This window comes from Populus trichocarpa, chromosome 11, assembly GCF_000002775.5.
Source record: "Populus trichocarpa isolate Nisqually-1 chromosome 11, P.trichocarpa_v4.1, whole genome shotgun sequence".
Classification (NCBI taxonomy): domain Eukaryota; kingdom Viridiplantae; phylum Streptophyta; class Magnoliopsida; order Malpighiales; family Salicaceae; genus Populus; species Populus trichocarpa.
In genome coordinates this window covers 254,206-325,800 of record NC_037295.2, presented here as the reverse complement: position 1 = coordinate 325,800, position 71,595 = coordinate 254,206, and the positions used below count along the sequence as shown (strand labels likewise).

Here is a 71,595-nt window from a genome sequence, read left to right as displayed (position 1 = left end):
TTGTCGCAAACCACAAGCTTTCTAATTGTTCGGCTTCCAATAGTATTTCGCACGAATTATCGTGAGAAATATCTTAAATCCCTATTTAAGGGAGAGGGATTACTATGCCTAGAGTACTAGCTCTAATTTTATATTTACTTAGTTTTTCTATCTAACAGACAACTTCTAAAAAATAAGAGGCATAACTTACTATTTATAGAGAAATATGAAAAACCCTAGAAAATAAGCAAAATATCAATTTGCCCCCTAAATAATATTCATAAATTAATTCAGGATAATTTTAGAAATTAACTCAATGAAGTCCTTACTTGATTTTTTTTAGGTCTAGAAATATAATCCATGTATTAATTATATTCTAGTACTTAATTTCTAAAATATATTTTAATCAAACCATACTTAATTAAATCATCCTAGTTTAATTTCTAACTAATGGTTCTTAATGTGTATGACCCATTAGGTTCCTAATATGTTATCCCAAATATAAATTATAATTCTAATTAAATAGAATTAAATAAATTAAGCAAATTAATTTATTATTAATTAAAATTTTTGATTAATTTATATTTGAAGATCAAGTGCATCATCTAGCAATGTATCATGATCCTCCAAATATTAGAAAAATTCATTAATGGTTTGAATTAACCTTTTAGTGACTGGTTTTTCAATGTAATTAATATCTTTTCATTAATAATATTCTAATTTAACATTAAAGCATGTAATATATCTTCCATGTTAAATCATGTTTATTCTCTATATAATAATCATTAATTATTTGAATAATTAAGATTTGAAACTCTTTTCAAATCTCATTCTACATTTTCCAAATATTTCTCAGTCAATATTATTTAAAAACATATGGAACATTTTTACTAATTCACCTGAAGTGATGAATCCTCTCTTAATCACTCATGTACCTTCATATAGTTCATGTTATACCTAATGTCTGCCCTTTCGTTACCTCGATTAAGATAACATATAACAGGATCAAAGTATAACATTCTCTATATAATATGACTTAGTGATCTCAAGTCTAACACTACCACATTTAATAGTTTTCTTGACGGAAAATTCTGTCAGTATTTACTCTAATATGTCGTCGGTGATTATTTTATCGATGGATTCACAGGCAGAAACTGATCGTCAGAAAAAATCTCGTCGGTAATTTCTGGTTTGTCAGTAAATCCATCGTTAATAAAAACAAATTAGCGATGGCTTTATAGACGGACAATGAGTGCCAAAAAAAATTTACCCGCTGAAATATACTAATGGAATAATTCCATCGGTGATTTGCAATAAAATTTGCAGTAATTCTTTTCCAACTCTCTGAAAAATACCGATGAAATTATTATATCGGTGATGTAACAGTTGTAGTGGCATTTGTAATAATTCTTTTCCAACTCTTTGTAATATACAAACAAAATAAATCTGTCAGTAAACCCATCTATAGGAATTTGAAAATATATTTTTTAAAAAAACTCTATTGAACATAAATAGAAAATAATTAAAAAATTAAATTAGTATAAAATTCAAGTATTTAAAAATCAATTATCTTAATATAAAATCCAAATATTTATTACAAATTTATACGTTCAAATACAATGAAACTAGAACAAAGGCGGTGTTAGAGGAGGAGGAAGTGGAGGAGGAAAAGGAGGCTGGTTGTTCTCGGGGCCATAGGGCCAATAAGGGGGTGCACATATACCACTCATCTATGATCTAATATTCATGACCATTTGACAGAGTTATTCATAATCCACAAAGAGTCGTTCATATTTTAACGAACCTATATTAAATAATGATGACAGCATGTATTAATTAACTACGTTAACTAAATAAATTTACAAAAATATTGGTTTAGGTTAAGATTATTCAACCTATTTTAATAATTCTCTTAATTCATTATCAATTATCTATGTAGATACAAATCTGTACACATTAATGGAAATCACAACTTGGAAATGAAATTGACAAAATATAAAATGGACTCGTTAAACAAGTCATTATTCATTTCACCACAAAATACCTAAATTGGTAATTTGACATAAGTTTCAACCATTTACAAACAAATACAATTTTACAAAATCTAGATTAAACCATAACATGTACAAATCATAAATCCATATGATAAGTTTGATTGAGAAAAAACAATAAAACAAGTAAACACCCAAATAAAATATATGTCCCACAAAAATATGCAAAAAAAAATTAACATTTTAAAATTATGTTTAATTTTTTTTTAAAAAAAGTAGATTTGCTTACTTAAGTTATGGGATGTTGAGTTGTGCTGAGATTAAAGGGGGGTGGGGAAGGGAGGGTTGTTTTGTTGTAAAGAAATTTTACAAGGAAGAAGTAGAAAGGGAAGGGAGGGGGAGAGGAAGGTTGAGCGTGAAGTCATATATTAAATATTAGCGATGAATTTACCAATGGAATTATTTTGATGGTGACTCCATCAACCATTCTGTCGATATCAATGTCATGTCATTGTACATTTGCCTGTTTGAATCCTACTATAATTTTATTAGTAACTGCGTTTGTAAAAACTTATACGTCATCACACTATTTAGATTTTTTTATTCCTTATATTCCAACTATAATTCTCTTAGTATATACCAACGATATACTTCCATCGGTGTTTACCGATGAGGTTAGTGATGGAAAAATTTAGTCAGTAAATATCACCGTAAAATACCGATAGAAAAAATCTGCCGATGTTTCCATTTGTATTCACCAATTTTCTGGTAGTATAAGGATCACTTACACAACCGTCGCGTGAGCCTTTCCATAAACATAGATGATTTCTCCATATGAAATTCTCATGCAGGTCAGTTCAGTGTACATGTCTTATGACAGGCACATACATATTAGTTTTAGGTATCTCATATATCTCAGATTATGAGAACAATTGTTTTCTTCCTTTCATAAAGGAAATAATATAATATATATTAGTTTTTACGGCTCTAATTAATGTTCAGTATTTAAAAGAGCATCGACCAAGAACATTTTAATAACAATGTTATGATATAATAAGAAATCTCATAATTATTATAATTTTATAATTTTCTTTACAAAGTATTTTTGTCCCATGAACTTTATCTTTACTTTAGATTTATTAATCTAATATTACACGAATATTAAAAATAAATTAAATTTTTATTAACAATAAATATATATTTACATGAATATAATAAAACTAAGTATAAGTAACCACTGATTACATGGCATATTAAAGTATGACAATGAGAGGTCTAGCTAATTAATTACATGATGACTATGATGTGAACAATGGATTGAATTCTTTATAAAAGTAGCTTAGATTATTTTTTTTAAAACAAATGAAAGCTCAGTGGAGTGAGGGACTGTTTGCTGTTGTGGTGGCTCAAGGACCAAACATTTTTCAGCTATTTGAAATCGCAATTCTTTTTTTAGTTTAATCGTGGGTGTCTGGGTCAGCTTGCGCGCACCTCGACTAATCCCACGGACCCTGAAGTTAACGACCATGTAAACCTCCAGTGACCATCATATGAGCAACCACAGGGCTCGAACTTGAGATCACAGAGAGAACAAACCTCTTGGTCCCAAACTCTTACCACTGGACCACCAACTAGATGGTTTTGAAATCGCAACTCTTCCTATGACAAGAGATGGATCAGTACACTAAAAAGTCCAGTAGAAAACCATAGGCATAGGAATAGTATATATGGTGCCAAATTCTCTTGTTGATAGACAGTTCAAAGGAGTTAGAACTGGAGAAGGTGAGTTGGTACATTTCATGATTTAATGCACTAAAGTTCAACTTTACAGAAAAAATCAAAGTCATAAAGGAAACGAAAGCACGATGCAAGTAATAAGGGAAGGCATGAGGCAGCTAGAAATCATCTGTAAAGAAACAAAAGGCTATAGTAATATAATGCATTAGAAGCCGAAAGCAAAGAGATATGGAAGATTAAACTCTTGTTCATATACTATCCTCTTACAACCTCACTACATCACTCAAAACACAAAATTCTGTCCAGCTACCAGACAAAATCTCAGAGGCTGCTACCACACCCCCCCCCCCCCCCCCCCCCCCCTTGTTTTTTTTTACTTTCACTTTCCCCTCCGCTCAGACATCTACTTTCTACTACCTCCGTGGCTTCTACTTTCAAATACCTCCATATATAGGACATAACATACCACCATATTGGATTTGGATTTGATAATTAATACAAGCAACAACCAAAGAGTACCACTACATGGAGATGGGACCCCTTTTACAAAATGACAAAATTGATGATGATGATGATGTGATGGTGGTGAAGGAATAGATAATAATGATGATTAATTAATTAGGAGGAGGAGGAGACGACAGTAAAGCTTGGTTTTGAATAGTGGTTGAAGAACTTTTTCACTATTCTAGAAAGCCAGTTTTTGTCAAAATAGCGTTCCTTACTTTACTGAGATCTCTCCCTTTGAGTGTCCTTCCAATCCCTTCACACACAGAGAAGGAAGAGATTTGACTCCTTGCAAGCTTCCTAGCTAACCACTCATGTGGAGGCACTATGTCATCATCACCACCCTCATCATCATTGACATGATAATCTCCATCATCATATGCAATACCGTTATGATCAGCCCATGAGCCCATATTCCTTGAGTTTTTCCCGTAAATTTTTGACCAATCAGGGATGTTCACAGGAGCTGATGACTGTTGTTGAACTACTTTGCCTCCATGGTTTGTTGGAGTTGGCTTTGTTGATGGAATCGTTCTTGGAGCAGCAGTAGGGATATGCCATGCAGAAGAAGAAGAAGAAGAAGAAGAACCTGAAGAGGGGTACTTGGAGTTAGAACTTGAATCTCCAATCTCCTTCATGACTGACCAAACTTCTTCTTCTTCAAAATCTTCATCTCTCATTGATCTCCTAGTACCATAGCCACCAACTCTACCACTTCCCTTGCCCATGACACCACACCAATCTGCCATAAGCACTAAAAAACGACAAAAAAAGGAATCAAAGTAAGTTCTTTAGAGATCAAAATAGAGATGGTGAAAGGACATGAGCAAAAATTGAAGTTTACTTCTAGGAATATATAAATAAATAAGCTAAAAGGGAGGTTTCCTTTTCTTTTTCTTCCTTTTTTCTTTTGGGTTACTATTAGTTAGTGCTCTCTTTTGTTTTGTTAACAATAAAGAGATGGATAATACTGAGTTATTTGTATTGGGAATCAGAAAGGGAGAAAGCTGTGTGAGAGAATAATATCAGGAATCTACCTTAGCTTAGTTTCAAAACCCTCCAACTGAGTTTTTGAAAAGATAATCTAAAATGGGGTGACACAAGAAACTCGAACTAGGACAAAAGAGGAAAACCTGTAGCAAGACCTCTTCTTTTTTCTGTAGCTAAAATGGGATAGATCCAAAGAAAGTCACAGGCTTCAATGGCATCAAACTTTTACAGTTCCTCATATGGGAAAAAGAGAGAAAAGACAACAAAAAAAATGGGGGGGGGGGGGGGGGTTTCAGCTTTTAATGGCCTATAGAACCAAATTCCTGATATGGGAAAAACAATTTTAAAGCAGCAAAAGAAAGTAATAATTGTAATGGGTTTGGATTACCATCTTAATAAAGTGGCACTGTGGTTCAACTACCGGAATTTTAAAGATTTTTGTAAAAAGTTTTTTAGTTTTAAATATTTTTGTTGACGTAAAAATAAATTTTTAAAAAATAAAAAATAATTTTATGAAAACCTGATAATTTTTTATCCTCACACTTGAAATGGTCACTGTATAGTTGTTGGCTTCACTGCTAAAATCCAAACGCCCCACAGAAACCAATAGCAGCCAGTCCTAGAAATTGGTTTTGAGAGCTGTTAAGAGCAAAATCAATAGAACAAAAGTCATGTTAGGTCATAATTTACCACTATGGATAAGAATAGTTGGTTCTTTAGATGTTAGGGTTTATGATTTATCTATTTAAAAAATCTATAATTGCTTAATTAGTTCATAAACTAATCTTTACAGGGTAAGGGTAAGAAAATCAGAATTATAAATTAAATATGAAAAACAACATTAAATTCAAAATTAACTTAAAATTTTTTAAAAATTAATGAATTAGCTCAAACAACATATTTCAAGCCTAATTTAAAAATCTTCCACTGATTAAAGGTTAAATCTTCTGAATCTGGGCTAGTTAAAGCTAGCGTTTCTGCATGATTCAATTATAAGAGATTCACAATTGATTGTTCATGATTATCATATTGTCCAAATCCGCTTATATCAAATAGATTTAAAACAAACCATGTGGAAGGAAACTAGACTAGAAATTAATGAAATTAAAAACCAAACTATGAGAAGGAACATATTGATTTTCGTAATCATCTCATGTGCACAATGAATGCCAATACAAATAAAGTTACTAAATACCAATATATATATATATATATGCACCAAAATAATATTTCATTAGATAAATTGAGCAGTATTTCTTTGCTGTAAGCAATGGAAAGGGTGGATTTTTATTGGGAAAGATGGTGGAAGTTAATTGGTTAGAGCAGTGCCACAAGTTTCAGTAAAACCTTATCCTCTCTAATTTACTCAAAGGGCAGTACAACCCATACGGCAACCTCATTAGTCATTAGGCAGTTACTCTCACAGCACAGAGCCCAGTAGCAGTAACTAGTATAAGAAAGTGTGAAGCAGCAACCTTTTTAAAGAGTACACAACTGCCTAGGAGGAGGGATGGAGGAGAGTTACAGAAGCGCTTTTATTAGTTGGCCAGCAGCAATATTATTGCTGTTGTTGCATTGAGATATGTGGTGAGGTGGGTTTTAACTGTTACTCGAACTTGTATCTATCCAATATCTATCAGTACTTCCAGTTTTCAAAGCATCCTGGGTTTTGGGGATTGCATCAGATAGCATAGAGATTGAGAGAGTGTTATTATTGTAGTTGTATTAGAGTGAATTGTGTTTTAATCCCTGTATTTTACCCTTGATTATAACTTAGTCCATTACCTATTGTTGGTCTGTGTTTTATTAAAACATATATGGGCTTATTTTTTCCCAGTAAAACCCAATTGTGACCTTTGAAAATTTTAACTTCTAAGAGAAACAACAATCCAAGGGGTGTTTGGTATTGAGTTTTAATTTGTTTTTTTTTTTTGTCAAAATTGGAAATTATTTTTTTTTTAAATTATTTTTTAAAGTTTTTGGATTGTTTTGATTTGCTGATATTAAAAATAAATTTAAAAAAATATATATATATTATTTTGATGTATTTCCGAGCGAAAAGCACTTTGAAAAGCAACCACCACTACAATCTCAAACACCTTTAAAGTTATTGAACTCGGTTTGGCTTAACAAGTTAACCTGATAACTCGACAACTTAGAGCTTAATCTTGAATGAGTTTTATTTCAAACTATTTTGGACATTAGCTTGATCAAATATTGGTGACTTAATAGGTTGATTCTGAACTTGGTTTACCTAGCCAAACTTAGTAAAAAATCAATTTCAATTATTAAAAAGAAACTAAGACAGCCTTTTTGGACAAAAAAAAAAAGATTTAACAATGTGACTACCATGTTAACTCAACAATCTAGTAACTCTAGTTATAAATTAGGTCACGTTCAAGATTAAGTTTCACAACTATGATACAATACAATGGAGGTTAAGTGAAAAGGCAGTAAGTTTTAGACCTCAATTGAGAATGTGGTTGAAGTCATGTTTATCAAAAAAATTGAATTTTTTTTGTTTAAAATTAATTTTTTATATATATTTTTAAATTGTTTTGAAGTGCTTTCAAAAAATAACTTTTTAAAAATAAAAAAAATATTATTTTTATATATTTTCAAGCGAAACACATTTTAAAAAATAATTATTATCATACTATCAAACACCCATAAAAGAACTATATCGGTCACTCGGCATGAGTGAGGGACTAGTTTTATAGGTTTCTAAACATGAAGAACTAAAGTATAATTACAAACAGGCAATTACAAGTTAGGTCAGGGTCAGGGAGGTGGGTAAAGTGAGGTGTCTTCTCAACTCAAATCAGAAGGATCTGTTGGATAATGACTTGAGAGAAATGTGTGGGTCAACGCTTAATTTGGTTTCATCATGGACAAGTTTGTGAATGTGATCCCATTCTAACGATAGATTTTTACATGCCACAAAGTTACCTATTCCAATTCCAAATCTTACCCTATCTTTTCTTGTCGTTCTTCTAGTACAATTTTTTTTCTCTTTATTCTTTCGGTGCAAAGTTTTGTTATTAAACTCGATCTAACCGCTAATTTAATTTTAAAAACTTAGGATTCAAAAATTAATTTGAATAGGATTCTTTGTTGAATTAGACAATATATTGATATGATAAAATTCAATTGATATAATTAAATTTTTAGTGATATGATTAATTCTACTAAACTCGATTCAAACATTATTGGGTCAACACCAAGAATATTTTCGGAAAAAAAAAACAATGTTGTTTTAATAAAAAAGCCTCTCATGATTGATTTAATAATTTAATGACTTAAATATCTTTTCAAATCAATCTTGTAATAATATCTAACAACTATTATAAGTAAATCTAAAAGATGTATAGAATTCACTATATACAATGCACCGTAGATCCCCTTACATAACACCATGAATCCATTCCTTACAAGGGTTTTATTTTATTTTTATTTTTTTTATGTAGTCTTTGTGAGATCAAATTGTGGGTCAATTTAGGCTAATTTGTCAGGGGAGGGTGATATTGAGAGAAAAATAACCTAAAGTGAAAAATACAAGGGTAATGGGTGGTGTTTTTAAACTTTCAGGTGAAATACTTATTTTATCCTAAAAAAACAACAAACCAATCAACCGGGTTTCTTTGGTATTGTCACAAAGGTTTATTTGGCATTTCATAATTTAATGGGGGCAATTACATCTTTTCATTTTATAATACATAATGAAAATACCCTTATATCCTTTGATTAAAAAAAAATTAAAGCATACATTCAGGGGTATTTTTATATTTTTCTATTTAATGAATAGATAAATGATTCACATGCTCTCAGGAGTGGGTTTTCTATGTCTTACATTTAGAGGCATTTTTGTATTTGACATCATATTTTTTTTAATTATTGGGTTGGTTTAGGGGTAATTGTGTAATTTAATATATAAAATTATTATAAAAGGCTATTGATGTGTGAAACGCACGCGTCAGCGTGTATGAGGTCACTTGTTGATCAAATATCATCTTTCACTGTGACATTTGATTGACCTTGTCATCGCCTTCTCAAGTAAGTTGTGTGTGTGGCCAAAGTTCGTCAGGTTTGGAGCCAACAATTTTTTTCTTTCCTTCATCCTCCTCTTCTCCCTCGAAATTCGCACTTGATATTTAAAATTTCAAGGTAGTCCTTTTGGTTGGGATATTTAAGTATCAATCCTCAAATGTTTTTTTATAATTTTTTTCCTTAGTTTTTTTGTAAGTTTTGGATTTGTTTTTAATTTTACCTTTCAATCTAAATTTTTCATTTTTTGTCTTTCAAATTTAGTCGTGATTCTTTTTTTTTCCTTCATTTTTTCTTGCCTCTTTTATAAAACTTTCAATTGTTTTTAATTTCATCATTTAATTGAAAATTTTAATTTGTTATTTTTTTAAGATTTCATCCTCATTCTTTTAGTGGTTTCTTCTTTTAATTCTTTTGTGTAATTGATTTTTCTTTTCAATTTAGCTCTTCAATCTAAAATTAGTCATCCTTTCATATTTTTTTTAAGATTTGATTTTCATTTTTTTATTTTCTATTTTTTTATTTTGAATCGCCTTTTGTTATTGATTTATTTTTTCATTTTCATCCTTTGACATTTGATTTATTGAAATTTGGCCTTTGTGGTTTTTTTATTTTTAGTGCTTCCGATCAAATGGCCTGGGTCACACGTGTTATAAGTTAACACGAGTTCACATTATTTTTTTTACTTATTGTTTTTCGATCTCAATACTTGATGCTGATTTTTTAAAAGGATTCATGGTTTTATATATATATGGTTATCTTGATTTCATGACTTGTTTGTGTGTTTGACAGGTTAACTAGGGTGGGCTCATGCCTTTTTTTTGTTGTTAATTACTGCCTTTTCTTTTGTATCCTTTTATTTGATTGATATTTTTTTAAAAAAAAGTATACTTCGATATTTGATTTGTTGAAAATTAATCTTCATGGTTTTTTTTTCATATTTAGTGCTTTCGATCAAATGGTCTAGAACAAAGTTCGGCATTAGTTTTCTTGGGACATATTATATTTTTTCATCTCATGATTCGACATTGGTTTTCTTTGGAAATAGGGTTTCATGATTTTCTTTGTTTTCCTTTCTGTTGGATTATCTCGATCTCATAACCAGACCCGTGGGTTTGACAAATTGACCCGAGCGGAAAGAAAGTGCTCGTGCCTTTTTTTGCTTTTAATTATTGTTTTTTATTTTGTATTCTTTTATGTGATTGATTTTTTTAAAAAAAAAATTCATTAATCAATATATGATTTGTTAAGAATTGATCTTCATGGTTTTTTTATATTTAATGTTTACAATCAAATGGCCTGGACAAGGGTTATCTTCAATTTTATTTTGGGATTTTTTTTTTCCATCTCATGATTAAACATTGTTTTTATTTTTTTAAAAAAAATTAAGTTTGGTGATTTTTTTCATTTTCCAATACATCTCATTTCTTTACTTTGTTTTTTTTCTTCAAATCTAAACAAATCTAAGCTCCTATTTAGGTCTCAAGTCGATTTAACCGGTTGATCTTGATTTTATAATTACGGTAAATTCACAGTATAATAAGATTTAGCCTATCAAACATTGAGTATTACAAAACTACAAGGATCAGTGAGCACTATACACACTGAGGCCTTTAATTATCTATTTCTACTTCAGGAAACAGTGCTTTATCCTGTTCTAGATGTATCTGTGAAGATCTAGTTTCATGTTCCAAGAATACCTACTCTTGCCCTATGACAAGTGAGCTGCATTTTTTTTTTTTTCAACCCAACCTTATATTTTTTTAAAGATTAAGTCGAAAATAAGTTTTTTTTTTTCCTATTCAATCACAACTTTAGGATTTAATCATTCTGGATCATTGCTCAAAATACCATATTTACTAGATATATTTAAAGAAATTTAATAAATTTTATTGAATATTGGCTACAAATTTGAATTAAAAAATAAAAACTATATATTTTCCTATTCATCAATCATAACTTTTAGGATTTAATCATTCTGGATCGATGCTCAAAGTCAGTGGGTTCCCAAACTGTTTTAATATAAAAGGTCCCAATCCAAACTTAAAATTAATTAATTGATAAAAAAAATAATCCCCCTGGCAAAAATATTAAATAACTATACGTGTGGCTGCTGGGATTCGAGCCCAGGTCTCCACGGCCACAACGTGGAATTCTCACCACTAAACTACAGCCACTTTGTTGCGAAAGGCTTTCAGATACAATTAACTCAATAAATTCCGATACGGGGTATTAGGTATATAATAAGAGGTAGTCCTTTCTCCTTACAAATTATCAAATAAATTTAAATCACTAGATTTCGAATCTGCTTCACATAATTATGCCTATTTGTGTATCCATCTTAGCAACCTGAATCTTGAGTTTGTGATCGGTAATGCAGGAATGATGTGATGAAATATCTCATCTATATTAAGTTTTAAAACATATATATATATATATATATATATATATATATATATATATATATATATATATTCATTCATACAGCATTTTTTCTTAAAACCAAAAGAACAATTTATAATTTCAAATACTTATTATATTAAATAAAATAAAATTTTTGAAACAAAAATCTAAATTTTAATGAAAACAACGTAATAGTGAAGCGTCTAAAATATTAAATCACAAAAAATACAAAAAAACTTTGTGGAAGCAAGCAAGATATATTAACAAAGAAAATAATAGGAACTTTCAATCAAATGTCAACCTACTAACAAGAGCTAAGAACTTGAAAAAATATTAAAATGAAGGGGTGAGTTTGACCAGCTTAGTAAGGAAATAACATTTAATATACATTTTAGTTATTTATAAGTATAAGGACTAAAACATATATATTTATACATAGAGAGACACACAAATATTAAACATAATAGCATATAGTAATAGAATACACGTCAGAGATCAGACAAAGCTATTGACTTATATAAAAGATGAAACCCTAAGGTTCCAATAACAGATGAGGTTTGCAACCCCGATTACTGTGGGAAGATTAGTCGTCACATGCTGATGTCTTTCTCACTAGTTAAGTATACAAATACTATGTGCACATAGACTAACTACTCTTTGTTAGCATTGAATTACTGACAAGTCCGATATCAAGACATAATAGATATTCATATAATTATCAAAGAAAACAAATGTCATATCAAATAAAATTTAATTCAACAGAATACGAATATGAAATTTAAGAGCAGATGAGTATTCAGATAATAAAACAACATATATAAATATTCAAAAATTAATCAATTGTACTCATCATATAATCAACATACTCATATTATTTATATTACATGCATATTAAAGATTATCCCACTGACCAAAAATATAAAAGCAAAAGACAAACGAATGTAGAACTGGAGACTACTGAAGATCGTTAGGAGGAATGTCAGTAGAATCTATAACGGATATGAAAAATACTAAAAAACGAATCAAATAAAAAATAACATAAAAAGATTAAAACTCTAAATTTAGAAACCAAAACGTAATTATAAAACCGAACTAATTCACCCAATCGATCCCAAATATAATCCAAACTATTTGAACCTAACAGGCCTGATTAACCACTACTGTTGGGTCAACCAGTCGATCAAAATGTCCAAACAATTAACTGTCATCACAAGCCAACCAGTCAACCAGTTTAGACTAACTGGTCGATCGAAAGCATAAGCCAATCAGTCGATCGGTTAAGATCAACCAGTCAACTGGTTGATCGGGATTTTCAAAATCTTGATTTGCTAGTCTTCAAAACTGCATATTCCTTAACAATCAATTTATTTCTTTAGAACTCATAATTTCAGTTCTTAATCAGTTTGTTTAAGCCAAAATTAACACTCTAAACTTGAATTAAAACTCTTAAATCATTCCATCATCAAATCATAATAAAACCCTAAACTCTTCTTTAATCCTTCAACTATCAATCCCTAATAAAAAATAACAAAATAAAAAATCACTAACTCGTTGCTTCAACCCTTCTCGAAATCCAAAAACTTAAGTTCCAGAGTTGAAATCTCTAGATATTGGGATGGAAGTCATGATAAAGAGGGAAAAAGAGAAGAGAGGTAAAGAAAATTCTTTTACAACCTTTTCTTTAAATATGTAGGTTAATTGGGTTGAGTTTGAGCTGAATTTTGAACTTGGGTTTGATGGGCCAAGAATATAGGTCTTACAAGAGGCTCAAGCTAATATAGAAAATTTTCTTTTTGAATAAAGGATATTAACACATGATGTTAGACAAACATTGAAAATATAGAATTGAGTGCTTACTTGATATTATGGTAGTTTCTACTTTTCAAATTAATATTTTTAGGTGTTTTTTCAATGATTTTGATGTGTTAATATAAAAAATTCTTAAAAAAATATTTTAAAATATTTTCAATTAAAAAAATATCATATACCACATTACTAAACATACATCTAAAGAATAACATCACGCGTTGTTTTGGACAACACTACAAAAAACAAACGATAAGACTCTTGAGTATCTTATCAATAATGTTTTAGCTAAAGTATCCTAGACCATGAAATCATTTATATTTTCTATCTTCTTGGCCAACTTGAATTTCTCATCATTTTTATGTCAACATAAAAAAATCAATTATTATTATTTTTTGAAAAAAAGAGAGTTTTTGTATGTATATTTTCAAGTGCTAACACTTGATGATTAAAGTGAGATGATTATTAATCAGGGCATAACATGCTTGACTTATTGGGATTAAGAGCTGAATACATAATTACGTGGGATCCAAGTAAGAGACTTGAATGGACAAAAATCAACTTATAGAAAGCTTGTCTACGGATCATAAAATAAAAGAAACCATTCCCTACCATCCGAAAGGGATCCAGCTACTTGATTAACAAATCTTGATGATAAGATAAGCAAGGCAGACATTAATTCCCTTTCCTTCCATGCTTTTTTTCTTTTTTTCTTCCATGGGATTATAATTAGTGGGTTTTTAAAATCATGATGATAAATGAGAGAGGGTTAACTCTATGGTCATGTTATGCTTTTGACATGGCCTTGATATATGGTTTTACAGACACGCAAAAAAAAAAAAACAATTTGATCTAATCAACTTAAATTGCGAGCCGATGAAAATCTAATTTAACTTTTTAACCACCAGTTTTTGGTCGGTTCAATGCCAGCCAAAAAGGATGCATCTTTGATGGCTAGCTATTATGGCAAACTTGGTGGTTAACATGTATGGCAAGCTGTCCTTGCTAACTGGGGCTCTTCACCTCTGGCAGGGTATGATATGTTTCGATCAGTTGCCTCAAGTTGTCAACAGTGACATTTAATCTCCACAATTACTCAGGAGTGGCAGCATAAACGCAACATGAAGACATGAACTTTCCTAGAACAAATGCTGAGCAGGTACTTTTCATGTGAAAGAGATGCATTGGCCTTGTTTGGTCTCCATGGCTCTTAATTTCAAACCTTTAAGAGCAAAACTTTCTTTCCCATAAATGATATGGTTCTTAACTGCAAAAGACATGGTTCCACAAAAAAATTCTTATGATCAGCAATGATAAACCAACAAAAGAAACCATGCAGAGCAGGGATAGGCACACAGACACAGCATCCTTCTTGTGCCAGCTTTAGAAAGGTGCAACCAGGCCCACAAAAGGGGATGCAGAGGAGTCAAGTAGTGATAATTCATAAGAGAAAACTATTTGAGACCTTTTCCTCTTTATTAAAAATAAATAACAGTCATTTCTTCTACTTTTCCTAAAAGGTACCCAAACAGATTGAAATTTCATGATAAACAGCAATTGCGAGTTTGTGACCATTAAGCTGAATAGACACTGTAAAAAGAAAAAAAAATGCACTATTACTAGATTAAAGAAGATCCATTCAAACATACCATTAGCAGAGCACCAGGCAGCTTCCCTTGTATCAGAGCTGACAAACTGCTCCACAATGGACAATCTGTCCTTCCAATTATAATGCCCCCCATGAATCCAAAGGTCATTAGCATGTCCTCACCTTTGAACTCACTAGGTTCTATGTACCAAACATCATCAACAGACCTTGCAGTCTTTTTCATCAGTTCTTGCAACATTCCTCTCCTTTTTTCAGTTTCTGCTCTTGCCTGTGCTCTATCAGCTTCACTAGCAGCCTTCTCTGCTTCTCTTTGCCTCTGCTCTTCTGCTAGTCTTTCCTTCTCAGCTTGCTCCTTCGGAAGTTTCTCCAATTCCCGATGTTTTTCTTTAAGCAAGAAATTATCAAATCCAAATGCATCCATTCCACCGTCCATAAGAACACAAAGTCTATCTTATATGCTTCTTTTGGAACATGAACCTGACAAGACCACCAATCCCCATTAAGATGGGTCATTTCCGACCTAAAGGTAGTCATTTAATGCTCCCATAATCAAAACATCTGGCTCGCTACTCAGAGTTGAGAGACTCCTATTAAGGAACACTTCTATGTCAGGTTTCACCACCTGTGGATAAACAAACAATTTGTTAACCTTAGAGAAGTTCTCCTCAGCAAGCCCCTCGATTTTTTGCTTACGCAAATTTTCTTCAGCAAGCCTTTCGATTTCTAGCTTACGCAAATTTTCTTCCGTTTCCAACTTTAATTTTATTTCTAAAGAATCATCTTCATCATTCTCTAAGTCATCAAATTGACTTCCCTCAACAACAATTTTATCCTGTGGCAGAGTCGCACCCTTACCAACTCTACTGATACTTCCATTTCCATTTTTGACCATTTGATTACGTTTAACAGTGACTTCTTTATGCTTCAATGATACTTTCTCTACTATCTTTTCTTCATTAAATTTCTTCTACTCAGGAAGTTCAATTTCTAGTTTATCATCCTTATCAACTTCTATTTCCAGTGTTTGCTTGTTAGCCTCTGCAGTCTCACTAGATTTTGGGTAATCGAACCCTCCTTTTCTCCTTTGTTTTTTAAGTCTCTCTTCTTGGTGCTTGATCCTACTGGTGCTCTCGGCATGAATCTCTTTGGGGAAAAAACCTCTAGGCCTTGTAGTTGACATTTTTCTCCGTCTCCTCCTAGAAAAATCTGCATATGAATGCAGTTCAAATTCAAAACTATATTCAAACTGATCAATAATAATTTAAATCCTAAAACCTAATTTCATATCATATTTTCCTTATCCTATAAATAAAATTAAAAAACAACAACTAACCTGCAGCAGAAGTAATTTGAAATGAAATCCCACTTGCTGGAAACTCCTTGATCCATGGCTAAAACCATTCACAACAGAGTAAAAAACATTCAGTATCCAATAGACTCATATCAATACAATTTACTTGCTTTCATCTGCTTAGAATGAATCAAGTCTCAGTCACACATTCCAAATTATAATTACTGTCACCAAGCAACAGAAAAAGGCCATTGAGATCCCAATAACCAAAAAACAACATTTCAATCAGCAACAGAACAAGATAAAAAATAATCATAATCACACAATCAAACCAATAAACAACAACCTTTAAAAACTTACATCAACCATCATTAAACATGAACACCAGAACCAAAAAAGCTCACATTTTTCAGTTCAGAATCAACAAACCAATAACAATTCAATCAAAACAAAAACATAACATACTCACCAACACAAAAAACAGCAAGAATTAAATGAACCCATGAATCATTTTAGAATAACGAGGACACATACACTTGAAAGCTGTCCACTTCTAACATGAGGGAAAGACCCACCAAGAAAAGTTTTAATCTTTAAACCATGTCTTTCATTAAAAACATGCCTTCTACAACTCCCTAGTCTTTGCACTTGCAAGTCACTTCCATGGCTTTCTATTTTTAGAAACAAAACAGAATGTTTTTGTGTGAGCAAAACCCACTTCAAAGTTTCAATATTTCACTCCAATATGAAGTTATAATGGTTAATCCATTGATCAAGACTCAATCTTTTCTATTCTATTAATAAAAGCATGCATATTCTTATGACCATTTAAAATTTTTAAGAGGGAAAACATACTCTAATAAATAGTACTTCAAAAGTCCTAGAATCTCAGCCGTAAAAGATCTTCAATGCAAAATGTTATTTTAAAAAGTTAAATTAATAAAATAGTATTTTAAATAGTATAAATATAAATAAAGAAAAACTTTTCATTTGAGACGCGCAGCATTTCACTCTACATTTAAAATATTGATCTAAAATGTGGGTTTTCGGGCTTTTGGAAATTGGGCCTAATGATACTTAATTGTTCATTAAACCTTGTCAATGGGATTAGGTTAATAAGATTAACAGAAGCAAGTTGACTTTAAAGCTTGACTACGACCTTGACACGAAAAAGTTGACTTGAAGCAGAGCATCTACTATTAGCTTAGAGAGAAGGGAAAGTGAATCCTGATGTGAATGATGCCTGCTTTAGTTTCATCTCATGGGTTCTTTTTCTATGTTGAGAATTATATAATTTTATTAGATTGAAGAGGGTGAGATAGTTGTGATTGTTTTTTAAATTGTTTTTTATTTAGAAATATATTAAAATAATATTTTTTTTTATTTTTAAAAAATTATTTTTAATATCAGCATATTAAAATGATATGAAAATATTAAAAAATATTAATTTAAAATAAAAAATAAAATTAAATAAAAATTAAATTTTTTTTAATTTTTTTTTTAAAACATAAAACAAAACAAAATATAAAATTTATTATGCATTAAACGAGGGATGAGCAGTTGCAAATCAACCTCTCATTTTGTTAAACCAAACTTTTCTAGTAGTTGATCTTCAAAGTTATTAGAAAATTCAAGTATATTGATTTTATTAAAAAATTTATAAATAAAAAACTTTTTAAACTTGATATTGACAACTTATGAATTACAAACATCATTTGTGACTATTTAAATTATATATATAAATATTTTTTACCACCCTGGAGTCCAAAAACACTCCGTCCATCACATGCCACAAATGACGTTTGTTGGGAAGAGGTCAACCCAGGTCATAATTCCGCGTAAAATAAGAGGCTCACGGGCAGGATGGTTCGTGGGTCGCACTGACCTATCCCAACAACAACAAGGAATAGGATCAATAGTTTAAGCGTATAAAAAAAAAAGGGAAGAAAAAACTTTTGACCCAAATTCCTGGAAAGTGTAAAATAAATGAATGGGATTGCCTTCAAGGTCACGAGAGTGAACAGACAAAGGGGGTTCCCTCCTCCTGGTAAAGTGTCCTTTCATCTTTGACGCTTGGGTTTCTAGGCAATTGCGCATGATTTTACCTCAAAATTTAAAACCCAAAAATTAATTAGCCACTTGATCTACTTAAGATCATCTATTCATACCAGATTGGTCAAATTAATTTATAAGAATCTTAATTGTCATTTCTAGATTTAAATCTCGAACCCTAGTAATGAAGGTAATGAGTTGTTTAATATCAAACAAATTCTATATTTTTGAAATTATATTTATTTCTCTCACAAAAAGGTGAAGTTTATAGAAAAGTTTGGGATCCAATAATTTATAGTCAGCGAAAAAATTTAATTAATTCATTTAGACTTGTGTGGGTAATGTAATATGCTTCTTGTGGAAAACTTTGGCATGGCTTATCTGAACTTTCAACATAATTGACAACGTCGGACCCTCCCTGCTTAAAAGAGATGTTCTTTTACCGTAGTGGACTTGGACATTTCTGAAGGAATCTTGAACAGCTTGTCTTGATTGAATACGTGAGTTGTGTGTTGTTGGTACACTGTAGCAAAACAGGCTGGTGCTCCATGCTTGACCTGCAAAATCTGAGCCCTCTTCAATATGAACAAGGACCTTGACAAAGTCAGTCCACCCCCGTGTTCCTTGAATATTTCTCTTCTTACTTCGCATTGAGCTTGCAACTCCACAATCTGTTGAATCTAATCTGTTTCTTCATTCTTCATTTATTCAAATCATGAGATCAAGACAAGAAGGATTTGGATTCTAGGAAGAATCCCTTTCAAAAATAGTCCACAGGTCGGGCTTAAATAGCTAGGTTTATAAAATTTGCTAAAAAAAATTGATTATTCAAAATGCTGTCTAAAACTATTCAATTTACAAAATTTAAGTAAAGAAAGAAATAAAAATCACAACAAAATTAAGTCCTGAAAATTTTATAAAAATCGAAAAAAAAACCCTCATAAAACTTGGAAAATGTAGGCCAAAACAATGAAATCTGGGATCCAAAACAATCATCAAGGAGCATAGCTCCCTATCCAAAACGTGCACCTCTGAATTGGGGTGATTTGTTTTATCCGGACTCTCGAATAAAAAATGATAGCCACTATTATGGAAAGAGTAGGCAAAATCATATCAAATTGGATTGATTTGGACTATTGTTTTCTTTTATCTTTGCGTTGGTCTGCACTGTCAAGATAGTCTAGCGCTGTCAACTTCGTATCTGAAAGCTAAGCTTCTCCTGAATCTCCATCGCCACTTTTCTACATCATAAGCATAACAATTTTTTTGAGTTTGATAATATTTTCTCGTTTTATTCTAGTTTTAAGGGTAGTGGAGCTGTTTGAAATTACAAGCCAATAAAAAATGAGCTTTAGAACATGTATATGCAACTGTTTTCCCTTTTCTTTTCTTTTTTTAGAATGAAATATGCATGCAAATCTGTATTATTCTCACAATTGAAATACGAGAAGAGAGGTGATTAAAGGTGAACAGTTTATTTTGCAAGGAAGGACATGAATATCTCTCATAAGATTTAACGGAAGATATGGACAATGGTAGTTTATGACTTTATGTAATGGTGTGGTCCATTTGTGGAGAAACCATCTCGTTGGGTGTTTTTCTCTTTAGTTGCTTCATTTAATTCGCATCTTTGTTTAAAGCTTTGGGGTTATCCGTTCTTGATTCCAAACTTTTCAAGGGTCACTTTCTTTATATTTTAACTTTTTAAGCGGATACTTTGGATCCAAAATGTCATTTTCTGTATACGAGTCTCAGGAGGGTACCAGAAATTTACGTGTGTGCATTGAAACGGAGGAGAAAAATGTCATAAGACAATTTAAAAAAAAACAAAAATATAGGCTGAAAAAGGTTTCAGATATATAAAAGGAATTAAGTTCAAATTTTGGATGGAATATTTACTAGCCTAATCATATCCTATTGTATTCAAGATTAAAAAAATAATACAAACTTAAAATTAAATTAAATAATTATTGGACGGATCTGCAAAGTTATCTTATATAGAAAATATTTTGTTTTGACCCGGCTGTACGATGTCCTAATGAAATGTGACAAATAGAAAAATATTGGGTTTAACATGAATTATATAACAGTAATTGAATAATTAAAAAATTTGAAAAGCTTTTTCAAATTTGTCAAAGAATCAATGACTATAGTATTAAAAATAAACATGATTTGACTGAGTAGACACTCTTCATGCTATAATATATAAATCAAAATATTATTGATAAATGAATATTAATTACACCGAGAAACTGGTAAGTGAAATATTAAGTTAAATCACTTATGACTTTTCTAATATTTGAGGGATCATGATAGGTTACTAGACATTGTATTTAATCTTCAAATATAAATCAATAAATTGTTGAATTGATAATAAATTAATTTGTTTAATTTATTTAATCCTATTTTATTTAGGATTGTGAATTATATTTGGGAAAACTTATTAAAAAACTTAATGAGTCTCACACATAGATCCATTGGTTATAAATTAAAATGAGATGATTAAGTAAGTATGACTTGATTGTAAATAAGTTTTAGAAATTGAGTACTAGATTATAATTTATACAAGGAATTACAATTCTAGACTTAGAAAAATCAAGTAAGAACTTGATTGAATAAATTTATAAAATTATTCTTACATAATATATGTGACACTATTCAGGAGCAAATTAATAATTTGTTATTTTTAGGATTTTTAGGTTTTTCTATAAATAGAATATTTTTTTTTATATCATGGACATGCTCTTAAACCCAACCCACAGGTGGGTGGCCACTCCCATGAGCCAAACCACGAGGGTGAGCCCGTCTACTCGAGGTCCCTGGTCATTCAGACACTTACATGTAGGTTGAGAAATGCAAGTAATAGGATTCGAGCAAGTGATATTCTCTTCCACTAACTGAGTCCTAACCACTTGACTATTGTCAGTTAAGCTACTAGCTTGCCTTATAAATATGTGATGCCTCTTATTTTATATAAAAAAAATGTATAAGTTACAGAACACTTGAACAATATAAGAAAAGAATATTATAGTTTGAATAATTAGACAACTTGTGTTTTGCAATATTCCAGCCTTGAAGCAATTAAAGCTAAAAAGAATATTTGATCTTCAGGTAATTTTGTATAAACATAAATAACTCTAAATTTATTTAACATGATTCTTAGAACTTCCAGAAAAATATTAAATTTATCATTTTCAATGCATATATATGTTTTGAGAAAATCAAGAATAATACCTTCTACCTTTTTAAAACCTTCAATCTCTACTGCGTGGCTACGTAACATTTTCTTTAAACTTATATCGATAATATTAACACAGTTTTTGTTAAGAAATGATCAATAATATCCCAATGTTTACGTAATGGTTTAGGAAATAAATATGTAGACCTGCTCTGTCAACTATACATACCTATTCCTATTGTAATTCATATTTCTAATATGGCGTAGAATAATTATAGGAAAACACTTGTATATAAGCGGCAGAGTATTATTCAATAAAGTACTAGCAAATCTTTTCCTTCTCTATTTTCACATGGTATCAGAGTTGGTAACCTAGCTCTCTGCCATTTTTTTTCTTGCCCCAATTTTTTCCTGCCAATTGTCCAATATTATGGAGCATGAACAATCTTCTAAGGAAGGCAAGAACAATGCCTTCGATCCTTTTTTTCTCTACCATTCTGATCATCCAAGATTGGTGCTTGTTTCCAAGCCTCTCAACAGCGATAATTATTCTACCTGGTGCAGATCTATGACCCTCTCCTTAAATGCTAAAAATAAGTTGGGATTTATACATGGTACAATACAGATACCGTTTGCCAAGAGCCAAACAGACAATTATGCTTCGTGGAAGAGATGCAATGACATGATTTTATCATGAATTCTCAATTCAATTACACCAGAACTTGCAAACAGTGTTATATATTCAACTACAGCCCTGGAAGTTTGGGAGAACCTTCGAGATCGTTTTTCTCAGAGCAATGCCCCTCGTATCTTTTAGATTAAGAGGGACATCGCTTGTACTTCTCAAGCGCAGATGACTATTGCGGCCTACTACACAAAGCTGAAAGGATTGTGGGATTAATTGGGTTCCTATAGTGGCACTGTTTGCTCCTGTAGGGCAGATCATAAGAGACGACAGCTGATGCAATTCCTCATGGGACTAAATGACTCTTACAAGGCAATTAGAGGACAGATCCTATTGCTAAATCCTCTACCTGATGTTCGTCAGACATATTCCTCTATTATTCAAGAAGAGAAGCAACGCAACTTAAATGATACACATGAGACAGAAGAAACTACAGCCATGGCAGTTCAACGAGATGAACTCACAGCTCTGGTAGTTCGATGAAGACAAGGTACTTCCTTTCGCTCCAACTCTTTTAACCGTAAGCCACTGCATTGCTCATACTGTGATAATGATCATCATGTACGAGATACACATTGGAAACTGCATGGTTATCCATCAGGCCATCCAAAACATAAAGCTAGTTGTTTCAACCGTCAAGGCAGTTGTCCTCCTTACAACAAATCTGCCCATCCTTCAGCCAATTACGTTAAGAAAGATCCCACAATGCAAGAGATGTAGTCAATCATGAATGGATTCTCTGATTTACAGTTTCAACAGATATTGTCCATTATGAACAAAAACGGGACATATCAATCCTCTCAACCTCAGGCCAATGCTGTTATTACTTCTCTAGGTTTGTTGCAAGCATCATTCAGACTACCTCGACTGATTCTTGACAGTGGTGCAACTGATCACATCACTTCTTCTCTGAATTTACTTGTCAATAGTCGTCAGAATTCTATTTTACCACCGGTTATTATGCCAAGTGGAGAGCAAACTCCAATTACATCTACCGGGACTTTGCCTTTGAATTCTGTTATTTCTCTAAAAAATATGCTTTGTGTGCCATCCTTTAAGGTGGATTTGATGTCTATAATTCGAGTTACAAGATGTCTCAATTGTTTAGTAACTTTTTTCTCCCTATTGGTGTATTTTACAGGACTTGGCGACGAAGATGATGATTGGTTTGGGTAAACAACGAGGCAGACTTTATTACTTGGTTGCATTAGCATCAACAACACCGACACCAAAATTCCAACCCTCTACTGCCATTGCTACCAAATCATTTTGTTCTCATGTCATCTCCTCCACCGAGTTGTGGCATCACCGTTTAGGGCATTTATCTTCCTCTCGATTAAATTTTATGGCCACCAATTTACTCAATTTCTCTTTCAAAATCAACAATGCTTGTGATATTTGTGCACTTTCAAAACAATTTCGACGTCCTTTTTCCGCTAGTTCAATTTCCTCTATTCGATCATTTGAATTAATTCATTGTGATATTTGGGGCCCTTATAAAATTTCTTCCATTTCCGGTGCTAAATATTTTTTGATAATTGTGGATGATTATTCTAGATTTACATAGGTATTCTTTATACATCACAAACATGAAACACAAAATTTACTCACAATTTTTTTTTCTTTTGTCAAAACCCAATTTAATACATCCATCGCAAATATTCGCGTTGATAATGGAGGGGAATGTTTTTTGACAAAATGGCACAACTTATCAACACTCTTGTGTTTATACACCTCAACAAAATGGGGTTGTAGAGCGTAAACATCATCATATCCTTGAGTCTGCACGTGCCCTTCGCTTTTAAGCTCATCTCCCTTTGTAGTTTTGGGCAGAATGCGTTCTTACCATTGCCCATTTAATTAATCATTTACCCACACCACTTCTTTCTCACTAAACACCTTTTGAGAGACTTTACGGCAAGGTCCCCACTTACTCCCATCTTAAAGTTTTCGGTTGTCTTGCATATGCTACTGAAGTGCATGCCACATTGCCACATATAAATTTGCTTCTAGAGCTACAAGTGTTTTTCTCGATTACTCGGTCGGCCAAAAAGCTCTACAACCTTACCACCCATAAATTTTTCACTAGCTGTGATGTTGTCTTCCATGAACACATTTTCCCTTACAAATTATCTTCGCCCATTCCTGCACCTCCTGAACCAACACCTGCATCTACAGCTCCTTCCCTCGTCCTGCCTCTTTCTATACCCGATCCTCATTCTGCAAACTTCCCCGTCTCCCATTATGAGTCTCCTACTCCAGTCCCTCTAATTTTTTCTCCCTCGGTTCCAACCAATATCACTCAGTCACCTTCTCCTATGATTCTTGTGCAGCCTTTGCGTCGTTCCCAGCGCCATCACAGCCCTCCTCACGCTTTACGTGATTACATCTGCAACCAAGTAACGTCTCCCAAGCCATCTCTGGCTTCCTCGTCTGGTCCACACAAAGGTACACGATATCCTCTTTGTAATTTTCTTTCTTACCATCGCTACTCACCACAGTATTGCTCCTTTGTTGCCACCATTAGTCAGGACATTGAGCCTCGCTCTTACACAGAAGTTACTTCCCTTCCATAGTGGCATGCCATGCAATCTGAATTGGCAGCCTTGGAAGCTAATAACACTTGGTCCCTCACTTCTCTCCCTCTTGGAAAAAACACCTATTGGATGCCACTGGATCTACAAAATCAAACGTCATTCAGATGGCACCACTGAGCGTCACAAAGCTCGGTTGGTGGTGAAGGGTTACACACAGCTAGAAGGTATCAACTTTCATGACACTTTCTCTCCTACTGCTAAAATTATTACCGTCCGTTGTCTGTTGGCTCTAGCAGCAACACAGAATTGGTCCCTTCACCAGCTAGATGTGCACAATGCTTTCCTTCATGGTGATCTTCATGAAGAAATTTATATGTGTCCACCTCCTAGTCTTCAGCGACAGAGGGAGAGTTTGGTATGTCGCCTCAACAAGTCGTTGTATGGATTAAAGCAAGCTTCTCGTCAATGGTTTGCTAAATTCTCTGCAGCTATTCAAGCTGCCAGATATGTTCAGTCTAAAACAAATTATTCATTATTCACGTGTCGCAATGGTAAATCCTTTACCGCATTGTTGATATATGTTGACAACATTCTGATCACAGGTAATGACCTCAAGGCTATATACACTCTTAAGAGATTTCTGCATAGTTGTTTCCGAATTAAAAATTTAGGCAATTTGAAATATTTTATGGGCATTGAGGTCTCTCGATCATAAAAAGGTATTTATATCTCACAACGGAAGTACACTTTGGAAATTCTAAAGGATGGTGGGATTTCGGGTGTTAAACCTGTGAATTTTTCTATGGAACAAAACACAAAACTCTCAGATGCAGGTGATTTACTTAAAGATCCATCTCAATATAGGCGACCTGTGGAGCGTCTAATTTACTTGACCATTACCCGACCAGATATCATGTATTCTGTACATGTGCTAAGTCGATTTATGCATGCACCAAGCAAACCACACATGGAAGCTCCCTTGCGTGTGTTGCGTTATCTGAAAGGTGCTCCAGGACAAGGTTTGTTTTTCTCTTATTAAAATGATTTGTCTCTGCGAGCTTTTTGTGATTCAGATTGGGCTAGTTGCCCAATGACTTGGAGATCCACTACAGGTTTGTGTTTTTTTTTTTTTTTATCTTTGCTTGTTTCTTGGCGAACAAAAAGACTAGAAAACAGTATCACTCTCCTCAACAGAAGCCGAATATCGAGCCATGACAGGTATATGCTGCGAGTTATCTTGGTTACGTTCATTGTTAAAAGATTTACGGATATTGCATCTGAAACCAACATTGCTACACTGTGACAACAAAGCAGCTTTACATATAGTGGCTAATCCAGTTTTCCATGAGAGAACCAGACATATAGAAATGGATTGTCATTTTATTCGGGATAAAATACAGGATGGATCAATCATAACCAAATTCGTTACTTCGGCAGATCAACTTGCGGATGTATTCACTAAGCTATTGGGAAAGGAGATTTTCTCTACCATGATTCGCAAGTTGGGAGTTCTCGACATTCACTCTCCAACTTAAGGGGAAGTGTTAAGAAAGGATCAATAATAACCCCATGTTTATGTAATAGTTTAGAAAACAAATATGTATAACTATACCTATTTTTATTGTAATTCATATTCCTAATATTGAGTAGCATAATTATAGAAAAACACTTGTATATAAGCGGTAGAGTATTATTCAATAAAGTACTGGCAAATCTTTTCCTTCTCTGTTTTCACAGTTTTTCAATGTAAACACAATCTGTACAGTCTTGTGTCGGTAATGTAAACATAATGCATCGTGTGGAAAACATTCTCATATCTTAAAAGTCGGGTAAAGTAGTTAAAATGCTTATTTGAACTTTAAACACAATTAAAAACGTCGGCCCCTCCATGCTTGAAGAAGATGCTCTTTGCTCGTAATGGATTGGATACTTCTGAAGGAATCTTTCCACAGCTTTTCTAGATTAAATACATGAGTTGTGTACTGCTGGTGCAGTGTAAAAAAACATACTTGTATTCCATGCTTGAGCTTCAAAATCTGAACTCGATCTCTTTAACACAACCTAAGTCCTTGACAAAGCCGGTCCCCCCCCCCCCCCCCCCCCCCGTGTTCAATAAATATTTCTCTTCTTACTTCTCACTGAGCTTGGAACTCCACAATCTATGGATCTAATCTGTTTCTTCATTGCTCATTTATTCATATCAGGTAATTAACTGGTGGATATTGAATAATGTTTCTATATGTTTTCTGTTCTAATTCTAGAATCTAAATTAACAAGTTGTTAACCATATTATATATCCGCAAGCAGGTGTTGTTTCAACAACTTTTTCAGTAACAAACAAGTGCAACTACACGATATGGCCAGGGTTTCTGGCAAATGAAGATGATCCTCCTGCATCTATCTCTAGCTTCTCCCTTCAAAGGGGACAGTCAAAAACCATATCAGCACCAGTTTCCTGGGGTTATCCTTTCTGGGGCCATACATATTGCACTGAAGAATCCACAGGAAATTTCTCCTGCATCACAGGTGATTGTGGTTCTGGCAAACTAGAATGTTCAGGAAACGGCACGGCTACTTCTGCCATATTGCCAGAGTTCAAGCTTGTTGGTTCTGGTGGGCTTTATTTTATTTCTTTTTCAATGTTAATCTTGTTGTGCCTTTAGCCCGCCTTTCCTTGTTGCGGTCTTCTGATCAGAATTGTACAAGTGTAGGATGCGTGGCGGATTCGAACGTAGTATATTCTTCAGAGCTCAAGGTTAATAGTTCCGGTGGGGAGATCGATGCGTGCAAGTGTGTGTGCAAAGCATTTGGATCACCACACTATTGTGCATCAGTCAATTACCAAATTATTTTCTGCGCAGGTAAATTTACCATTTCTCAATCTTGTAGCATTTTTTCGAGTTTGGTGTTCCATTTTAAATCATTTTGATATCTAGGGATAGTTTGGTTAGATGAAATCATGAAGAGTTAAGAAAGATTGCAGAAAATGGAAGTTGGTTCTATCCTAAAAAAGAACAAAAAAAAAAAAAAGGATGCTTCATATGGTGACTTTGGAAAGAATTTGAAAAATAATACCGTGGATCTCTAGCATATACACTAATTTTTCTTATTCTATATATTTTAATTTTCTTTTGTTGTTTGATTTACACCCTCTTTTTGGCTTTTGATTTTAATTGGTGCCTAGCTCTATCAAGTGTTTTGATTAAGACATCCTCGATGATTATTCACTATTAAAACTTCATGACTACAATTAATATAATTCTTTAAATCTCGCAAATGACATTCCAATTTAAAGTTTATAAAACCCAAATCACATGTGGAGTGTCAGGAAGCTTTATATTTTTTAAAAATAATACAATGGATTAATTTTAATAATATTACTTTTAATTCAATATTTAATAATATTGAACTTACTATAAAAAAATTTATTTGGAAGGCGTTATTTCAATCAAGTGCATGCCAAATAATAGTAAAAAATGAATTTTATGTTTTATAATTTTAATGACTATTAAATCTAACTAAACATCATTGTTTTTATTGATAAAAATGTAAAATATGAAATTTGTAAATGAGAGATCACTTATAAAAATTTAAACTATTATTACTAATTACAAAAATTATAAGAAATTTATACCACACTTGAAATCCATAATATTTCTTAATGCAGTAAGAAGTCAAGTTATTTTTTATTTTTTATAAGCAAATAAATATATTTTAAGAATTAGATGAGCAAACCAAATGAAATGCAAGTCATTAATTATATTTAAAAAAAATAAAATAAATATAATTTATTTTTATTTTTATTTTTATATAGTCTCTGGTGCACTAACCAATATACATGCCCAAATAAATATATTTTAAGAATTAGATGAGAAAACTAAATGTAATGCAAGTCATTAATTATATTTTAATAAAATAAAATAAATATAATTTATTTTATTTTTATATAGTCTCTGGTACATTACCCAATATACATGCCAAATTCGAGGGAAGCATATTTGTTTTGATAAGCCATAAAGATAAAGCCTAATGAAGGTAAAAATAACCAACCCAAGAGGTCGGACAAAACAGAGAAGATAAAGAAAATGGTTACAGGTGAAATAATCAAAATAACATAAAATAAAGATCACTAAGCTGCACATTCAAGCAACCAAATCTCTAATCCCTTCCATTGTCGACTCCTGATCTTCCAACAAAAATGTCTTCTGCAAAGAAACGTATATATGACAAACTTTATAGAGTTACGGTAATGCAGAGATGTTCGATTTCTTTCCAAGTAAAACGCAGTCCTGTTGAAGTATGGTTTCGTCCTTTCATCATTGTCTTTTTGATTGATTCATCCATTTGCAGCAAAAACTACTACTACAAGAAGACGTTCGGCATCCGAGTCCACCACAACCTCCACAACAGTTTCAGCAAATGCTACTGCAAATGGCGCTGATTCGACGTCCGAGTCCATCGCAACCAGCCCCACATCTTCAGTGAAAGCTTCTGCAAAAGGCTCCAATTCATCGAGCAGTGCAAAAGTAACTACAACTAGCGTAACGGTGAAAAATCTAAGCCCCATGACATTCCCTCCAAGCCCTTTGCCAGATGAGAAAACACCAAGCCCTATGCCATTCCCTCCAAGCCCTTTGCCAAGCCCTTTGCCAGATGAGAAAACACCAAGCCCTTTGCCAGATGAGAAAACACCAAGCCCTTTGCCAAAAACAAGGCCTAATACTACTTCAAGAAGACGCTTGGCACCGATTATAGCAGGAGTAATAGGTGGTGCTCTTCTCATCATTTTCCTCATAGTGATTCTTATTTTGAGGGCGAGGTGGTGGGAGGAATCTGAGAAAAATGAGGATTTGGAAGCTGATGATATAAGGCAAGTTCCAGGAACGCCTGTGAGGTTTTCATATGAAGATCTTCGTGTTGCAACTCATGATTTCAGTGATACACTTGGAAAAGGAGGTTCCGGATCTGTGTTCAAAGGAGTACTGCTAGATGGGACTCATGTTGCTGTGAAGAAGTTGGACAAATTAGGCCAAGATATGAGTTCATTTCTAGCAGAAGTTGAGGCAATTGGAAGCATCAACCATTTTAATTTGGTACGATTGATAGGATTTTGTGCAGAGAAATCATCTGGGCTTTTGGTTTTCGAGTATATGAACAAAGGATCCCTGGATAAATGGATTTTCAAGAATGACCAAGGATCTTGCCTCGATTGGCAGACCCGAAATAAGGTTGTCCTTGGCATAGCAAAAGGTCTGGCTTATCTTCATGAAGACTGCCAGAAGAAAATAATACATTTCGATATAAAACCGCTGAACATTCTCTTGGATGCAAATTTCAATGCCAAGATTTGTGATTTTGGGTTATCTGAGCTAGTTGATAGAGATACGAGCCAAGTTCAAACTCGAACCAGAGGAACCTGTGGATATATTGCTCCAGAATGTTATAAAACACCACCAGGTCGTATCACAGTAAAAGTTGACGTATACAGTTTCGGAATTGTTCTCCTGGAAATAGTTTGTGCACGCAGAAATTTGGATCACACACAACCAGAATCTGAAAATCATTTGCTTAGGATGTTACAGAAGAAAGCTGAACAAGATAGGCTCATAGACATTGTGGAGAATTTGGATGATCAGTACATGCAGAGTGATAGAGAGGAAATAATCAGGATGATAAAGATTGCTGCTTGGTGTTTGCAAGATGACCCAGAAAGAAGGCCTCTCATGTCAGCAGTTGTGAAGGTGTTGGAGGGTGTAATGGAGGTAGAATCAAACCTCGTTTATAAGTTTCATCATGCATTGATAACTCCTGCTGTTAATCACCATACATCTCCACAGCCACAAGCATCTGTTCTTTCTTATCCCAGATGATGTAGTAGTGAGTCTCTCTTTTGACAGAAATAAAATTCATCAAGCCTGTCAACATTTGTATTGTTTTTCCATGTTATCCTAAACTAAGCACAGCTGTTTTTTGAGTGTTCATGCTTATTTCTCATAATAAAGATTTGTAGAGTTGTTCGGAATTGCAAACCAATCATGAATGAGCTGACGGCTATCATAAGAGTTGAGAACTTAAGAACCTGTCTGTGCAACTGTATTCTTTTGTTTTTGGAGAATGAGATATATATGGAACTGCATTCTCAAAGTTGAAATAGAAGTAGATAATAAACAAGGTAAGTACAAAATTGCAAGATTTAGGCACATAGCTTCTACCCAAAAATATTCCTTTGTTCGACTCTCATCTTATTCTAAAGCTATCAATTCCTGATGTGGATGCACCTCCCCTCCCCCCGGAAAACCAGAGGCTGTTGGTTTTGGAGGGCTACTTCTTGATTCCAAGGGCCATTTTCTATGCGCTTTTCCTTGCTATGCAAAATTCTCATTTTCTACGGAGGGCAGAAGGAATTCTAAAGATATAAATTTTTTTTCAAAACAAGTTCTTCAAGTAAAGAAATTCTTTCAAAAGCACTCTCAAAAGCTCTTAAGCTTTTTTCTGCCCTTGAAGTTTACAAAAAATGAATTTTTGTTAGATCAAACCTAAACACCCCATAAGAGTTCTTCAATAATACTTTGAAGGCAAATCAAAAGTACCATTCAAAGCATCAAATTACCAAATCTTGCTCTATAATTCATGCCTAAATTTATGTTATTGCAAAGCTCAAATCTTAGCTTGATTTCATAATTAAATTAGGTTACCACAAATCAAATCCAAAGGATGAATAAGAGGATTGTTTATTTTTTTGTATGAATATTTTAAATAAAAATTATACTCAGTCATATATTTTAAAAAAAATCGAACATTTCTACACGTGTGCTTGTTTAATTTCAAGTGCTTAAAATTATGTCTACAAATACAATACACATCAACACGTCTTTGGTTGTCACTATCACCTTTCTAGTATGCATCACTAAATCCTTGAAGGGATTTATTGGTTTGTGGAGTGAATTGTAGACCAAATGAAATTATGTGTTTGAGATATTGAAGAACTCTTTCACAGTGCTTTTGTAGAATTAAGAATCACTGAATTTAGATCTTTTAAATTTGGATAAGTGACTGGTGGTAGGCATCGGTGTTGCATAAGGTTTTGTTTTATTCATGTTTACCTTTATTAGTAGGTTTGCAACATGCTTTATTTAGGTGAGAAAGATGTCAGGATCGTGATGTAAAGTTTCAGCACTAAGAAAGAAGGATAGAAGCCCTAAATCCTATACTATAAAGACAAATGAGAATTGGTAGATCAACTGATCAATTGGTTTTATATTACAGCCAGTGATAATAATATCATCAACATAAATGAGAACGATAATGTGAATTTTATCTTAATATAGATTGTATAGAGAGGCATCTTTTTTATAGCCTATAAAAATCTATGTGAATGAGCTAATATGTAAATCTTGAAAACCAAGCCCTTGGGGCTTGCTAAAGGCCATAGAGACTTCTTTTTAATTTACAACATGATGTGGATAATTAGAGTGAATGAACCCTTATGGTTGTTGCATATAGACATCTTCTTAAAGAAAGGCATTATGAATATCTGGCTGATGCAATTGTAATTGATTAGAGATAACCAACCAAATTATGTTTGGTTTAACTACTAGACTAAATGTGTTTATATAATTAACACCTTCTTATTGATGAAAGCTTTTTGCAATAAGACGTGTCTTGAAACATTCAATGCTTTTATTGGCTCTTCTTTTAACCCGAAAGACTCACCCGTTGCCAATAAAATCGTGATATTGTTATGGTGGAACCATGTCCCAAGTGCCATTTTGAATGAGAACATTGAACTCATTAGCCATCACCTCATGCTAATAAGGCTATTTTAAAGCTTTTGTATAACATGTGGGCTTATAGAAAATGAAAGTTGCTTTAACAATAAGTACATGAGGAAGAGGGTACTTGATATATCCAGCATAAGATGTTTTTAGTTTTAGATTGATGGTCTATAACCTTATGGTTACTCTGTGTGAAGTAGAAGTTGTTGTGTTACTTGAAGTAAAACTATATGGGTCAGTAACAAAAGGTAAGTTCGAAAGTGCATGAATCTCTATAGTATTGATAACATCTATAAGGTGATGAACCATGGCTAAGTTATTTTACAACTGATCAAATATAGTTGGTGGTACTCTAGGTTGAGAGAGTTCAATACTTGTAAAAACATTAAAGTATGTGTGCATAGAGGATTTATAGATAATAGGAGAGAAAATGTGTCTTAATAGATAGGATAATAGTACGAGTTAGATTATATATATGAAAAAAAAATGATTCATCAAAAACTACATGTCTAGAAACATAGATTTTTCTTGTAAACATGTTAAGACATTTATAACCCTAATGTTAGAGACTATAATCAACAAAGATGCAGTTTTTAAGCGAAAAAACAATGCAAGTTTTTAAGCGAAAAAACAATGCAAGTTTTTAAGCGAAAAAACAATCTTATAATAATTGTATTGTCATAGATTAAGACAACAAGCACAACCAAAAACACGTATGAAATTATAATTTTGTTTTTTATAGGCTTTTCAAAAGATGATTGATTCTTTAAAACTTTTATAGGTAATTGATTTTTGATATATGTTGCTGTTTGAAATGCATTTTCCCAATACCATTTTGGAAGATTTGAGTTAGCTAATTGAGCAAAACCCATTTCAACATTTTGACGATGACATATTTTAGCAGAATTCATTTATTAATGAGTACAAGGCATGCAATATGATGATCAATTCCACATGATTTGAAGTAATTATTTAAATGGAAAAATTCATTATTCAGGTTAGTTTGAACTACTTTAATTTTGGTATCAAAATGTCTTTCAACATACTTCTAAAATTAAAGAAAAATATTTTCAACTTCAAGATTTTGTTTGAGTGGAAAAGGTCAAATAAATTTGGTGTAATCATCTAAAGAACACATAATCAGAAAATATTTATAAAGGTTTGGTAACATGATGAATAGATTTTTCAAAGGGCAAATTGTGGGTTTTGGCCATCTCACAATATGGGCAAATAGAATGCATTTTATTGAATGCAACATGAATTTTATTTGAGTTCAATACTTCGTTAACAATACAGGAAAAAAAATAGTATCTTAATCTTTGACGCTAATCAGAAAATAAAATATGAACACCAACAAATACAAAATAAGTAAGTTGATAAAGAGGCTATGAAAAGCAATACATCTTATCTTTAGTGTGACCTTTATATATGATGTTCCTTGAGTAATCCTGTCACGACCCGATCCCCGGATCCATGACCGGCACATAGGTAAGGTTCCCCTCCAAGGTTCCATACCTATGCGAACCCAAACTTACACACAAACTTATCCTAACTCAATCAGAGTTCAACGCAGCATAATAACAAAATAAATTTCATAATATAATTGAATTGTCTTAATACAAGACTTTATATAAGTTCAGAGTTTTGGAGCACTAACTAGACATAAAAGAAAGGTACACAGTACAACCAAAAGAGCAGGTTCTGAATGTCCAACAAAATGACCTGCTATCAAGCTATAAGCCTGAAAAGAATAATAATGAGAGGGTGAGTTCAACAACTCAGTGAGTAGATAACGTTCAATATACACACACGAGGTAATACAGCAATGAGAAATATATATACAAGTATGGCTCTAGGTTCTTATAGAAAGGTTTCTCAAATAGGCCATAACAAGAATATCATATGGTAAAGCTCGTCAGAAAATCAAAATGCAATGAGCATGAGGCTCCGTACTGTGGGATGATCAGTCCACACAGGTTGGTGACTCCCCCGACCAACTAGGGTTCAGATACGATGTGCACAAAGACTAACACTACCCTGTTAGCATGAGTATTCTGACTGACATACCATAGGTTCATAATCATAATCAAACAGACATATTCATATCTCAAGGCTCAACTCATGACATCAATCAAATGAGGAGCTATCAATTCAGAATTCAATTCAAAATATATACTGGTTCATATCAAGAATTCAGATTCAACAATTGATCATGCTTTATCAAAACAAGGATAATAATCAACATATATATTATCAAGAAGCATGATCCAATTCATATTAACAAATCAAATATTTATAATATTTCTTATGCATATGGAAAATTATCCACTCACCTGACTCAAAAGCAACAAAACTCAAAGCTGATATCAAAGGAAATCCTACTGACGTCCCGCCGGTAGAATATCAGGATTATCTAAATATAAAGGAGACATATTTAAGAATGACTCAAAAGAATATATATAACCTATTTAATACACTTATCTAAGGGTGTATTCCATAACCCTAAATATTTTTGAACTAACTAGTTATCTTTCCTAAAAACCCAACATTTAACGGTTTTCCCGAAATCTAATCCATAATAAAAACAACTAATAAAATTGATAATAATTCACTAAATAACCCTTAATTATTCATCAAACCAATCTGCAAAAGCTAATATTACAGCTAGGGACTAATCTGTAATTTATCCTATTTTTAGGGCCAAATTGTAATTTTTGTCTAATTGGAGGACCAAACTGAAATTTATCATAAATCCATGAATATACTGAAATTCTGACCATAATTAGTCCTCATTTCTGTCCAGATCATCTCATTATACTCCAAGGACCATTCTGTAATTTTACCAAATTTTTAGGGTCAAATTGTAATTTTGTCAAATTGGAGGACCAAATTGAAAGTGTTAAATTCTCTTATCTATACAGTAATTCTGTCCATAATTCATATGTTATTCTGTTCAGAATCTCGGAATATGCTCCAGGGACCAATCTGCAAATTTTCCAAAGTTTGGGGACTAAACTGTAATTTTCCAAAATTGAGGGACCAAACCAAAATTTTGTCATCTTCAACCTCCAACCCAGAATTCCAACAGAAAACCCACTGTTCTTTCCTTATTTCTAACACAAATTCACCATTCAAACAAAATCATAACTCAAAATCATCATCTTTCAATTCAATCTCTCAAAATCAACCAAATAATCAAATACCCACAACAATTAACCCTACAACATCCAAATTAACTCATAAATCAAACTCAAAACACAAATTTCATAACCCTAACATTTATCAAAACCAAAATTAAAAGCTCAATAATACAAATTTATACATTTAACAACCTAAATCTTACCTTTTTACTTATTTCCTCCAACTCATTTCTATTTCCTTTCTAATTTCCCTCTTTTCTCTTCTTCTTCTTCTTTCTCCCTTCTCCCTTCTCTCTCACGGTTTTTCACTCAAAATATTCAGATCTCTTCTTTTGTTTTTTTTTTTTCTTCCTATTTATATATATAATCTCTTTATACAATTACTATTATACCCCTCTTTTAATTTATTCCTACATCTAAGCATTCAAGGGCCTTGTTGCCATTTCCTATCTTTTAATACAAAACATTACAAATCCTTAATAAAAAAAAATAATGTGTCGAACTCAAAGTAAACATGATTATCCTAAGCAAAACTTTGAACTAAGATAAGACTATTTGTACTTGAGGCACTACAAAAAAAATTTCAAGGACAAAGGATTTTAAAGATGTTGATGAAAAAAAAGTAGTATCAATATGAGTGATATACAAACCTGAACCATCACCAACTTGAATTTGATTAATACCAATATACTTTTCATCATGGATATTAAGATTGTTGATATTGTTTGTTAGGTGCATTGCTCCTGAATCAAGATGCCATTCTTAGGCAAATGTCTATAATTGATGATGAATGGAAAGATGAGCTTGTGTATTTTGGTGAGGAGGTGGTGGCAAGAAGGTAGGGTCATAACGTTTATAGCATCTAGATGTAGTATGTCCATACTTGTCTTAAAATTGATACCATGTTTCAAAATTACATGGTGAAGCAATACCTTTACCAAGACTATGAGATTGACTACCAAAATGACACTCTTTGCCATTTGTTTGAAATAAATTTTCACAACTATGATTTACATAGACAAGTGGTTGTCGTGAAGCAACATGAACTAAAGCAAGAGAGATAGGAGCAGACTATGAGTGGTGCTGAATACATGCCTCACAAGTAAGTGACATAGAGTAAACATATTCTTATGCAAGTTAATCATCACGAACATAGATTTTAGTTACAAGAGAGTTATATTCGGGTAACCAGTAAGAATTTATAAGATAACATCATCAAATTTTAGAGTTCTCCAACAATGGCTAGATTATCTACAAGTCATTTGATATTTATGAAATATTCATTTGCTATCTTATTAGTTTTGCAGGCTGCAAAGAGTTGAGACCATATCTGAATTGCTTAAGCTCTAGATTAAGATGCAAAAGTTGTAGTAAGAGCCTGTCATACCTTATGAGAAGTGGAGTAGTTAGCAACCTGTGTAAGAACTTCAACAATAAGAAAGGAAATGAGATAACTAAGAATTAAATTGTCCTCAGTTTTTCAAATGTCAAATAATGGATTAGTAGATTGTTCCATTATTAGAAGTCATTTCTTTTAAAGGTTGTTTGAGAATACCATCTACATAGCTAAAAAATTTTTTTCCTTTCATATATGAAACCATGATAGCTTTTTAAATAGGATAGTTCAGATAGTTATGTTTAGTGATTTTGAGGGATGAGGTGGGAGTTGAAAATAGAGAGTCGGTTTGTTTGGGCATCAAATAATGTTGGGATTGACATGATGAAGAAAAGAGAAAAAAAATCTTTGGCATTGGTTTATGGCTCAGATACCATATAGAAACAAATATAAAGATAGAATAAAGATTGTTTTTAATCTTCTTTCCTTTTGCATGATCAGTGATAGTAGCTTTTAAGTATGCCCAAAATCTTCAGTTACATTAATGGTATCTTCAATTACAATTCTAGTTATGGATGAATTTGTAGTTACAGATGTAGTTACAAATGCAGATGATTCAATTCTGCAAGAAATAGTTATAGTTGTGGTTTCTATACAGATTATCAGGATTCTAGGCTTGAACTGGTTCTGTAGAAGAGCCAGCTTTTGCTCTTTTTTTTTTTATAAGCACGAGCATAGCAACACCTATTAAAGGTGAAATAAAACGAAACATTAATCTATAGAATACAATGGCAGTAGATATCAAAAATCACCAGAATTATGATACAATATGTCGCACGTGTGCGGCGTCGCGGCGATCGTCCACCCACTCTCAAGGAAAAATGAAAATGGTCTATCTCTAGCAAATGTGGAGAGACAAGGAATTCTTGTCTCTTATCAGTGGAAATTTTGAATGGGAGTCGCCACCTAGTATTCTGGTTACTAGGAACCCTAACTGGTCTTAGAGATCAGGTACGGAGACTGGTTGCGTAAAGGGAAGGTATTAGCACCCCAAATACGTCTTACCTAAGGTAAGCTGCATTGTTTTGTCTGATAAAATCTCAAGTCGTGTTGTGGTTTCTAATTGTTGGTCTGTCTAAAGTTCAAGACAAGCCCTCCTTAATAAGAAGATTCTTATCTTAATGCGATAAAATCTAACTGTTCTATTGTCCGGAAAAATAATTAAATATCCAGAATACGCATTACATGTAATGTCGTACCCCAGATACTAATAGATAAACAAAATAAAATTTTTGTTGTTTTTGCAATTTTGGTCAATGTTCTCTTGACTTTAATAAACTGGTTATTAAAGCCAAAATGCATGCTAAAACATTGTTTTTTGGTGTATTAAAAACACAATATGATTATTATTTTTTGCTTTGAGACACTTGGCCGTATGCACAAAAACATTTTTTTTTTTCAAAATTTTTTGTATTTTTGGAAGTTTTGACGACAACCGGGTATTTTAATACCGGATTTGTATTTTTACCATGTAAAATACTGCCCGATATTAATCAAAATAACATAAAAACTACACGGAAAAAGACAATATAAAATGTTGAAACAAATATTTTTAATTTTTTCACTTGAAATGGGCTGGATGAAGACCAAATACATGGGCTGGGCCAAACAGACCAACTACATGGGCTGGGCTCGACCCAGCCCACATTAGCTGGTTACTGTGCATGAGCACAGTAACCAGCTTCTCCCCGCCTGCAGACGTGCATTGTGCACGTCTTGCATGGCGAGGGAAGAAGTGAAGGCAAAATAAAAAGGGCGGAGGGCTTACCTGGAGTGGCGGCGACGCTGGCGGCGGAGGCACGGTGGCCGGCAATTTCTCCTCCTTCTTCCTCTGTGTTTTCTTCTTCCTTTGTTGTCTGTTTTTCTTTCTTTTTCTTTCCTTTTCCTCTCGTCTTTTCTCTTCTCTTCTCTCTTCCCTCTCCTCTATTCTCTCTCTCTCTCGGTCTTTCGGTCTCTCCCTTCTCTTTTTCCTCTCCGTCCCTCCTTTTCTTTTTTGGTTGCCTCCCCTGTTTTTATAGGAAAAAACAGGGGAGGGGACGTGGCTGGGGGCGGCCACTGTGCTGCCGCCCAAGGGGTACGTCCCCTCCATTCTTCCACCACATGGCAAGCAAGTGGGTTGTCAGCGTCTTTTTGAGAGAGAGCTGGCGGTGGAACAGAGGAAAAAATCTTCTTCTTCTTCCCCTGCGTCGCGCGTCCAGGGGAAGAAGAAGACATGGGTGCCGTTCAAAACGGCACTGTTTCAAGCTTCTTTTTTTTTTGTAACAGTGCATGAAACGACGTCGTTTTTTCCAAAACGCGCCGTTTCATTTAAATGGATTTTGGAGCCAAAACGCGTCAGATTCAAAATCAAGCCTTCAATTTGCGTGCGTTTTGCATTTTGGTCCTTGGTCTCAGATTTCTTCAATTAAGTCCCTAATTGGCCATCAAACTTCAACATTTATGCAATTAAACGTCTGATTTGACCAAATTAACTCTCAAAAATTATAATTTGACTCCAGAACTTTAATTTCTTCCAATTAAAGCCCAAATTAACTCCAAAATCAATTTTTCTTGCAATCAAACTCTCCATAAATTCAATTAAACCTTCAAAAAAATTTAATTGAGTCCATAAACATCTGATTTTGGACTTTTCTTCGTCAAATTGAATTTTCTTTGTCAACAGGGTTATCATCAGTCAACAAAATATTATCAAATTTTAATTTTTGTATTTTTAAACCTCCTCAACCATTTTGTGACCATTTTCTAAGCGTTCTGACATCTTTTTTTACTGTTATTATTTTTTGATAATATTTTCTTGATTTTTTTAGTATTTTTTTTTTACGGGAATCCAAAAATGGGTTACAACACAATAAACCCAAGTAGACATGGAAAATTGAGATCCAAAACGAAAACATAGAATGAAGGCAGTAGTATTAAGCACCAAATCTTCACAGGACCGGCTTCTGCTTAATTTTCTTTCATTGATGATATCAATATAGGAAATTGTTATTCATTACTTATGTGCTTAGAAAAATATTTAGGTAGTCCCTCTTTGTTTAGAAGTTTAATACCGCATGCATGCTTAAGTTTTTATTTCTTTTTATAATTTAGTTTCTTCTCTACACGTCCATTGATAAGGTATTGAGTTATCACTAATTCAACTATATATTTGCTGGACTCTTTGGTTGTGAACAAGAAATTTGAGCCCCATGATTTGAATCAGCCCAATTGTATTATAATATGGAAATAATGGAAATAGTCTATCAGAATATTTCGGAAGAATATTGCGTAAGAGCTGACAAATATTATGGAAAGGTTTTGTCTCAATTAGAGAGAAGATCACTCCATGTTATCCTACTATATTTAGCAGTTAAAGATAATTAATTCTGAGAGCATTTCTTTTTTTTCCATGTAAAAAAAATATTAATTAACATTAATGAAGAGTTCTTGAACGGTAAAGGGTTATATTAATTCTAGTGATCATATTTGATCAGTTAACTAGGACACGAATTAACCTTTTAGGTCGTCTAAAATTGTTTGAATCAATATTAAAACTGGTTAAGATGAAAACCGATCAGGATCAAACTTCAAATCATGAATTTTCTGAGTTGATATACCATGGAAGATCAGGTTTAATAGCTTGGTTTTGGTGGTCCATTCTCGCCCTTCGTACTTTTGTGGATGTAGTATATCCTGTCAAAGATGTGGGGTAACATATGCCTTACTTCCACGAAAGTGTGGAGGAAATTAGTTGGATGCCATGTTTTATCTTTCACCTCAAAATGTCGAATCACAAAGTCGGTTCCCTAAACGAAATAGACTTTCGCTTTTCTTCATAATTGACCTTCAATCAGGCCTCTAGACAAATGAATGAAAGAGAAAGAAACTTTCCTAATTGGAATCCGAACTACTTCCTCCTCCTCTCAACTAAAATTATTCTGCTTCAATGTCTCGGATAATATTATTTATGCATTTATCTTCTTTCTTGGTTGCTCATTTGTTCATATCAGGTATGGTCAAGATTCTGTGACAGTCGTTCTTTTTTTTTTTTATCTCAAATTAAATAATCAAGTTGTTGTTAACTTGCTATGTTATGTTCTTGCTAAGCAGGAGTTATTTCAACAACATTTACAATAACGAACAGTTGTAACCACACAGTTTGGCCAGGAGTTTCCTCCTCAAGTAGTGGTACTTTCCCCACAACTGGTTTTTCCCTTGAAAAGAATGAGTCAAAGATCATAAAAGCACCAGCTTCTTGGAATGGTCGGTTCTGGGGCCGCACGTATTGCACCGAAGACTACTCAGGAAATTTCTCCTGCATTACTGGCGACTGTGGCTCCGGAAAACTAGAATGTTCAGGCAACGGTGGTGCTTCTCCTGTAACGTTGGCAGAGTTTGCGCTGGGCAATTTCAATGGCCTTGACTTTTTTGATGTTAGTCTTGTTGATGGCTTCAACCTGCCTTTGCTTGTTGTGCCTTCTGGTCAGAACTGTTCAAGCACAGGATGCATTGGCGATTTGAACGAATCATGTCCTACAGAGCTTGAGGTTACCAATGGTACAGAAGAGAAGAGTGTGGGATGCAGGAGCGCTTGCGATGCTCTTAAGTTGCCCATATATTGTTGTGATGGCGGAAGCATGTCAAGTGTTAAATGCAAGCCTTCATTGTATTCTCGATTTTTCAAGAATTCATGTCCACAGGGTTACAGCTATATTTATGATGATAATACTAACACTACCTACACCTGTCCATCCACCGATTACCAAATTACATTCTGCCCAGGTAAATCTGCCTTTTTTCAGTTTTGTATATTTATGAACATTTTAATGTTTAAGGGTAGTTTTGTTCATCTGAAAGTCAGGGAAAGTCGGCATATTTTCATTCTATTACTGTCCATTCTTATAAATTCATCCACCGCAGTGCATATATAATCCATCATCTTCTTGGTTTCCATAATGAATATACTTCTTAAATCATTTTGTTTAGCAGGGAAGTCAATAAATACCACTTCATATAGATCCAGTTCAATAAATACTACTTCATATAGGCCCAATTCAAGAAACACAACAGCTACAGCAAACAACTATCGGCCATCATCAGGGGAGATAAAACCAATGCCTGAAATAAGGTCAAATGCTACTTCAAGAAGACAATGGAAGCCAATTATAGCAGGAGTTGTAGGTGGCGTTCTTGCTATCATTTCTTTTGTAGTTATTATTGTTTTGAGGGTCAGGTGGAGCAAGTCCGAAAATACTGAGGAGGATGTAGAAGATGATCATATACAGCAAGTTCCAGGAATGCCTGTGAGGTTTTCGTATAAAGATCTTTGTGATGCGACCGATGATTTCAAGGAAACACTTGGAAGAGGAGGCTTTGGTTCTGTGTTCAAAGGAGTACTCGCAGATGGAACAGGAATTGCGGTGAAGCGTCTGGATAATTTAGGCCAAGGAAAGAGGGAGTTTTTAGCGGAAGTTGAGACAATTGGAAGCGTGCACCATTTTAACTTGGTGAGGTTGATAGGATTTTGTGCAGAGAAATCATACAGGCTTCTAGTATACGAGTATATGAGTAATGGATCATTGGATAGTTGGATTTTTAAGAAAAGCCAAAGATCTTCCCTTGATTGGAAGACACGAAAGAAGATTATACTTGACATTGCAAAAGGGCTGGCTTATCTTCATGAAGAATGCCGACAGACCATAATCCACCTTGATATAAAACCGCAGAACATACTCTTAGATCCAAAGTTCAACGCCAAAATTTCTGACTTCGGATTATCTAAGCTGATTGATAGGGAGATGAGCAAAGTCCAACTTTCAATGAGAGGAACCCCTGGATATCTTGCTCCAGAATGGCACAAAGCATTAGGTCACGTTACAATAAAAGTTGACGTGTACAGCTTCGGAATTGTTCTACTGGAAGTAGTTTGTGCACGCAGAAACATTGATCACTCGCAACCAGAATCTGCCTTCCATTTGCTTAGAATGTTGCAGAATAAAGCTGAAAACATTTTGGGATATTTAGATGAATATATGCAGAGTGATAAAGAGGAAATAATCAGGATGCTAAAAGTTGCTGCTTGGTGTTTGCAAGATGACCCAGAAAGAAGGCCTCTCATGTCAACAGTTGTAAAGGTGTTGGAGGGTGTAATGGAGGTAGGTTCAAACCTGGTGTATAAGTTTTCACATGCACTGGCACCACCTCCTGCTGATGGCGCCCATATTTCTTCAGCACCGCCCCCAGCTTCTGTTCTTTCTAATCCTAGATGATGTTGTAAAGTTCCTTCTTTTTTGCTAAGAGAAAAAATGGAGCAAGCTTGTCATCACTTAAACTGCTTTAGTCTCTTCAACGTGATTTTAAGCAAATCATATTTGTTCTTGTTAGTGTGTAATTTTTTAAGTAGCATTGATAAATTAAGACTTAAGGAACTTTTTGAAGTTGTAAACCAACTATCGACAAGCTGAGGTGATATTGCAGTTATTCTTTGTACTGCCAGAATTAGAGTTGTCCTTCGAGCTGCAAGATCCAATGATGCAAACAGGCAACATAACAGGTTAATCTTCGATAAGGACCCCAACATGTCTTGCCTCTATTTGAAAGGCTTTTCAATTTCAACAAATTATGGAATTTATCTATCCGAAAAATGTATTCTCTGCAATAACTGTTCTGATCATTGCACTTTGATTTTACTTTCAAGAGGATTCTTGAGGGCTAAACTCCTTTTTAGGCAGAATGTGTGTCACCAGAAAGCAGATGACTTAATACTTTGAATTGAATTACAGAAACATCATTTTCGGGACAAATATATTAACAGGACAATCATACTTAATTGCAACCACGCGACTTCAGTATACTGTAAACACATGGAAGGCTAAGGCGAAAGTTGGATTACCACAAATGATCAGGAGTTCAGAGAAAACCTTACAACTATATTTGACAGAATAGACTCATTGGCTAATCACCACCTGTTGAATCCTACTCAACTATATGATAAAAAATGATACGAGGTTTAATGTAGCTAAAGAGGTCAAATCAGAAAAAAGAAAAACTTGCAACAGCCTTATTGTAGGTTCACTGTCTAGAAAATCAGATGGATATAAGACTATAGCAACATTGGTTGAAAAGAGTTTCTGCATGTCACTTGGCTGTCTCAGTCTTGAACCAGTTCTATAGAGGCTGAATCTCAGACCTGTTAAATTTGTATCACTTTGCGATTGGCCGACAAGAATTTCAATATAAAGGACGTCGCAGGACAAGATGATTGGTCATGAAAACTGCTGTGAAAGAAGGTTTTGGATGCGAAATAATTTCATTGAAAAAGGTCTGTGTAGCTTTTTTAAATTGTCAAATGCAAAAAAGTTATGGATAGCCTGAGGGTATCATAAGAGCTGGAAATTATTTGTTCTTTAGTCTGACAGGTTTAATGATGAGGACTCGTCGTTGCCAATGCAAATGCATTCTGAGTAATAACCTTCTGAAGGCATTTGGAAACTAAAATGATCTGCACAACTTACTCTTCCAATAAATCATCACACTGCTCTCAATAATTCATTGGCAGTCTAAGATGCACCCAAGAACAGATGAGCAAAATCAGCTTTTTGGAATTACAGTTTGAGCTCAATTAGTCTTGGAGTCATTCAGAGTTATGAAGCCTGATGGGAAAAATGGAATGAAATAAGCAAGAACATCTTGTGATTAAATCAAATTATAAACGAGACAAGGAATTGCCGGAACAATCTATACATGTAGTGGAACACACATAGGCTGACAGAACATTCCTGCATTGAAGCCTCTGAGCAATACAAGTAGCATAGATATCAGGGAAAAAGAAGCAGAGGTACGAAGATCAATAAGCAGAATGCTCCTGTTGCAAAATGCATTGCATTTCTCATTGTGCACAGAATTTTTTTTATGCGGTTTGAGAGTTACAAAGGGAGAAAAAATGTATCTTATCTCATAACTGTACTAAAAACAGGCGTATGTTTGAATGAATAAGCAATCATCCTTGAATCTAACCTACAAAGAAGAACTATGGTGGGGGGGGGGGGGGGGGGGGGGGGGCTAACATCATTAAGTTAAAGCATTGGCACCAGCAACAATCTCCAATATTTATCCTGTATCTTGGCCTGACGCTACCTATTGTAAATGACGGAAAGGGTCTTCTTCAATTCTGATGCATTATCAATTGCATTGCTCATGGCAATCATCCTAGCAGCAAGCTCACTAGCTAGTGATTCTTGCAATGCCTTCAAAATCCGGCTGTTCAAATATATAGGCAACAAGGCATCAAGAATCTGAACTGGATCCTACTCAAACTGTAAAATTGGTGAGAAATCTGATGTTTCAGTCCTAGAAACACCTCTCTCTACAGTCAATTTCCCGTCCTTTGTTGTCAACCTGAAGAACTCATCCTCGGCTGCATCAACACACACCCCATTCACATCACAAATCTCTGCCTTTGGTGATATTGGAAGCAAGGTGTGGATAACAGGATCAGACTTAACAAGTCACACAAATTTTGTGTACAAGAGCTCCACTTTATCAACATCGTCACTTACAAAAAGTGAAAAGACATCATCTGCTATTGCTTGAGCTTCTTTAGCTGTAGGTAGACCAGTTCCTCAATAAACATGTTTCCCGTCTTTCCAACATTAATGACAGTATATTAAATTCCAAAACTCTTCAATTCTTCAATTCTAGCTTCTGCTTTCTTGAGAATATAATTATTAAAAACCCCACAAAGTCCTCTATCACCAGTAACAACAACTAGAGCAACTTTCTTAACAGGCCTAACTTTGGTTAAAGGTATATCAATATCTTCAGTCTGAAGCTGTTCATTGATGTTATAAAGAACTTCAACAAGAGTTTCAGAGAAAGGCCACCCATTAACAACAGCTCCTCACTTTAGCAGCAGCAACAAGCTTCATAGCCTCAGTGATCTTCTGTGAGTTTTTCACTGAATCTATACGACTCCTAAGCTCCCAGAGACCACAGTGAATTGGGGTCGCAGAAGAGGGTCTTGAAGGATTATTTGCAGCTGGCGAGCTTGGGAGCTGGAAAGGGTTGAGAGAAGAGAGAAAACAGAGTGAAGCGGTGTCTGAAAGTGAAGCTTTTGAGGACACCCACATTGTTAGATGTGAGCAAGCCATGGTGGATTTGTTGAGGCTCTAGCTAGGTAGCCACAAGAGAAGAAGACAAGGGAAAGAGGAGTTTTTTGGCTATGTTGTTTTTGTGTGATTGGCGTCTCCTTTTCTTGTTTAAGGTTTATGGTAATGAGGAAAAGAGAAGGAGAAATCAGTGGAGGGAAAGGAAGAGAGTGGATGAGGTTTGGAGATAAGGATTTTGACCGTTGGAAGATTGATTGAGACATCATTTAACATAGACATACTTTGTTTATGATCTCAATTCATTTTTTCAAGGAGAGCCTAATACAAGGTTAACAATGATTTTGTTGGTATTTAATTCATTTTTTGTGATTAATTGAGTGGCTAATAATCTAAATTCTAATGTGGCATGATCTCAGTTGAGGACTTGGGTGGCAGTGGACAGCAGTCGCTAGACTGATTCCACCCATTTTTGAAAGGTACAAGGGGCTACGCGACTTGGATGCTCTTGAAGCAAGAAAATCAACTCAAACCAACCATGGGATCCACCCCTATGGCTTGGTTCTGTAGTTTAGCCCTTTAGAACACTGTCCCTCCATCTATCCAAATCCAACCATTCTGAAAGAAAGACAGAGAAAAATGAACTTTAACGAATTACCAAGTCTTTGAATTCTAAGATGAGCCACCATGCTAATCACCCAAAATGGAGCCTTCACAACATGCTACATGTGCATGTCTCATGAACCAAACCACCCTCTGATGCAATACAGCAAATTACGCAAGAAATAGTTGTATAAAAAAAAAAGTGCATTCCCAAGTATTTTCAAAAATCTGCTAATTGGACAACTTAGTACCCATGTTTTGCATCAAGAACTAATTCAGAACTACTTTAAACCAGTATCAATGAAGTAAAGAGAACAAAACTGAAAAAACCTGAATCCAGTGTCTTATATATGGAAACTGCAGTTTAACTGGAAGTAAGAATGAAAGTACATTTGCAATCCCCTATTTCTTTGTAAGCTCAACAAATTCTTGATTTGAACAACAGAAATTAAAGAAGCAGAATTTTGGCCTGTGTTTTCTTCTTTCTACACAGAATGCTCACTCAGCCGCACCAAAACTCAGCTGGTTGCACTTTCTTCTTGAAGAAGTGGACTAACAATGTTTTCATATGTTAGTTTATCAGGAACAACTCCCTTAAGCACCATGTAGTCATGCAATTCAATTACCTCTTCAGCACTGCAATTCTTGTTGATGTTGATAACAAGAGTTCTATATGTTATATTATCGGGAAGCACACCCCATAGGACCATCATCGTCATCAGTTCCTTTGCTTCTTGAACACAACCAAACTTACACAAAAACTTGATCACCGTGTTGTAAGTGGCACTGCTTGCTAAAATTCCAGCATTTTGCATTAATGTTGATAACTTAAATGCCTTGTCAAACTTCCCACAGTTGAAATATCCATTTATCAGGGTGTTATAAGTTATGGTGTCAACTAAACCCATCCTCTGTAATACATCTACCAAAGATCTTGCAACATCCACCAATCCATCCTTACATAAACCATTTATAATAGAATTGTACACTAACAAGTTGGGTTTTTCTTCACCCTTCACCATTTTGTCATAGACCTGAACTGCACTTTCAATGTTCCCTTCCTTGCAGTGCCCATCGATCAAAGTACCAAATGTAACAACATCAGGAACCAAGCCACGTACATACATCCTGGCCAACAGTTGCCTGGCTGCAGCAAAGTTGTTGCTTTTGCATAAGAAATTGATAAGAATATTGTGTGAAAATGCATCTTCAATGAGGTTATTTTCTAGAACTTGGTTAAGGAATTTAAGAGCTGTGGTTATATAGCCATTTCTGCAAAGACCCCTTGTGAGGATTGAACAGGTGAATTTATCAAGGGGTATCTGCTTATCTGACATGTCAGTGAATACCAAAGAAGCTCCATCCACGTCTCCTTCCATGTAAAGCCAATGCATAATTGAGTTATACACCACAGAATTCGGCAGCAATCCCCTTTCCACCATTTCATCACATAACCTAAGTGCCTCCTCCAAACACCCTGCTCGTGAATACCCTTCAATCATGGTTGCATAGGTCCTCACATTAGGCTCAATATCTATTTTCATCATTTCATTCCTAAGTTCTTCTGCCACAGTTATCCCCCCTATTTTGCAAAACCCATCGATGAGACTGTTATAAGTTACAGAATTGGGCTTAATAGATCCTGCAGACATTATTTCCATCTTCCTAACAAGCTTCAAGGCAAGGTCCATGTCACCCATCTTGCAAGCTCCATCAACCATCATGTTAAAAGTAACAACATTAGGCCAAATACCACTCTTCAGAATTCGATAGAACACAGACAGTGCTTCTTGTAATTTACAATCCTTACAAAGAGCATGCACAACCACGTTGAAAGTATTTACATTCTCCATATACCCATAAGAAACCATTTCCTTATACACGATCCAAAACCTATGGATCTCATTCACCTTAATGAGATGGCTCAAAAAGTTATTCCAGGCATGAATTGTAACCCAGCAACCCTCTATTTGCAACTTCTTGATCACTTCACAAGCACCCACAGTAGCCCCTATTTGAGTACAAGCACGAACCAATGCATCAAAAACAGCATGATTTGATTCACAGATTCCATAACTATTATTCAATGCTTCTAGAACTTCCAGAGGAGATAAGCCATTTACAGTCATTAAATTCCCCATAAGAGACAAGGCATCGTCATATCTCCTCGAATTAACCAGAACATGAATTACACTGCATGAAATCTCCAAAGAGTGCAAAACACTCTTCTTCTCTCCAACCCAATTGTAAAACTCCAAAACTAACTGAGGCGTGTTCCGAAACTCACAAACAACACGACTCACTAATGCATTTGTTAGACTCGCCAAATTTTTCTCCAAGAAATTCCATCTCCTTTGTTTGAGATTAACACAAATAGCTCTAAGAACAACATCATCAGAAATCGGGTTCAAAATGCTCTTACCCAAATGAAAACTACGTTCCAAGAAACACTTTCTTTTAATTAAAAAAGAGCTTAATAACATAGAAAGCAGGCCACTCAATCCATCAAAACAATCTAGTAACTGCAACACAAAACCAAAACATAGAAAACCCATATCAGCTAATCATAAAAAGACTCAGTCTTTATCTACTTAGATTCATTGTTATTAACAAACTTTAATAAACAGAAGCTCAAAAACATACTAAAATGATATCAACTTATATCACCAAATGAACAAATATCTAAATACAACACAACATTAACAAGATATACTCTCTCTCTCTCTCTCTCTCTCTCTCTCTCTCTCTCTCTCTCTCTCTCTCTCTCTCTCTCTCTCTATGAGGGGAAAAATACATTTTTTCCGATAAAGTTTGCTCCTTTATCTACTATAACTTATAATTCTCTACTATTTTAAAAGATGAGCCCTGAATAGTAAAACCACAAGCTTTATAAGCAAAAAAGAAACATGGGTTTTGCACGACAACAGAAAAAGACCAAGAACAACAGTAAAATAAAGCATTTGAAGTGCAAGAGAGTTGAGATGAAAATCACACCTTTTGAAGCTTCCTTCGTGCAAAATGGAAGAAGCAGAGGAGTTGCTCTGTTTAGTTTTCTTGCTGTCTTTCAGGCAGCTAAAATGTTTATGACTTTGGGCCTTCGGGGTGAAAGTGAAATCAAGTCTAGGCTAATAGATTTGCCATTATGGTTTGCTTGCTTAATTCATGGGCCTCTTATCATGGCCTTACACTTATATTTGCCATTTACCTCTCTTTTTCAATAAATATTGTGTTTCCAATTATTTTTTATATTTATCTCAAAATAGTTTTTCACATAATATCTCCAAGTTTAATAAGAGGTCATTAAACACCCAAAAATCTTAAAAAATTAGATAGTGTTTTATTAACATTTTGTTTTGACTATAATTTATGGTTTGATTTTCAAGAGAAGATGATTATTGGTTTCATGAAAAGAGTATGTGTCTATATATAATATGATAACATAATTAAAGCAACTATATTGTAAATTTAAATTTCTATACACTACTCTTATGTCATCATAAAGAATTATAAAACAAACACAAATCAACTTGTATGTGTGTATTATTGTATGTAGTGAAAGAGACGTAACATAAAGTTAATTAGATGATGATATAATTAAACCCTTTTTTTTCTTTTTTTCTTTTTTGCCTTCAAGTTTTACCAGAACTCAATTCGAATTCAAGCTCGACCCAAAAGTTTTTACCCATTCGAGATCCCTTTGAATCGGTATAGAGTGAAATTGTCATCTCTCTATGAGAAAAGAGTATGAATAAGGCCATCCCTGTCCTCGACATATATATATATATATATATATATATATGCACTAGTAACTATTCCTAGCACATAATAAAACTGAAGAGTGGATTCCTTCTTTTTCTTTACAATGGGTCGAACGACCTTCTGAATAATATTTGAATAAATAAATATTCTTCATCTTCATGCATACAATCCAAGGCGAAGATATAAAAATTTGAGGTTGGAAGGGTTCAAAAAAACATGATGAGATATAAAAATCATTTATAGTTATCAAACTTTGTGGTTGGTAAGTTAACTTTGCAACTTAAAATTTAATTTAAGTCAGGTTTTATATTAATTTTTTTTATTTATTAAAAATAATATTGTTTTGATATATTTTTTTTAATAAAAACATAAAATAACATCACTTTAAATATTTTAAAAAAATTTGAAACCTAAGTCAAAGTCGTTTTAAGTGTTTTTTTTTTAAAATAAAAAAACTTTTAAGACCCAAACGAATAACCTACAACTCTAATCTTGAGCTAGGTTTTATAATAAAAATTATAAAATAGTTATTGATTTTGGGTTAAAATATAACAATTTTAAAACTAAAATACGCCATTTTATAGAAGAAAAAAAATAGTAAATCTTCTATAGAATAAGTATCAAAATTTATATGATATAAGTTGGCATAAAAATACCTTATACCATGGATTACCTGTCTCTTAAAACCGTCCCTCCCCGCTGACCTGCAACTTCTGCTAGAGCTACCCTCCATTTCTGCACCTTACCCACATCATCCTTGAAGTTAATTCCATGGTCATCAAAAGCAGTGGCATAACTCCCTGTTTGTTGTGCAACATGATCTGGATCCACATCATAGAACAGGCAGAACAATGTGTCCAGCAGCTCTCCTACGTTACATGATCAACACAACTAATTAATTCATCTAGGCAACATTCCGACGAAGCAAAGTCATTTGAGAACACAATCACTGACATTTTCGACATTTGTATTGTTGTCCCTGTCCCTATGCTTTCAATGTCTTCTACTCTTAGAATATTATTCTCATCTGATCTGAAGAACATGTAAAGTGCTCACATTGTCATTTCACTATGGAGGTAAGAATGTTGGTTTCAGAATTCTTGAATTTGCTGAGAAGAATATATTATTTGATTGCAGCAAATTGGGCTATTTTATAGCCTTTACAAAATGAAAGGAAAATAACAGACCCACGCTTTACAAGCCTATAACGTGGCAACTAGAATAGAAAATAAAAAACAAACTTTATTCTCCCTGAAGACCAGCTCTTCCTAAAGACTATGACTTCTTCTCTGACTTAAAGACTACTTAAAAACAATTATATCTAACATTCCCTCCCTTAAGCTAATGCGTCTGCACTAAGCTTACTTCAGTTACTCCAAGCATTCCACGAAGCTTCTCAAACTGCTCCAGCTTTATAGGTTTTGTCATAATGTCTGCAATTTGATTTTGAGAGTTGCAGTAGCTTAGCTCAACAATTCCTTCATTCACCAGGTCTCTTAAGAAATGGAATTTTACATTAATATGCTTGCTTTTCCCATGAAACACTGGATTTTTAGACAAATGTATAGTGGAGCTGTTATCACACATAATCACAGTACCTGATTTCTCTTCAATTCCAAGCTTTTCTGTCACCCTTCTGAGCCAAACACACTGACATGCACACAATGCTGCTGCTATATATTCTGCTTTCGTGGTAGAGAGAGCGACTACTGTTTGTTTCTTTGAGGACCAAGAAACAGCCCCTGACCCCATCATAAACACAAACCCTGATGTACTTCTCCGATCATCTAAATCGTCGGCATAATCACTATCTGTAAAAGCCATGAGGCTCAACCTGCTTTCTCCCTTTTTATAAAGAATTCCAAAATCAGTTGTACCTTTTAAGTACCTCAAAATTCTTTTTGCCGTAAGCCAATGTGACATAGTGGGACTGGACATAAACCTGCTTATTAAACTAACACTGTACATCAAGTCAGGTCTAGTTACAGTCAAATACATGAGGCTTCCAACCACCTACTTGAATAGAGTTTCATCAACCCGAACTCCTCCCTCATTCTTGGATAACCTTGTACCTGGTACTATGGGATTTTTCACTGCATTAGCACTCTCCATATCAAACCTTGCTAACACTTCTCGAGCATATCTTTTCTGACATATGAAAATGCCATCTGCACATTGTTTAACTTCTACTCCAAGAAAATGTTTCATCTTCCCCAAGTCAGACATATCAAATTCTAGCATCATTGATTTTTTGAATTCATCAAACATGCTCTTATCATTACCAGTAAAGATCAAATCGTCAACATAAAGACTTACTAGCAATATTTTACCTTCTTTCGACTTTGTGAACAATGTGTGCTCACTAGGACACTTTTCAAACACTTCACGTGTGAAATACGCTTCAATTCTGTTGTACCAAGCTCGAGGTGCCTGTTTAAGGCCATATAATGCTTTCCTCAGCCTGTAGACTTTCTCTTCCTCTCCTTTCTTTGTGAATCCTTCAGGTTGTTGTACAAACACCTCCTCTTTAAGCTCCCCGTGAAGAAAAGCACTCTTCACATCAAGTTGAAAAACTTCCCAGCTGGATTGAGCAGCCATTGCAAGTATCATACGGATGGTATCAAATCTTGCCACTGGAGCAAAAACTTCAGTGTAATCTACTCCATGTCGTTGTGCATAGCCTTTTGCCACCAGCCTTGCTTTAAATTTTTCCACATCCCCATTTTTGTTAAGCTTGGTTTTGAACACCCACTTAACTCCAATAGGTTTAACTCCTTTAGGCAACACAGTGAGTTCCCAAGTCTGGTTCCTTTCTATGGCTTCAATTTCGGCTGACATTGCTTCTCTCCATTTTTTGCTCCGAACTGCCTCTTCAAACAAAACTGGATCATTTTCAGTCACCATCATTGCATTCAAGTTGTCATCTTCAAATAATCCCTCTCCTGTTTCATAGTCTGCCATCCAACTTGGTGCTCTTCTTCCTCGTACACTCCTTCCTTCAGTCAATTCTCCATGTGTATCAGGATTTGGCTCATTTGGAGGTGATTCTGTCAGACTGCTACCCAAGCTGTTTGTGTTGCTCTCGGAATTGTCTTCATACATTCCATCATGTAAGTTGCTGTCAGAGTTGTCTGAAGAAGTTCCACCATTTTCTTCATTATTCTGGTCATCCTCTCCATCACTTTCATCTTCATCTTCCCATTCTAATGTGTCTTGCTTGATCTCTTCCTCTGTTCTGCCCCAATCCCATTCTTCTTCTTCTTCAAACACAACATCTTTACTGATGAGGATCTTCTTTGAGACTGGATCATATAATCTCCACGCCTTGGACTCATCACTAACACCTAGGAAGACACATTTTCTGCTCTTATCATCCAGCTTGCTCCTCATTTGATCTGGTACATGAACGTGTGCTATGCATCCGAAAATCCGAAAATAATCCACCACTGGTTTTTCACCATTCCATGCTTCTTCTGGGGTCTTGTTTGGAACTGCAGCTGTTGGGCATCGATTTTGAATATGCACACACCATCTTGCTGCCTCAGCCCAGAAAGCTTTAGGAACTTTCTTCTCAATTAACATGGACCGAACAGCATTCATAATCGTCCTGTTCTTTCTCTCGACAACTCCGTTTTGCTGAGGAGTAAAGGCTGCTGTCAACTGCCTTCTGATGCCTTGTGATTCACAAAACTCTTTAAACTCCTTTGAACAGAACTCACCACCTCTATCTGTCCTTAAACAAGTTATGTATGCACCTAATTCTTTCTCAACACAGGCTTTAAAGCTTTTGAATATAGCAAAAGTTTCAGACTTTTCATGTAAGAAATAAACTCAGGCTTTACGAGTGAGATCATCGATAAAGCTTAAGATGTACCTTTTTCCATTATTTGACGCTGGCTTAATAGGACCACATAAATCCGAATGCACAAGCTGAAGTTGCTTTGATGCCCTCCACAAACTCCTCTTCGGTACAGACATTCTATGTTGCTTGCCTGTTAAGCATACCGTGCATATCTTCTGTGAAGATTTCAAAGAGGGCAAGCCAATCACCATTTTATTCAAAGAGAGTGTTTGCAGTCCCTTGTGATTCAAGTGCCCAAAACGACAATGCCACATATAAGCTTCTTTCTCTGATACATCTTCAGCTTGTAAGCATAGAGAGTTTCCTGGTATTATGGAAACTGACAGATAAAACATTCTATTGCTGCTCATATCAGTTTGCATAATCAGTCCTCTCTTAGGATGAAATACTTTACAAGTTCCATCCTTAATTAAAATGGCTAGCCCCTTCTCTTGAAGTTGTCCTATGCTTAATAAATTATTTTTAAGTTCAGGAATGTAATAAACATCAGATATTACCTGAGTCATGCCATTCAATTTCACCCTTATGCTTCCTTTTGCTACCACTGCCATTCTCATGTCATTCCCAAGTTTCACTGTCCGATTAACAACTTCTTCCAAATCTGAGAACCATTTCTTGTTTCCAGTCATATGATTACTGCACCCCGAGTCAAGAAACCATACCTCTTCTTTCTTTGTTTGATGAAGCTCGGTGTAGGACATCAACAGTAGCTCATCTTTTTCTTCCAGCTCAGCATAGTATGCTTTCTTTTCCCAGTTTGGACACTCATCTTGAAAGTGTCCCAACTTATGGCATTTGAAACATTCGATGAGTGCTTTGTTTAGAGGTTGTCTCCCTCTACCTCTACCACGTCCTCCTCTAAACACACCTCGACCTCTTCCTCTGCCATATCTATCTTCCTGAGCCACTTTCAGAACATGCTCCTCCTCTTGTTGTCCCTGCATTCTTTGTTCATGGACAAGCAGACTCCCATGCAATTCATCAATGCTCAAATGACTCAAGTCATTTGACTCCTCTATTGAACAGATGACATAATTGAAATTGGGGGTCAAAGATCTAAGTATCTTACTGACCACTGTGCTCTGCTCAATTTTCTCATCATTGGACTTCATCTTGTTCACCACAGTTAAGGTGCGTCCCATGAAACTGTCTACCTTTTCTCCTTCTTTCATGGCAAGTAACTCAAACTCCCTTCTCAAAGCTTGAAGTTGTGCCCTTTTCACCTTCGTAGACCCTTGAAATTTCTGTTTCATGGAGCACCAAATGGCCTTTGACGTCCCCTTGTCAAGAATTGTTTCCAGGATTTCTCTTCCAATTGCATGAAACAGGTAGTTCTTGGCTTTCATATCTTTGAGCTTGGCCTCCTCCACGGTCTTTCTCTGTGCTTCACTTGCAGGTGATGTCCCTATTGCTGGTGCGGGGATCCCTTCCTCCACCAAACTCCACAGCTCTTTGCTTCTCAAAAAATTCTCCATCGTCATTGACCACCAATCATAGTGGCCATCGAAGAAAGGGAAAAACTTGTCTGGGGTTGTCATTTTGATCTCTCTGTGTTTCACTCTCACTCAATTTTCTCACAATTTTGTTCGCTATGTGTTTCACTCAAATCTCTCACAATTGCTCGCACACACTCTCACAATCACTCACACAGATCACTCACACACGCACTCTCTGTGATTCACTCGCACACACAATGTTGGGCTCTGATACCAATTGTTGGTTTCAGAATTCTTGAATTTGCAGAGAAGAATATATTATTTGATTGCAGCAAATTGGGCTATTTTATAGCCTTTACAAAATGAAAGGAAAATAACAGACCCACGCTTTACAAGCCTATAACGTGGCAACTAGAATAGAAAATAAAAAACAAACTTTATTCTCCCTGAAGACCAGCTCTTCCTAAAGACTAGGACTTCTTCTCTAACTTAAAGACTACTTAAAAACAATTATATCTAACAAAGAAACGAACCCGTTGTGGAATATGTTACACCACTAAAACTCAAGAGCACCTCGTAAATATAGGGAGATGATGGAGCAGCACCCATATGGACTCAAGAAAACTTTTCAAAGATATGGATGAATATGAGGATTAAAATATGAAAAAGCAAAATTGAGAACCGAAGGAGAAAGAAAATGAGATTGATCAGGGGTGAACAGAAGCATTTTGGGCCGGGTTATCAAAAGGATGCATAGAAGTTGGGTTAGAGAAGTATTTGATTATGTGTTTATAGGTGAAAAATTGTTCCAAAAATACCAGTTAAATCACTGAAGAATATGTGTGCAAAAGCTCTCATTACGTTAATTTCTGTTTACAATTTCTGCTGGACCGTGACACAAATGGCAGCATTAATATTGGTGGTAGTTGGCAGCAGCATAAATGATGGCAGTTGGCTGCTAGAAGAGCCATAAGTAAGGCTCTCATCTTATCTATAAATCCAGAGTTTGAGAGAAAAGTTGATACAGCCAAGTAGAACAAAAGGAGAGGGAGAGAGAGCTGCTTTGGCAGCAGAAGGGGTTGTCTTGGGCAATAGCTTGTAGTGACAAGCTGACTGGGAGAAATGAGAGTTGAGTTGAGTGTGTACCTCCTCCTTCATTGTAGTAAAACCTTGTTTTCTCAATCTAATAAAATTGGTTTCTTCATATATGTAGGCAAGTTGTACGAACTACATAAAAATATTGTGTTGAGTCCCTCTATGGGCAATATTTTAGCATCCAATCCGTAACAAATTGATATTAGGGCATGGTAATGAATAGAAGTGTTTTGATCTTTGCCTGGTAATGAAAGTGGTCGAAATATGTTTTTGCACATACCATTGTGAAGAGAAGACCAAGAGAAGCACAACGGTGAAAACGGCGTGCAAATTGAAGCTAAAACAAATTAGGTCATATAGGCTGGTCAAAGTTTGCTCAAAAACATCAGCACACCACGTCAACATGCATGGTTGGCATGCCACGTCACCATCTAGTTAGTGTCTAGTGAGATGACATGTCATCAAAGTGGGTCCTACCAAACAACCTAGCTAGCTGAGTTGAGTCACGTGAAGCCAAGCTGACTCAAGGGATAGGATCCAATGTGGGTGATCCTATATATATGCAACTAGATTTATGATGGAATCTAGGCTATTCATCAAGCTAGATTTGTTTTGATCAAATCATAAACGTGATCAGGATGATTTCAGACTTGGTTTCTAGTAATTTAATCATTATGGATGCAACAGTAGAGTCCAATCATTAAGATTTGAGCTAAACGTGGTGCAGGTGGTGATATAATGAGATAAATTGCATGATAGAGAGGGCATTTGGAGGTCATCTTGGTGGGCGATGGTGCTGAAGAAAAAAGAGCTCGACATGTGGGCCCAATAATACATATGCTGAATTGCTAAGTGGGAAGCTAGCCTTATCGAGGAGGATTTGACATGGCTTGATGCATTGAAGGAAAGCAAAATCAAGTACTCTGGACACCAATCATGTGGAACGTGGAAAGATTAAGGTGCATAGTGAAAGGTCAAAAGACCATCTTGTAGATATGTGGCACTGGTAGTCTAACCGGGTATTGAAAAATCATCATAGTATGCGATGAAAGAAACATGAAGTAGTCTGTGGTGAAACAGTGGTAGTCTAGAAAGTTAATAGCAGAGGGACACTTGGATTCTACATGTTCAAGGATTTGACTGAGAGGTAAATATTTCTGTGGAGATGCTGGATTCGGTTAACTATACAAAAATACAGCAAAAAGAAGATTGACGCCTATTTTAACTCAAAGATATGTAATAGATGGAGCTGCTGTTAAATATAGATGAGAAATAGAAGAAACCTGGTAAGCAAAAAATGCATTGGTGCTTAGAAAAAAAAAAGAAAAAAAGTGTAGCTGGATCCAACGAGGTGATGAAAAAATAAGACAGTTTATGTCAGAAGGTTGTCTTGCATGATAATTACAATTAGAGAAGAGTTCCCAGTGAAGATTGGGGCAGAAAATGAGACAAGGAACCAAGAAAAACAAAAGGGAAAAAAAATAAAATAAAGAGAGAGAAAAATGTTACTACAAGTGACGGGAGAAAAAAAATGTTTTCCCCTCCTGTTATTGTCAATTAATTAATTAGTAGTAGTAATGTTAAATAGAAAGATATGTAGAAAACTACAGAAATAAGGAACCAAGAAAAACAAACGGGAAAAAAATATGCCTCTCTTTCAGTGCTTTCATTCTATATATGCAATATCGATCTAAGTCTATCTTATAATAGAATGTAGACGTCCATCTTAGAGTCTCTTTGGTAGTGTCCTAAGGTATAATTAAAATTGTGTAACGTCTGACTATAATTTTTAAAATATTTTGTTAATTAATATACACTATAGTTTAATATAGATCCCATTAAGAATTTTATTTTGAAACTTTGGTTAAAAAAAATTATAATTTATAGTTTTTCTTAAACCCTTAATTAGCAAGGTATCCATTGCAATTAATATTTGATTGTTGCACTAAAATATTAATGTCCATGTTTCCATCCCTTTTGTTGTTGTTTTTCTTTAAATTAATTATATGATTTCACAACATGTGCTAGCTGCATGTGTTTCTACACCATCATCTAGATATATAAAAACAAAATTACCAAAAAAATAGTTTAAAATATCTAAATAAATAAAAAAATTAGATGTTACATCAAGACAGTTTTGAATCAATCATCTAACCTACTATATAAGAAATCACTGATTCAATGTAAATATGCATTTAATCATTCTAATCAATGTTATCAAACTCTTCTTGCCATGACAAAACAAAAAAAACTCAAGTCACGATTTTAACAAATTAATTTAAAATAATATTGTTTTATAATTTTAAAAAAATATTAAAATAAAATCGTTTTAAAAAAATTAAACTCGGTCACATTCGAGCTTTGATCAGATCTATAAATTGAATTAAGATTAACTAGGTCAACTCTCACCCGATTTAAATTTAATAATTTTGATTAGTTATGCTATTTCGATGTGATTTATTAACGCAACTTGAATAAGATCATATTTTGTTACTATATTTTTTTTATTGGGTTCGTGCAATGTATTTTAAATACTTGATTATTACCATTAATTATTCTGTTTAATTAATAATAATTCCACTAGCATTCCTTCTTCTTTTTTTATGATATAAATCACGTAATTCACGATTAACTAGGAATTAAGAAAAATTCATTTCACTAGCTAGTATTCTATTTAACTACTAATGTCTAGGTAAAGTTCAATACTTCTACCTTGCATTGTAGGAGAACAATGACGAACGTTTATGGTTTATCTGAACAAGTTAAGGAATTGTGGAATGAATGGGAGTTCCGTGCCTTGATTTTGCCAAGTCTCTCTTTGCAAATCTTTCTCGTCTTCTTCAGAAGAAAACGAAAGCACGTAGCTGCAGCCTGGCTCCGGAATTTTATTTGGTTAGCATACTTATCGGCAGAGTGGGTGGCAACTCTTTGCCCGTATCCAAGGAGGTACAGAAACAAACTGTGCCAATCCAAACCCAGACTTTGTCCCTGCATTTTGGGCAGCAACCCTCCTTGTACACCTTGGTGGCCCGGATGGTATTACTGCATATTCAGAGCTTTGATGGTGCCGTCCTACATGAAGAAGTCCAGCGTCTATGCCAGCAACTTGATGAGAAAATTCCTTCAGCTGCCTTGCTTGACATGTCTATTGAAGACATTAATAGAGCTCTAGGCTTCCATCGCATTGCAAGTCAGGTTGTGCATCTCCATGAAGCTCATTTATTATTCCAAATTTCGAAGATGTTATTTACCGATTACATGCTCCCATTTTCTACTCACATGACCAGCTATCTTATTCTGAGTAGCAAGAATGCTGCTGACGCCTTCAGATTGATAGAGGTAGAGTTGGGATTCATGTTCGATGCACTTTATACTAAGGTGATCACAGGGCTTTGTTGGCAAGGCTTCCTTCTCCGTGCAATCAGCTGTTCATCTTCCATTGCTGCATTACTTGCATTCGCAAGAATGACCATAAACTGTCATGCTTATTCAACAACCAATATAGTTGTATCATACTGCTTGCTCGTTGGAGCCGTTCTTCATGAGATATATTCGGTCGTTTTTCTTCTTTTCTCTGACTGGGTTATGCTTTGGCTTAGCAAGCAACACAGGTGATGGGCCACCGCTGTCTGTCAAGCTATTGTTTCTTCTAATCAAAAGTGGCCATTTAACAGGTATGATCGTAAGAAGTGGAGAGGAACTATGGCACAACAAGAACGAATAAGTGATGAAAGGACACGGGTAAAGATGCTTCTCAAACAGCTCCTTCGCATTAAAGATTTTCGAAGTAGGGAGAGAGTGGATTTGCAATTGAAAGACGCCATCTTTAATTACCTCTTACAGAAACGTTTAAGATTCAGCCATTACATACCGCTGCCCGATCCTGGCATGAATAATCTAAATGAGATATTGGCAGAGAGAGGTGATCAGGTGCTTAGGACAGAGAGATGTCTTGAAGGAAAGTTTCGTAGAAGTACGGTGGAAGCAGACTTTCGTGAAAGCCTGCTGCTGTGGTACATTGCCACCGATATTTGTTACTATGACGATTCTCGCACAAATATTGGTGCTTATGTTGATCCAAATGCCAGGATAAGCAAATCCTTGTCTAATTATATGCAATATGTCCTAACTGATTATCCGTTAATGCTACCAAAAATGATTCAAGGAGAAGGGAATGAATTAACACAACAGTTTTGCTACAAAATCATTACCTTTAGCATCACGCTTGCACAAAGTTGTCTCCACCTGAATTGGGATGCCGTAATTTACAAACAAAAAGGCCTGTGCATGACCCTCCATATTAACACAAATTAATTTACTCATGCTATATATCAGAAAGTATTTACATAATAAATGGAAAGGGTCGAGAAGAAAACCCTCCTAGCTTTGTTAGCATGTCTAAGAAATCCCGACCCCTGAGGTAAGTTAGCAAGGAAGATGGTAGATGCCAATCAAATTACTCTGCACTTGTAGTCCAGCTTTGACACCAGATTCTCACTAGTCAATTTGGTCAGCAAGTTCCACAAGGAACACAAATAGTTAACCCAGGCTCATCAACTAACTGAGAGAATAATTGAAAACACAGCAATCAACCGAACTTATCTTGATCGAGCCCGCCATTTTCGGTGGCTGTTCCAGTGCCCAATTTTGTATTTGTTCCACCATTTTCAGCAACTGTTCGAGTGCCCAAATTTGTATTTGTTCGGCACATACGCTTCCTGGGTTTCCTCAGTGTTGAAACAGCTAGAGGACCCAGACTAAGTTGCTGTGCCATGTCAGAAACATTCTTCTGTGTTTCAACTTTTGTGATCGGTGTTGTCTTCTTGCACAATCTGTTGGGACGACAAGGAGATAAATTTTTGGCTGCGGGGCTGTCATTAATTGCACCCTTTTCATGCAGAGTCTTCATTCTTGGAGAGTCAACAGCTGCACGTGAATCTAAACTTAACCAAGAACTACTTGTAGTCTCCTTCCCTAAGCTTGTCAGACTCAGGTTTAATAAAGGACTGCCCTTTCTAAGAATAGAAGGCTTGCCACGAGAATGAACAGGGCTCCTCAACTTCCATTGTTGATCACCATAATCTTCAGCATTTGTAACTTCTTCCATTGCAAAACTTTGAGCATCCTATGAACAAGTAATTAATGGGGAAGTTAGCCAAAATTTTAGTGCAACAGAGGATGGACAAAACCCCAAACAGAAAACATAAATCAACATCAGTCAACATGAGAACATAGTAATGCCCTCACTGCATTAGATTTAACCAAAAAACAGAGAGAAAAAGTGAGAAAAAAGGGGGGCAACATGCCAAATGATATACTAGCTCAATGTTGAAACCAAAAATAAAAAGAAAAAATCAAGATAAAAAATAAGCAAAAGTAGACCAGAGGTACATTAATCAAGTCATCAGTAAAATTGAGCTACAGCATGAAGCATTTGATATTTTCTGAAAAAAGGTATCAGTGGTTAACTCGAGGGAATAAAAACTTCCAACAGGATGCAAATGCATGCTAGACATTAAGAAGAGAAGAGATGTAAGGAAAGGCAACTGCAACAACAGTCAATGAGTTTGTGGGCGTGAACATGTCTTTGTTTGGTAAAACAAGATGACCTTGAAAGAGTTGAATGATGAAAAAAGTTTGTACAGCCAACCCAAATGGTAAAACATTTGAAGTTGGGATAAATCTATGCTTGTGGAGGGAAACTCGCTGAATGAGTTTCCTGAAGCCCACCGTGCATTGGATCAGTGGACACGATTGGATGGTCCCACATGGGGTCTTCTCATCTAGTGGATGGAGGATAATGAGTTACCATCGGCAAATACAGCATTAATTAAAGGTTCTGAAAAGCATTAAAAGTGATAGTACTACATTATAAAACCAGGACTATTGTCAAGTGAAAGTATATGCGCTCGGCTGAAAAAATGCTAAGCCTCTCCACTCTCAAAAGCAGCATAATATTGAGAGAAAAAAAAGGAAAGAGAAAAGGCACCTTATCTTGCACCTCAGCAACTGGTTCACAACCTGCACCTTCCTCCCCATCAGAATCAGCCATCTCCTCACACTCAAAGTCTACATTTTCTTCAATTTCTTCATCTGAGTCACTCAGCTCTTCTTGCTCCATCACAATTTCTGGATGAGATTGGTCGCCAACAACATCCATGTTGCATGTGCTGACATTATTGCTTTGGACAGGTGATGCATCAGCACCTGAAACAAGGTTGCTATGAACCGTGGGATGTTCATTGTGCTGATCACGTGGGCTGTTTATTTTACAAGTTTCCATTCTCCTTCCAGACTTTGGTTCACTTGTTGTTGACCTTGGTTGGTTATTTGCACCAACATCTCTACTTCTCTCAGATACCTCCTTTGCAGAATTAGAGCTTAGATGGATATCCAAGTCCAGGTCATTAGCTTTCTCATTAGAGCTAGAGTGTTTAGGGTCAACAGCAATTGGGATGTTATTGACAAATGACTTATTCTGGACCGCACCAAAATGATTTTGAAATTGAGCAGATTCACCACTCAAACAAACAAATTGGTTTGGATTCGAGCATGCCATCACCAAGTTGTTATTTTCCTCATCAGTTCTTTGCAGAAGTGGGTGGAAGTCAATACTGCATGATGCTGAAGTGGAGTCCTTACTCTTCGAAGACTTGTTAAACCCATCAACAACATGGTTTGCTTGGAGGGGATTATGAAAGAGACTTAGATTCAACTGGGGTTGATTCCCTGAAAAGAAACTAAAAGAACTAGATGTGCCACTGCTGCAGCTCAAAGGTAAATATGGCAGACAGCCACCTTCTGGGGCCTGGAACAGTAATGGATGCATCTGAAGGTCAGAATCAGTGCCTCTTTCTTCAGCAGTACACACATTGTGAACAATGGCAGATTGTTCTGGGTGTGAATCTGTGACATGGTCTGCTGCTTGATTAGTCTTATCCCTTCTTGAATCTACTGAACTGGGGGTTCTCAAATTTCCAATATGTGGAAGCTGAGCAGCAATATTGTTTTTTCCAGCATCACCAGTCCGAATTCCCGAGGTAGATACTTTGATAGATGATCCACATTGGTTCCTTTCGAAAGCTGACTGAGAAATTACACGAACAGACCGTGGAAGATTCACAGGGGGCAAATCTGGTGCCAATCTCACTAAGTGCACACCATCAGTTTTACGACTCCGGTATGGCCGCAAATGTATTTGAGGCTTGGAGATACTCACTGACATATTAGAAATTTGATAGTTTGGTAGCATGGTATTAGGAGAGGGTTTAGCATGAGCAAGAGGATAATGGTGAGAGCTGGATCCATATGGAAGCCCATTCATGTTATCGATCCAGAGTTGAGGCTCTCCAGGCCTACAATTGTTTGGATGCTCTCTGGTATTTTGATCTTCTCTTGAAATTGTATCACTGGAAATGAGACCCGAGGAACCTGGCCTCCAATCAGATAAAAATGCCTGATGAACATAAGCTTCGTTTACATTATCAACACAATCATCTCCACTACTATTTCCTTTACCAGTTCTGTCAGCCTGATTGTCCTGCACCCAGTCAAAGCACTTAATGACATTAGGTAACACATTAAACTGTGAATCAATGAGACCAAGCTCAGCTAACTTATTAACTTATGAGCCAAGCCCAGCTGAGCCCTTTAACTTGGTGTAACTGTGTAGCCAGGATGCCAGCTTGACATAAGTAGATTATATAGCACGCATGCTCAGGAAAAAAAACATGGACACACCCAAAGTGTCAGTGAGATTTTCAAAGAGCCACTATTCAGGCAAAATATGGTTTAATCCACCAAAATTCATATACAAAATTAGCTAAATCAAATGGATATTGAGCAACAAGGTAAGATGTAGATCCAGGATAATAGCATACTTCCTTGTCAGAAGCTGGTTTCCAATTTGATAATTCTGTGGTTCTTGATCGTTTCCTGGCTTCAGATATCCGCCTTTTCTCCTTTTTAGCAGCATCTTGCTTATATGACTTTTGAGTTCCAAGGGCAATCCGCAACTGCCGAGGTAATAAAGAAGGATCCCTATGTGGAACAACAAACTTCCATACAGACAACCAATCAAGTTTGTAAACCCTGAGTCCCTGGAGTGAGTGAGGTTACATTAAAAATCGGACAGCACAATCTAAAAACTGATCATCTGGAAAGGCATATGAAACATCCAGGATGATATTACCTCCTGAATGCGTTCTGTCTCTTCTGTAGTCAATGGGGAGGTTTTCATTCTCCGAACTGCCTGCATAAAGTAGATATTCAGTTCACTATAAATATAAACACTCGGTTAATTTTTGTTATAATCTAGTCTATATCCCTTATTGTGTTTCAAACTCAATGGTGTTAAGATTCTTCAACGAGCAGGGATACAACTGAGAATTATCATTCATACGCCTGGGCTCATGCGATTACCTTTATCGGATTTTCTGGTGCCTTAGATGAACAACGATTTTTCTGCCTAACAAAAATCTGCAAAAAAAGCAGCAGCGTTACAATAATGCTAGATATGATAATTGTGCATGTGATATTGACTTTAAAATTCAGAAAATTAAAGAACGACAGAGAGAATAACAACACATTTCTAGATCACCAAGAGACATGGCAATGCTACAGAAACCATTGACCAACTAGCATAGCAGAATGGGAACAACAGCTAAACACATGGATCCACATAAGCGATCATAAGAAGAACCCCAGAAAACAGCATGTCGAATGTACAAACAAGGCAGCAGAAAATAGTATGTACATATATTTAAGTGCTCTGCAATGAGAACATACACCACATATTAGGTCATAATTAACCTATAACATCTTAAGCAAAGCTTGCTGCTTGAACAAGATATTGTTTGTAACCTTTTGGTTGCTGTAGCCCAAGCTTTTACAGCTGTATTAGGCAAAGGTCACCAGTCTAATTCCAAAACACGGATACAAGTGTCTAGATCAAAGGCATGCCGGAACAAAAAATAAGCATATTTGAGTTACCTATTACTGGCCAAAAGATACAGGACCCTATTTTCATTAGGATAAAGTGCATAAGTAATGTACAAAAAATGACACAAGTTTACAGTTTAATTCTGGCAGCAGTTACTAGAAGCAATAGTGTTTATAATAGGAATCTATGATGAAAACCACCTGATGCTTAGATTTGCATGGAAGAAAGCGTTGTTGAATTGCCTTCCAATCTGTATTATATTCCATGATCCCTAGTGCCAACAATCTGCATCAAAATCCATTAAAATTTAGAGCCTTGGCAATCATATCTTACCAGTCATAACTAAAAGCTTTCAATTTAAATGGTAACATGGCAGACAGAACAATATTGGAACATGATACCAATGATTCAACATTCATAGCTTTTCAAAGAGCAAAATTAGATAATGCTTTTGATGAATTAAGATACAAATCCTGGTTTTGAAGATTTTTCTCCCCCTGACATCATATCCATAAACAGAATCTTACACCTCTCAAATTCTATGACCTTATTAGAAAATATAATCAGCCATCAAAATCTGAATGAACTGACTGTTGATAGTTCGAATACTCAAACTTCATGTTGTTTTCTTTCATCAAAAAGATTGATAAAAAAAACTTTGGAAGATAATGCACCTATAAAGCTATCAGTTTGAAGAGTTGAAAGAGCAGATGAAAGAAACTGAAGAAAACATTCTACTCACTCGTCCTCTGAATCAGTAAAAAGGACCCGATTTGCAACAGCCGCAGGGGGTGGTTTATGTGGAAATAGTACTGGATTGAACAGTGGGAAAAATCGCTGAGCTAACTTGCTAATATCCTTTGGGACTAGTGCAACTGATTGCTTCTTGGTACTTTCAACAATGGAAGCAGCCAATGTCTTCTTGGGTGGTTGTTGACCAGTTGAGGATGTCACTCTATTGGCAGCAAGGGGAACGTTTCCTCTCATAACTTCATTCGCCTCCCCTAATAAGGGAGAATGTGGAAGGTAGAAGAGCGGTTCCTTTTCATTCCATGTTTCAGAACTGGAATTCAGAAAACGCTGCCGATACTCCCGAACAGCTGTCAAAATTAATCAAAATAAATGTTAAAGCATAAATAGTTTAAATACAGCAAAAGGAATACAATTGCAAGAGAACAATGCAGTAAATGTCTTCTGAACTTCATACCATTGTAAACATCATCCATATATCTTCCAACTAAATTGAGCGGGGCTACATCCAGAATTGATACTATTGGACCATTTATGTAAGGACTCCAAGAAGAGCCTGCAATCTGTGAAGAACTCGTTTGCTCATTACATGCATGCTCATCTCTTCTTTGTGGAACGGGGGTATTTTGAGAGACTGACATCTGCAAGTTTAGAACAGGGGGTGATTCGTAGGTGCACTGTCCTGGCCGAATATTGGGCAGTTCATCTGCCACAGATGAGCACATATATGGAGGACAAAAGCAATTACCAGGATATGGAACTCTTTTGCAGGCTATTACATTATCACGTTTGTGAAGCATCTCAAAAATCAATCCCTGAACCTGGGAGGAAAGGTGTTGCCGGGAAGAATCAAGAATGCAAAGAGAGAATACTTGAATAAGTAGCTGAATATGTTCATGTATCAAACAATGCAACTGGTTTATTTGCTGTGGAGTAAACCCATTTATTTTACCACTATCTTCTGCAGAAGACGCATAGCTAGGAGCAGGCTTAGGTGCCAAAGCTTTCTCATTGACAGCACTAAAAGGAGGAGCAAATCCATTAGGCAAAACTGGTAAAAGAGGGCGCAACGGCCTTTTTGACTGTTCTAAAAGCTTCTTCTTATATTGAGCAGAAGCCTTTTGACGTTTTTTCTGCCTAGTCTCCGGCCTTCGTCCACCTCTCTCATATTCAACTCTCTGACCCTCATCCCTTGCACCATTATCAACATCACTGTCAAGCAACTCCTCAAGTTCAATCTCAAAATCCGCATCATTATCCTCATCATCATCATCAACATTTTCATTTTCTTCATTAGCCTGACCATCCCCATCTCCACCAAGCAAAACGGCCGCAAGAAATTTCCTATACTCCACCTCATCATCAACATTCGGAAGATCATCTTCATCATCACTCTCTTGCAAAAACATCTCTAACTCATCAAGGGTAAAACTCGCAAGCGAATACCTAGCCCTTGTCCTCTTACAAATAGCATCTTCATCATCATCCACATCCAACACAACCTTACTCACCCCGCTCTCCTTCTCCCTCTCATTCCCATCTTCCACATTCGACCCAAAACCCAATTTCCTCCTCTTACCCCTCCTATCCTCACCACTCTCCCCTTCCTTTCCACTTCCCACCTCAACCCCACTTGCCATAACAACCTCCTCCTCATGAGTCACATCTCCAACATCATAATTTCGCACCTCACCACTCCTCACCTCCTTCACACCCTCCTCCAAACCTTCAACTTCAGAGCTCAAACTCGACGACGCCTCCGGCGAAGGCGTTCCCTTTAAAAAGGGATTAAAATCCATATCTTCCTCCTCATCCTCTTCCTCATTCTCATTCGCTTTTAAATCACTCCCTTCAACATAAATCTCAGCCATAACCCCACGAACAGGCAACACTTCTTAACCTTAAAATAACAGCAAAAACGAATCCCAGACAGCAACTTTTCACTCAAAAACCTATTCACATCGAAAACCCGGAATCAATAAAGATTAATTAACATTGTGGAATTCGGAACTTTGATTTTTTTTTCTATTATAAAAACTTAAAAACCCCAAATTTTGAGAGAGAAGACAGTGGAAAACGTTTTTACCTGGAAACAGTGGAGTATAAAATGGAAGAAATCGAAATCGCACAGACAGGGAGGAGTAATGGGGATTGAGGAGAAGGAAGAAAGTTTGGATTTTTTTTATTTGTTAGAGAAATTGTGAGGAATGATGAAATTTTCTTTCGGAGTTGCTGGTGTTGTCTAATGAATGATTCAGGAAAGGGAAGATAGTAGAAAGGGACTGTTTGTTTGATTCTTCAATAAGTTATTTACTTAGTCCCTTACGTTTTATATGAATATCTAAATAGTCCCTTATTTGTTGATGATGTTCAACTTCGTCCCTGCACTCTTATTAAAAACACTAAGTTTTTTATAAAATGATTTTATTTATTATAAAACAAAAGTAAATTTTGAAAAACAAATATAGATCAAAAGGTTTAAAAATAGGTGAGAGTTTTATAATTCCTTTGGCTTTTATTTTTTTGGTCATGTAAAAGAATGGTTGCAATGGATTTTTTTTTCTTTTTTCTTCTTTTCATCGACAAAGTCTTATTAGATATTATATTAATTTGATTTTTTATATATTTTATTTTGCTCAATCACAATTTTTATTGCTCAAACTGAAAAATTTAAAGTTTTTTTCTTCTTTTAATTGGTGCTGTTGCTTAATATATTTTGTTTTTATTTTTTTTGAGTCTCAATGAGCAAGAACTGAAAAAACTTTGTTTGAAGCTCTTAAAGAGGTTGATAATGATCACCATCTCTTCTAGGATTCTCAAGAATCTCATAACAAGGACAAGTATGATATCATGGATGAGCTCAATCGTCATCTCAGTTAAAATCCATTTGTAAAATGTTTCTTTATGAAGTCTAAAGTATTCAAGTTTTCCTCCGAGTTTATGTAAGTTCTCATCATCAAGCTTGTGATCATCGGTGGCGGTGCAGCTTGTTACACATCTGGAACAAAGTTCAGCTAGCCATTAAAAGTCAACTTGCTTCCCCTGGTGTCTTTAGCAGACAAACTTATGCCATCGGAGAGAGTTTCTGAGGTTGGAAATGCAGAGGCTCCAATTCAGAGTCATGTCTTCAATTCTGAGGCCAAGAAACATCAGCTGGTTTCTTCTAACTGGGCACTACAACTTGAAATGAAATATGCGAAACTGGGGGAAGACATACTGAAGAACTTTCGATGGTTCAAACTCGGGAGGAAGTTTGGAAAGTTCCCTGCCTTGTGTTAACACCACACACTCCAACCATGCCTACTGTGTGAAGCAATGGAGCGATTAGGAAACGAAGATACCTGAAGTAACAAGGCAGATGCATGACTCACACAACACTAGCTAAGATTTTGGAGAAGAGTTAGGTGATGAAGATGAAAAACTATTAGGTGATGAAGGTGTTTCATTAGCATCAAATTCTAGCCTAAATGGCAATGCCACTGATAAGGAAACACCAACTATATAAGCCGAAAACAATGGATCAAGATCAAGCAAATCATTCTTAGAAAACTGCATGGAGACAACTTCAAGTCCTGATTCATCGTAACAAATCTGTCACTTAAATGAATAAGATTTGTCAAATAAATGTGAAGATTACTACCTGCTCTGTTTTTTCTTATGTAAAGATAGCTAGTGCCCTTTGTAAAAATTTAACGTGAGACTACCTGTGTTGGACAATATTGATTCGCTACTCTAGTTGGCGTCAAGTCCTCCACTGTTTTCCCAGAAGAACAACATTAACCTTTGTTCATTGTAGGTGGATACACGTCGTTCATCATTAAGAGATGTGCCATGACATGGACTTATTATCAATGAGTAAATGAGAATGGACATGGCCTAATGATTACTGCAAAAATGAAAAGATCAACCTGCATTCTGTCTTGACTAGTGAGTGATTCCGTGACCCTTTTCCCATGTATAAAGACACGCGAATTTAGTTTTTCTATGCTTAGCTTTTACAATATACAAAACCAACCTCACGTGGAAAGGTACCCTGAATGCTTGTCTGTAATGAGATTTTGTGTCAAGGGAATATGAAGCTAAAAACCTTGGATACCTATCCTCATAATTTTGAACTGTGGCCAGCTTCTAAATTTATTGTAATGAAGAGACTAATCAATGCCTCAAAGGATGAAATTCTTTGTGATCAAGGGAGAAGAAACAAGGGCAGGTTGGCATGATAAATTTAGGGTTCCTCAGTTACTTAATAGCCTTTAATCTGTCATCTTTGTGATTTATGAAAGGTGTGCTTGTGAAGAGAAATGAGTCATGCTCAGTATTGATTAGTCTCACATGATGTCTGGTTCATGTTTTTCCTAGCAACCAAACGGGGAAATTTTAAGGTTCAAGTAACTTGCCTTTTTCTTTGTTTTATTTTCTCCCCCATCTTGTAATATGATGAATCTAGTTTTATGAATGCTCACCTTCACAAGACTTGGACGTTTTTTATTAGAAGATTTAATAGGTTCGAACCATCCCAATAATAAGGATTTACATGTTAGGAGATGACAACCCTCTCTTCATATTTCAAAACCCACTAACCCTGGTTAAAGTTGACTCACCTGACAAATTAATCTAGTAAATTGTAATTTAATCTAGTAAATTGTAATTTGATGCCTAATCTGGGTTGATTTTCAATTTGAATGAGTTTTTGATTAACTTAATAAGTTGATCTGCAATTAGATTGATCTTGTCAAACTCAATCCAAACTCATATGGATTAAAATCAAGGAACTTTAAAAAAATTAAAATGATAACATTTTGAATAAAATTAATAGACCCAGCAAACTAATGACTACTACCCTTTTCTAGCTCAAATCCCAGACCGAATGACAAGAAAAAATAAAAATAAAAAAGTGGTCATAAACGACACCAGCAGAAATTCCCAGTGGGTGATATGATTTTTCTCAT

General features: G+C 35.0%; 5 protein-coding genes, 1 long non-coding RNA gene, 1 other non-coding gene and 1 pseudogene across 12 annotated transcripts; 2 read left to right on the top strand and 6 right to left on the bottom strand.

Annotated features, from left to right (window-relative positions):
- Positions 1-3,883: 3,883 nt before the first annotated feature.
- LOC18111241 (uncharacterized) lies at positions 3,884-5,479 on the bottom strand. Of its 3 annotated transcripts, none has more exons than XM_024581011.2 (2): positions 5,345-5,479; positions 3,884-4,965 (listed from the first exon to the last, which is right to left on the bottom strand). In XM_024581011.2, the coding sequence occupies exon 2, from the start codon at positions 4,958-4,960 to the stop codon at positions 4,388-4,390; it is 573 nt and encodes a 190-aa protein (XP_024436779.1). In that variant the 5' UTR covers positions 4,961-4,965; positions 5,345-5,479; the 3' UTR covers positions 3,884-4,387. The 3 variants fall into 3 exon arrangements, with proteins under 3 accessions (XP_024436779.1, XP_024436778.1, XP_024436777.1); XM_024581010.2 differs by having other exon boundaries at positions 5,249-5,475; XM_024581009.2 differs by lacking the exon at positions 5,345-5,479 and adding an exon at positions 5,056-5,242.
- Positions 5,480-11,350: 5,871 nt separating this feature from the next.
- Positions 11,351-11,422, bottom strand: TRNAH-GUG (transfer RNA histidin (anticodon GUG)). Its single transcript has one exon. It is a non-coding gene; the product is annotated as a tRNA-His (tRNA).
- Positions 11,423-26,761: 15,339 nt separating this feature from the next.
- On the top strand, positions 26,762-30,828 carry LOC18111243 (proline-rich receptor-like protein kinase PERK3). The gene is made up of 4 exons (XM_024611736.2): positions 26,762-27,010; positions 27,114-27,419; positions 27,518-27,667; positions 29,157-30,828. Exons 1-4 carry the CDS (start codon positions 26,968-26,970, stop codon positions 30,674-30,676), a joined length of 2,019 nt encoding a protein of 672 aa, XP_024467504.1. The 5' UTR covers positions 26,762-26,967; the 3' UTR covers positions 30,677-30,828.
- A 3,324-nt stretch (positions 30,829-34,152) lies between these two features.
- LOC127905917 (uncharacterized) lies at positions 34,153-36,076 on the bottom strand. Of its 2 annotated transcripts, XR_008060473.1 has the most exons (3): positions 35,925-36,076; positions 34,915-34,994; positions 34,153-34,322 (listed from the first exon to the last, which is right to left on the bottom strand). It is a non-coding gene; the product is annotated as an uncharacterized LOC127905917 (long non-coding RNA). The 2 variants fall into 2 exon arrangements; XR_008060472.1 differs by having other exon boundaries at positions 34,153-34,994.
- Positions 36,077-40,852: 4,776 nt separating this feature from the next.
- LOC18111245 (PR5-like receptor kinase) lies at positions 40,853-43,594 on the top strand. 2 transcript variants are annotated; one of them, XM_006389557.3, is made up of 3 exons: positions 40,853-41,106; positions 41,207-41,878; positions 42,086-43,594. In XM_006389557.3, exons 1-3 carry the CDS (start codon positions 41,043-41,045, stop codon positions 43,363-43,365), a joined length of 2,016 nt encoding a protein of 671 aa, XP_006389619.2. In that variant the 5' UTR covers positions 40,853-41,042; the 3' UTR covers positions 43,366-43,594. The 2 variants fall into 2 exon arrangements, with proteins under 2 accessions (XP_006389619.2, XP_024467584.1); XM_024611816.2 differs by having other exon boundaries at positions 42,083-43,594.
- A 1,544-nt stretch (positions 43,595-45,138) lies between these two features.
- On the bottom strand, positions 45,139-46,522 carry LOC18111247 (ATP synthase gamma chain, chloroplastic-like; annotated as a pseudogene).
- Positions 46,523-47,124: 602 nt separating this feature from the next.
- LOC18111248 (pentatricopeptide repeat-containing protein At1g11710, mitochondrial) lies at positions 47,125-49,939 on the bottom strand. Of its 2 annotated transcripts, XM_006389560.3 has the most exons (2): positions 49,798-49,939; positions 47,125-49,325 (listed from the first exon to the last, which is right to left on the bottom strand). In XM_006389560.3, exon 2 carries the CDS (start codon positions 49,284-49,286, stop codon positions 47,322-47,324), a length of 1,965 nt encoding a protein of 654 aa, XP_006389622.2. In that variant the 5' UTR covers positions 49,287-49,325; positions 49,798-49,939; the 3' UTR covers positions 47,125-47,321. The 2 variants fall into 2 exon arrangements, with proteins under 2 accessions (XP_006389622.2, XP_052301663.1); XM_052445703.1 differs by lacking the exon at positions 49,798-49,939 and having other exon boundaries at positions 47,125-49,509.
- Positions 49,940-61,111: 11,172 nt separating this feature from the next.
- Positions 61,112-68,912, bottom strand: LOC18111250 (uncharacterized). The gene is made up of 9 exons (XM_024580941.2): positions 68,733-68,912; positions 67,104-68,598; positions 66,639-66,996; positions 66,097-66,181; positions 65,377-65,433; positions 65,147-65,206; positions 64,836-65,054; positions 62,945-64,495; positions 61,112-62,080 (listed from the first exon to the last, which is right to left on the bottom strand). The coding sequence occupies exons 2-9, from the start codon at positions 68,515-68,517 to the stop codon at positions 61,544-61,546; spliced, it is 4,281 nt and encodes a 1,426-aa protein (XP_024436709.1). The 5' UTR covers positions 68,518-68,598; positions 68,733-68,912; the 3' UTR covers positions 61,112-61,543.
- Between the last annotated feature and the right edge of the window lie 2,683 nt (positions 68,913-71,595).

Bases quoted from the DNA above. Each gene is read 5' to 3' on its own strand.
- LOC18111250 (XM_024580941.2), bottom strand. From the start codon at position 68,517: ATGGCTGAGATTTATGTTGAAGGGAGTGATTTAAAAGCGAATGAGAAT. The intron at 65,434-66,096 runs GTGGTTTTCATC...CTTTTTTTGCAG, and splicing joins CATGCAAATCTAAGCATCAG to ATTTTTGTTAGGCAGAAAAA. The intron at 64,496-64,835 runs GTATGCTATTAT...GACTGGGTGCAG, and splicing joins AACCAGCTTCTGACAAGGAA to GACAATCAGGCTGACAGAAC.
- LOC18111243 (XM_024611736.2), top strand. From the start codon at position 26,968: ATGGATCTAATCTGTTTCTTCATTGCTCATTTATTCATATCAG. The intron at 27,011-27,113 runs GTAATTAACTGG...ATCCGCAAGCAG, and splicing joins TGCTCATTTATTCATATCAG to GTGTTGTTTCAACAACTTTT. The intron at 27,668-29,156 runs GTAAATTTACCA...ATCCATTTGCAG, and splicing joins CCAAATTATTTTCTGCGCAG to CAAAAACTACTACTACAAGA.
- LOC18111245 (XM_024611816.2), top strand. From the start codon at position 41,043: ATGTCTCGGATAATATTATTTATGCATTTATCTTCTTTCTTGGTTGCT. The intron at 41,107-41,206 runs GTATGGTCAAGA...CTTGCTAAGCAG, and splicing joins TGCTCATTTGTTCATATCAG to GAGTTATTTCAACAACATTT. The intron at 41,879-42,082 runs GTAAATCTGCCT...CATTTTGTTTAG, and splicing joins CCAAATTACATTCTGCCCAG to CAGGGAAGTCAATAAATACC.
- LOC18111248 (XM_052445703.1), bottom strand. From the start codon at position 49,358: ATGGGTTTTCTATGTTTTGGTTTTGTGTTGCAGTTACTAGATTGTTTT.